General features: G+C 47.2%; 2 protein-coding genes, 1 long non-coding RNA gene and 2 pseudogenes across 6 annotated transcripts; 1 reads left to right on the forward strand and 4 right to left on the reverse strand.

Annotated features, from left to right (window-relative positions):
• Positions 1-8343: 8343 nt before the first annotated feature.
• LOC136509508 (uncharacterized) lies at positions 8344-8759 on the reverse strand (annotated as a pseudogene).
• Positions 8760-14192: 5433 nt separating this feature from the next.
• Positions 14193-14787, reverse strand: LOC136508501 (uncharacterized). The gene is made up of 4 exons (XR_010772000.1): positions 14754-14787; positions 14543-14593; positions 14392-14442; positions 14193-14290 (listed from the first exon to the last, which is right to left on the reverse strand). It is a non-coding gene; the product is annotated as an uncharacterized lncRNA (long non-coding RNA).
• Positions 14788-36747: 21960 nt separating this feature from the next.
• Positions 36748-37167, reverse strand: LOC136509518 (uncharacterized). Its single transcript, XM_066504286.1, has one exon. The coding sequence runs from the start codon at positions 37165-37167 to the stop codon at positions 36748-36750; it is 420 nt and encodes a 139-aa protein (XP_066360383.1).
• Positions 37168-41162: 3995 nt separating this feature from the next.
• On the reverse strand, positions 41163-44822 carry LOC136506503 (pumilio homolog 24-like). 4 transcript variants are annotated; one of them, XM_066501428.1, is made up of 9 exons: positions 44117-44822; positions 43889-43994; positions 43487-43733; positions 43187-43258; positions 42975-43025; positions 42825-42875; positions 42621-42727; positions 42381-42545; positions 41163-41426 (listed from the first exon to the last, which is right to left on the reverse strand). In XM_066501428.1, exons 3-7 carry the CDS (start codon positions 43544-43546, stop codon positions 42653-42655), a joined length of 309 nt encoding a protein of 102 aa, XP_066357525.1. In that variant the 5' UTR covers positions 43547-43733; positions 43889-43994; positions 44117-44822; the 3' UTR covers positions 41163-41426; positions 42381-42545; positions 42621-42652. The 4 variants fall into 4 exon arrangements, with proteins under 4 accessions (XP_066357525.1, XP_066357524.1, XP_066357526.1 ...); XM_066501427.1 differs by lacking the exon at positions 41163-41426 and adding an exon at positions 42218-42270 and having other exon boundaries at positions 44189-44822; XM_066501429.1 differs by lacking the exon at positions 41163-41426 and adding an exon at positions 42218-42270 and having other exon boundaries at positions 43487-43716.
• A 7726-nt stretch (positions 44823-52548) lies between these two features.
• On the forward strand, positions 52549-54392 carry LOC136509278 (transcription repressor OFP15-like; annotated as a pseudogene).
• Positions 54393-71876: the final 17484 nt, after the last annotated feature.

Genomic DNA, 71876 nt, shown 5'->3' on the forward strand with positions numbered 1-71876 from the left:
CTTCACCTAAAGAAAGATGTTGCTGCTAAAGGCCATTTAGATCAAAAGTTTCAGTTTCGCTTGAATCAAGTTTGAGGTTGATTTGAATATGCTATAATGGAAGAATTCACAAGATTACAAGTGTTGATGAGAGGACTGACTGGATATAACATCTTGTATGTATTCTCAACTGAAATCACCTCAAAATTGGACAGGAAAAGAAGAAGAATCATCGATCATCAAATCTGTCCAGAAAATTGCAAATCTGAGTTGGCTGCCTTCTAGCATGGATTTGGAGATTCAAATACTGATAAATTGACCTGAACTTTGTGAGCATACTATACTACATCTAGTACTTGTTGCTGTACAATTGGTATGAAGATTGGTTTGAAGAAAATCAGTTTTAAGTTGGTTTCTGTCAGCTTCAACAGTGCAGTTTTCAGATTTGAGCAGTTTTGGTAGAAAATTATTTTCACTGACCAATGGAGTTCAAATGAGCTAAATTTTTTAGAGAAGTTAGAGGACTCATAGATGAAGATCTCTACCTAAATTTCATGCATATTGAGCTAGTGGTCTGAGAGATATGGATTTTTTTGGGATGACAAAATCTGAAAAACTGACTGAATGGAATTGGATTGCATTATGGCAACAAGATTGAGTTAGCTCTCAAGTTGGTCATGAAGAATCAGTAAATATGAGAAATATAAATTTGGTCTAAAGGAGTTTCAATGAAAGAAAAGAACTCACACAAGGGTCCAAATAGTTGCAATCAAAGTACAAGCAGCAGCAAGTGATTGCAACTAGTTGGAACAAGAAGTAATCAGTTGAGACTATTGAATAGCAAGCAGTTTCAAGGAGTTCAAATCAGTTGAAGTATAGTGCAAGTCACTCCCTTGACCTCATATTGTTAATGTGCTTAAGTGAACTTTATGTACTCTTGTAATGCACAAATTTAGGGGGAGCTTAGCCTATATCTTGTGGGATTATTGGTTTCTTTCAAGTGTTTGATGTGCAGTCCCACACATGGAAAAAGGAGGATGGGTAGTTCCTTTTGGACTTCTCTAGGTGTTTAACAATTATTCTAGGAGGTCTCGGTCTTTATAAACCAAGTGCTCCTGGTTTAAATGTTGAATGTCCCAATCCTTTAAATGGACCTAGATTTGGATGAGATGGAGAAAATAATTGAAGAGTGGACTTTCAATTGCTATTTCTTCCTCTCTAGGTGCTCATCAAGTACTTATGATCCATCCCATTGATCTTCCCAGGATCTTATCAACAAAGAGTGGTAACTCCTAGTTCATAACTTGCAAATTTCATGAATTTTACCTTTGCTTTCTGTGTGAGTTGCTTTAGGTAAAGAAAGAACTAGGAAACTAATATGGATCTTGGATGATCACAAAATCTCTAATTCACCACATTTCATCAAGAGAGAACTATAGCCATCCAAATCATTGAAGTCTAACTTATGATGGTCATATCGATGAAAATATGTGTGGTGATCTATCTACCTTGGTGGTGGTATGTTTCCTTGGCATAATTTTCAGTTGTTGTTGCAAAATTATAATGCCTTGACCAAGATATAGGATGAACTCCCCTCGGACTCTTAAACCGATTCTAAGTGCATTTCACAAGTAATTCAAGCACTTGATGCACATATTAAGGGGGAGCCCATCCTATGCCTTGTGTCTTTTAAGACTAACCTTCTTCTTCTAGTGAATTTGTGTAGTCTCTTGCTGAGAATGAGTCTCTCATGAGTATGCTACATTGACTCAATCCAAATTGGTTATCTCTCATATTCATTTGGATTGTATTTTTATCTCTTAAGTAGCTACTCTCCATAATATAGCTTAAATTCCCTTGTTTGGACTTAATTGACCAAAAGTGCCTATGTTCTTGCCTTCACATGTATATGTATGCACTATCAAAAAAAAGGGAATTTAGTCTATGTTATAAGGTTTTGCAATTAGTGATCTACATGCCTTCCACATCCAAAATGATCACTAGTTGTGAAATTCTCTTGTGCAATTTAATGCTATCTCTTGTCTTTATGAGCATTTCCTAGGTGACATTATGAGATACGGGCATTCATTCCAATTGGCATCAACTGGTGAAGATCCTTTCAATAGAACAACACTTGCACTTGTTGATCTTTAGGATTTCTCTTGGTTGGGCTGGATAGCTCTCGAAACAAGCTTTCCAGAAAGTCCAAGATCACTAAAACGGAGTTTCGGAGTAAAGAGATATGACGTTTTCCGTGAGGTGGACCTGTGCTATTTCTGAGAGCTACGGCAGTGCCGAGCATAAGGGCGGTCAGTGCCGCACCTGTACAGGTCTTGATGGCTAGTTTTTGAACTCCACTGGCTAGTTTTGGTTTTGGGTGTATATATACTCATCCCACGGCCCCTGGGCTAGCTGCTGACGACCAAAACATTACAAAGCCTTGTGAAGACTCTCAATTGGTGTCAAAATTATGAAGATCATATTTCAATTGGTATTGATTGATAATCTTTAACTTGGTATATCAAGAAATATGTCTTCAGCTGATATCTCAATATGACAACAAGAGCTAGCAATGGACTTTCAATTGATATCAAGCACAAGTTTATGATATCTCCTTGAAGATGATGATGATGAGAGATGGGCACAAATGAAATTATCTTGCATAAAGAAGTACTAGTCCCATCAAAGCACTAAATCCAAGTATTGAAATCATCTTCATGGTGGAGATTATGAGGCTTAGAACAAAGGTATATCGCTCCATGAACTCATGTATTACCTTTGTGCATCTAGGCCTTTACATGCTAGTGTGTGCATGTGTATGCAATTTTTGAGTCACACCATAAGTTTGTTTCTTGTGGTGGCGATTAGAGAATTCTTTAGATATTTGGTTGATACCTCTTGTGGTGATGGCATGAGTTTGTCTCATGTTATACCTGTCATCTAAGTGAGGTATGAGCCAAATATGCTAACCTCTCAAGAATCTTGACCTAAAAGTTGCATACTTTGTTTGGTAGAAAATAGGTGAGAAATCCATATGCTAAACTTTTACCTACTTTTGCCCTCACTTGTGACCATCATTTCTTCCTTGTGGTGGAGAGATCCTTTTTGGAGATTAATGCCAAAGGGGGAGAAATATTGGGGGAGAAGAGAGATTGATATGAGGAATGGAAAGGGGTAAAGGAGAGGCATACATATAAGGTTTAAAAAATGTGGTGTGTGCAAGGATAGTTTAAATTGATGCTCTTGATAAGGACCATTTATGCTAGTGTGTGGCATTCATGCCTTGAGTGATGCTTTATTTCTCTGTGTCTGGTCAGCAGGTGCAGCAGTGCCGCTCTTGGGTGCAACAGTGCCGCCCTCTGCTGGTCAGCAATCTTTGAGTGCATGAACTGTCATGAGCATCACGATTATCATGTTACACCTTGCACCCCAATGGATGCTAAGATATAGGGGAGTTCCCACACTTCATCTTAAATATGTGCATTTGCATTTGAGGCCAAAATTTGAATTCTTCAATGCACACATTTAGGGGGAGCTCACTATATAATAGGATTCAAAATCTTAATGTTTATCAATCTCTTGTAAGCTTTAGTTGTGTTGTCATCAATCACCAAAAAGAGGGAAGATTGTAAGTGCATCTAGCCCTTTAGTGGTTTTGGGTAAATTGAATGACAACACAATTAAAGGTCTAATAAGTTTGCTAAGTGTTGAACAGGAAATTGAGTCTATTGCATATACTTGTGGGTTGTGTAATAACAAGTATATACAAGGTTCAACTAGTAGGCAAACTTGATGACTATGCCACATTGTGTTAAAGTGAATGCCAAAACTGTGTATTGCTGTATTGGAAGTTTATTGGAAGCAATCTAGTTCAAGCAAAAGACAACAATGCAAATGGAATCAATGAAATGGCTTCTATGTTGTGGGATATCATAGCATCATGTGAAAGCAAACATATTGGTAAATGACAATGTAGAGTGGATATAAGTCGGTCTCTACATTGGTTTGCTTACATGGATGAATATATGAAAGATCAATTGGAATGTCAAGCCAAAATGAGAAGGGAATAAAGAATCGTGAATTAGGCTTGACCATATTGATGTTGATCCATGTATGTCTCTATGTGAGACAAACTGAAGCTTGATTGATCTCAACATTCATATCTAGAAAATATTCAAGCAAGGATCAAAATATTGAATGAAATGGTTTTCAATGGATGCTTAATATAATGTGACTTAAGTATGGCTTGATAGGGTGAAGATAGCAAGGAAAGGGCTTCGAGGTACTAAGTCGAAGGTGAAGGGCAAGCGACGGCTTAGCGACCGAGGTACCATGGCTAAGGTGAAGAAGAGAGTACTTGCATTGAGTCGAGGTACTAATCAAGCTATGAGGAGTCATATTGTGTTGAGGATCAAATCATTAGTGGAAGTGACTTGAAGCCTTGAAGATGAACTCATATGTATGGAAATGGTTCAAGTCACATATTCAAGGTATAATGAGAATAGGAAAAACATATTCGATAATAGAAGTCCTCAATTGCCAAATGAAGTGGCAAGCCAGCTCAAAGGCATTTACATTCTTTTATGCTTGAATTTGAGTTTAGGAAAAGCCATACTATAAAGAGGGGATTCTAGTACAGTTGGTCAACTGTGCAACCAGATGCTCAAAACTATAGATCTACATCCTCTTACCTAGCCAAAGCAGCCAGCCAAAAATCTTAGATTCTACCTATTTTAGGCTAGGGCTGGCAGTGCCGCCCATAAACGACCGTTGGATCCAAGAGGTATAAATACCATTTGGGCCGGCCCACAACGGTCAACCATCTTCTCCACGGTTCAGTTCGAAACTGAACAGACAAAAGCTCACCTCTCTCTCCTCCATTGTTGCTCCTTCATCCCTCAAGCAAATCCTTGATTTCCACCATCAAAACTTTAGAGAAAAGGCAGCAAAACTCGATTGGAGAGAAGATCCACTGATTCCCAAAGTCTAAGAGCATTTGGTTCACGTTGGCCGGCGGTTCTAGGGTTTGTTACTTTTGGAGCTTGCTCCTAGCCGGCTAGGCCGTCGCCCTTGTGCTTGCCAACTCGTGTGGCAGCCTTGGGAGATTTGTAACCTCATCTGCAGCTAAGAATTACCTCTCACTTCAAGAGTTTCATTCTCTTGATTTGAGAACGAGGGCAAGGCAAGCCTTTGGTGCGAGCCAATCCTTTTGTGGATGCCTCAACAACGTAGACTTAGGCAAGCTTGGTGGGAGCTGAACCACGGGATAAATTTTTGTGTCTCACGTTTTTCCACTTTGTATTCTTGCTGGTTTAGCTCTTTGCTAGCTGATTGTTAGGGTTTGGTAGCACGACCTCTCTTGTGTGAGATTTATGTGGTATCCAGTCTTTGAGACTGGATTTGTTCTTTCTGTTGCAGGATTGAGCAGCTGAGAGGGTCAGGTTACTATCTGTGAAATCTCAACGCTGTCTGCTTACTTTTGAAGAGCGGCAGTGCCGCCCTATAAGGCCGGCAGTGCCACCCTCTGTTCTAACAGCGTTTTGAGTTGAATTTGCAGGATTGAGCTGCTAGAGGGTCAGTTACTATCTGTGAAATCTGAACTCTGTCTGCTTTAGTTTTTGAAGAGCGGCAGTGCCGCCCTATAAGACCGGCAGTGCTACCCTCTGTTCTAACAGAGTTTCAGTTGAATTTTTACAGGCCTATTCACCCCCCTCGAGGCCTCCTAAGCGACATCAAGGTCCTTTCAAGCCCAAACTATTTATTCAAATGCCCTTATTATTTTATTTAGATATTTAGGTTAAATAATAAACATATACCAAATATACTTCATAAATTCTCAGAAATTTACAGTGGCTTACTAGTGCTACCAATAGACTATTGTAAAAGTTTTATGCCATTTTACCAAGTAAAACATCCTATAAAAAAATGACAAGACATAAAGGCTTAAAATAGCATAAATAGAAAACCCTAGTGAAAAGTGTCAAGCAACAGATTTCATATTTTTCTTAGCATCCATACGGTACTAGGACAACCTCCAACACATATCACGAATATTGGATTCATAAATAATTTATAAAAATTCATACAAGGATCACCTAATTATAAAAGAAAAATCTATAACTAAAAATCTACTCATGCACTGACCCTCAAATTTTACCAGAGCTTATACTTGTCAAGAACAAATCACCACATAAATTTCATAATTTTTGGAGCACAGGAACTCCAGATATAAATTAAACAAGTTTACATACATTTGAAAACACATTTCAAGTTCATTTTAAATCTTCCAGAAACTTTACTACAATTGCTAATATTATTTTTCATAAATACTAAACTTCACCCAGATCCTAACAAAATTTGAACCACCAAATTTGGATTTCCCAAACTCCAGATATAAAATTTAAAACAGCATGAAATCTGAATTTAAATGAGCTATCCTATTCTCTACTGTCGCTGACCGGTGGGACCCGCAAAACAGTTGACCCCACATGTCAATGACACGAAACAGAGCAGCGGCGCTACACAACGCTTGCGCGGCCAGAGCTTGTCGCCGGTGAGCTCGCCGATGGTGGCATCTACACATCAGGACCCCCACGACCTCCCGCACCTACTGGTGCCACAAGATGGGCCGATGGCCGAAGCTACAAATGGCGACGGCGTTCATGGCGGCTCGACGGCGCTACGCCGGCGATGACCACAGAGACCCAATCACAACTAGGATGAGCATCTACGACCCCTGGCTAACCTAGCGCATAAGCTATCGCAGCAAGAGGTGGACGGAGATGGCGTGGCCACGACGACAGACTCGGCGGCAGAACTCCGGTGAGCTCATGCGCGGTGCTGAGGCTTTACCGGCACGGTCAGTGAGCACGGGTGGGCACGGTGAGATGGTAGGAGTATGGTATGAAACTTCCACAGTGGCTAAGGAGCAATGCGGGCGAGCCTAGCGCTGTAATGGCGACGACGAAGGTGGGAAGTACTCGGCTGCTGTGGTGCTTCGACCAGTGAAGGAGGAGGCAGAAAAGCGAAAATGGGAGCGGCTCAGTGCGGGCGGATGCTGGGGTGATAAGGCTGGCTCTGGCCTGGCTCTGCGCGGTAGGGCGTCAGCGACGCACGGCCATCCTCGCTTCCACGCGGTACGCAAGCTCTGTGATGGTCGGCCACCGAGTTGTTTGATTCAGTTCATTCAGACTCGCGATGCTATGCCTGACAGCGCACTTTCGTGGAGCTTGATCTTCTAATCCATGAAGTATTAGCGCACATAATCAAAACCAAACTTGTAGCTCAATGTACCAACTTTAATTATTCTTAAAGGGTCATGTGCTAACTCTCAACGAAACCGAGTTATATCATCCCAAAGTTGAGGTTTTCAAACTGTCAGTTAACTGACTTGGAAAAATTTTACAAAGTGTTGCAACTAGTGTTTTGTTGATTTTTGTGAGCTCCAAAAGACTAAGCTATGCACCTTATCATCTCATGACCCAAAAATAAAAGTTGTTCCCCATATCAAATACTACAACTTTGCTTTAGTGACCACCTACATGCAAAGTCTCTAGCATAGTTCAAACTTGGTCAAACCTATTACATTCAAATGATGACTTGTTCATGAACTATGACTTAGTGACTCATTTAGCCCTAGCCATGAATACCAAAGTTGTTCATAATGATACTCTAAATATGTTTAAGCTAATTGCAAGGTCACACAATCATTTCATACATTAGTTGCTCATAAAGCTTTTCAGGTCAACACACATAGCATCACTTAAGTACATGGTCATGAAAAATGATCTTCAAGAACAATGTTACATTTGTCACCCTAAGTGTAGCTAATATGTTTTAGTGACTCACATCAACCATCTACATGTATTCACTCATGATCATATGCATATTTTCCAAGAAACATGAAATAACAAGCAATGTTTCATATGTTTCAATCACATGTTTCAGGTGTAAATGCTTATATATGAATGCTTGATGCTCATGCTCATGCTATGCAAGTCAAATTATGCAAGGCTAACACCTAGGGTGTTACAGCGCACGCCGCCGAGGCCGGGGAAGAAGCAGGGGGAGACCATCTCCAAGGGACACAGGAACTACGACCTCCGGGGCATGGCTTTGGGAAATGGAGCAGCCGCTCACTACCCCAGTGGCATGGCGCCGCTCCAAGTGAGCTCCTACTCTAGTGAAAAGCTAGCAACCAGCCTCAAGCTTGAGCAGAGCACAGCTTGCTCACTCTTCTTGTACTAGCACACCGTAGCTGTGAGAACAGAGGTCCAAGAAGAGGAAAAAGGAAGCTCTCTGGTGGTGCCGGTGCGTGCTTGCTTGCTTGCGGGTGGCAGAGTAGAGTCGGCCATCCATGGACGCCTACGAGCCAACCAAGGTGGTGTTCTCGCAGATCCAGATGCTGGACCCATACCACGCCGCCAAGATCATGGGCTTCCTCCTCATCCAGGACCACGGCGAGAAGGAGATGATACGACTCGCCTTCGGCCCCGAGGCACTGCTCCACACCGTCATGGGCAAGCGCGCAAGGACCTTGGCCTGCTCCCAACACCGGGCTCCGGCCCGGGCACGCCCACCCCGCCGCGCACTCGCCGTTCCTCCTCTCGCGCCAGAACTCCGGCCGCAGCGGCGGTGGTGGCGTCGGCACTGCGTCGTCGCCGCTCTCGGTGTCGTCACCCTCGTCGGGCACCGTCGCCCGTGTTCTCCAGGAGCAACAGCGTCGTCAGCAATGGCGTGGCGGTGGAGGATGCGTTGGCTGCCGTCGGGGAGGACCTCATGAGCCCGGCCGCAGGCGATAATGCCCCGTCGTCGCCCTTCTTCGCCGTCGGGGACCCGCTCCTCGATGAGCTCCAGCTGCAGGAGCAGCTCATGTTCCTCAACAATGCCGGCGGCGGCCACCAACTGCCCCTGTTAGACGCCGTTGGGTTCTTCCTGTACGACAGCCTCGGCTGGGCCAATGGCGGTGGCCCAGGGCACCACCGGAGCTCGTCGTCAGCGAACTCTACCTCGGCACCGCCGGAGCTCGTCGGTCAGCAAGCTCTGCCTCGGCAGGGCTGACGGACTTGGCTGGAAGCCCTACATGCACTACGCCCGGGTACTGCAAGAACGACAACTCTTGCCGGTTCATGCACGGCGGCCTCCCCGACGATGCCACCGCTCTCGCCGGTGCTAAGATGGACACCGCCACCTTGGAGCAGCAGTGCCAGGACATCCTGCTGCGCTCCAAGTTCCAGCGCCTTGCCACCGCCGCCGCCTTCCCCTACTCCCCGACTGGCTCGCTCCCTGGCTCCCCGTCCGCGGCTACCAAGTGCTCAACTTGTTCCAGTAGCTGAGCGTCGAAGAAGTCGACCTCGCCGCACACGTCGGTGGTCCCCCGCTCGCGCCCCGCAGCGGCCGCTCCAGCTCGTCAGCCGCCGACCGCCGCCAGCAACGCGTCGCCGGGGCCTGGCCCGCACCCGTCGATCGCCGAGCACCCGCACCTGCCAGACTGCCTCCGTGTTGCCCGGGCTCACGCCGCCCCCAGCCCAGCGCGCCGTCGAAGAGGAACTTGCTCTCCAGCAGGGAAGAGATCTCGTAGCAGAGCTTGCCCCGGTCCACGTCGGGTGAAGGCACGCCATAGCTGCAGCAGATGGGAGAGATGGACGAGATGGGTGGCGTGAGCAGAGTGTGGCGAGTCTTCGGTTGCGGTGGTGTGATGGCTCGACGGCTCAGCGCGCGCTCACGGCCTGCTTATAGATGGCCACACTGCAGCCAGCCACCACACCAGTGAGCGTTTCTGCTCTGCTGCGCGCCTACGCCAATAGGAGAGGCGGGTTCTGAAGATAAAGAAGGCAAGGGGTTTTCTGTAAATGTACGTTGTATTTAAGGTTAAATAAATAGTATGGACCTACAGGGAACCATTTTAAAAATTTATGGACCCAAAAATACAGTTTCAAAGTTGATTAACCTATATGATTGGTCTATATGATACCCCAACGAAAGTTAATGAACCTATGACGCATTTGACTCTTATTTATATTACTAGTAGTCGCTGCATGCTTCATGCTGTCGTCATCCATGTCATCCGTATGTGGATCGGCCGAGGCAATACATGCATGCTGTAACGGATCTCAATGCAATGGAAGGCTAGTCTCAGCGACTCTTCCCGATCGATCGCCGTCACGTTTGGCGGCTGTATGTAGGTGATATTTTTCTTTCCATCTACTGTTGCCTATTGTTTTGATCTATGTAGGTGCTAGGCCCTGCCTGCTCATAACTCTATGTAGAGGTTCAATTTCTAATCCTCAAGGATATATATATGATCCTTAGTTCTCTCTAATCCAGACTGGAAGCGTTCATCGCACCACAAGTTAATCGGCAATTTTGTATGAAAGTTGTCCTTTCAGATGCTTATTCATTAGCTATGACTAGCCACTCCTACCACACTAAATAGTCAAAACTGATAAAATGTTGGCACAAAATCCGATACCAGAATCCAGCACCTCAACCAGGTCCTAAATCAGCAATCACACGAACCCGAATAGCTGACCACATATATCAGCGGTAAACGATCGTGGATTATTTACTGCTGGCTGGTTTGGTGCGAGAGAAAAATTATTCCAGCTTATAATCCACGATCGTATACGAGCAAGCGAACATGCAGTATTAGTATATCTCTGGTATTAAGTTCATAAAGCCTATTTAATTCGGCAAATTTGAGTATTCGACACCCTACCACGCAACCAGAACTACACTGAAAAGTCTAGTCCTCAGTGGCAGCCCAGCCTACGATCAACCATTCCCAACTTAAGATGTCAAAGCAAGCACACATCGACCTCTAAACCTAGATATTCGAATAAATACCACAAACATATGACCAATAACTTTTTGATAGACTATAATCATCATTAATATTAATAGCCACCATAATTGTTCCGCTTTCTATATAGCGAAAAATATAACGAAAAAACTGCTCACTATATGCCGGAACATATGTCCTCAGATCTTTAATATATATAAAACTGCTCAATATATGTCATTTAAGAATAGTCTAGTAACCCATTAAATCTTGACCCATATTACTCACCATCATCATTATGTAAACTTGTAAAGTAGCCCATCTGATCATCATCTAGATTCCTAGCTCACATATGTCATCATGAAAAAAAATTACAATGTAACCCTTCAATATAATTTACATTTAAAAACATAACCTAAAGCAACCTCTAAAGCTAAATGGCATACACATATCATTATAAGAAATACCAAAACACTTCTCTACATTATACTAAGTTATCCTTTTTTCATTATTAATATAGACAAATTAACTCAAGCTTGGAGAGCTCATATATGCATGAAGTGATCGATTTCCAAGCCAAATAAAAAGTTGAATGTGTAGGTGCAATGTAAAGGGGAAAATAGAATGGAGATGGAAAATATATAAAGTAGTAATTGGTGGTAACTAAAGTATATAGGATGCTACCCCTTTTATATTAACTTTTATGAATTTTGTATTGAATATTTTGGCTCATAAACCATTTTAAATTAAAAATATTTCAACTATAAAGTTTTAGATCTCTTCGAAAAATATAGTTTTCGTATAGTGAGTCTCAATTCGTTGTCATTTGGGAAAAAAATTCAAAAAAAATAAATTTCAAGATCCAAAAATTCAACAAAATTGGGCCTGTAAATGATCTTAAATAGAAAACTTAGACAATTGTAAAGTTTTAGATCTCGTCAAGCTCTACACTTTTGATATACCATTTGTTTCCATCTGAATTAAATTTAAAAAGATATGAATTTATTTGTTCGACATCTATTTTCAGAGGCGATTGACACCCCTGAAAACCACCCTTGAAGAAAAGGGTATGCGATTGTAAAAATCATCTGCGTAGTTGAAATGAGAGAAAGTAAAGATAAGTAATTTTGCTTGTCACGTCCTCCAAATTTATACACTACTAGCAAAAGTGCCCGTGCTTTGCAACGGGAAGAAATTAATCCTAGGACATTGGAAATGTATTTACAAAATAAGAAAAAAATCATTTATTTTTTAATTATAATTGAACAAGTCTGTTCACTGAATTTATAATTAACTGTAACATTGAGGACTTTCATGTAAAATTACCTAACACAATAGCACCATGTATTGTATGCTTTGAATTTTGCATGAAGTATAAAATGGGTTCGTGTAACAAAATTTCAGATGCTAGAACATTAACATGTAGTACAATATTACTTCTTCGCTACTTCAATATCACCAACGAAATATGGTTCAATAACTTATAAATCAACAAAGCATCCTTTGATTTTATATTCATGAGATGATCAGCTGACATGTGCATCATCTAAAACAAACGGGGCAGTTTTGAGTAAATAACATCCATTTAGAGATTAAAATTTTCTAAGGAACTGTTGGACTGATGATAGTGGTTGATAAAGGGTCTGCTTGGTTCTGGGCGTAGCTCGCCTCGCCTTGTCTTGCTGCATCAGCACGAACGACGAGGAGCTCGCTCGGTCGAGCAAGCCGATTTGGCTCTCCCACAGGAGCAAGCCAAATCTTGCTCATCCCAAAGAAAGTAGATTCCATTAACCAATACAAATTTCTCCACATTAGATAGAGATCAATAGTTAGATTAACATTAAGATCCACAAAAGTCATCATTTGTCGGTCCAATTTTGTACTTGAAGATAAACTAATAAGGAATGGACAATGGTCATTGTTAGGAAAAATGATTGTCTTTCAAATCAATTTTGGACTTCTACATTAAATTAACATGGCATGAACAATGAGCAATGGTCATTGTTGGGTGGGTAAAAAACAGTTCTTATACAAATCAATGTTGTGGTATGCCATACTAAGGACAAATTGAATATCGAGGTCATGATGTCAAAATGAGTTGCTCATAAAACTCATAAACAGTAAAGAGCAGGTTTCTCATCTCCATGGAGCAATGGATAACAGCAGATCACCTCATATAATATTTCTTTACCAAAATTTGTTTGAATTAATTCTCCAACATTTTCAATGCATGATTGGACGAGAGCCTGCAAACAAATTAAAAATATATTAGGACCAAATCCAATCATCTAACTGCATGAGATGCTTATAGGAGGATAAGATGTTTATGTTTACTCCAGGTGCTTGAAGCGTACAGAAAAGTTAGTTGATCTTATTTAAGAACCCGTTTGTATTGGTGGTGGGACTAATTTTTATAAGGGTGTGCTTAATTAGGTAGTATTCTCTCTTTAAGCACTAATGCTTAAGCACCTTGCATTATACATGCCCTAAGCTCAGAGCCAGATTGCAAACAGGAGTGAATGTAACCTGGAATACATCCATTTCCATCCACGAGGTATTTCATATTTGCGGTGCCATTAGTATTTAGTAAGTATGCTTCTAGTACATAGAAAATAGAATTCCATCGAGATAAGTGCAACGACAAGACAGGCCAAGATGCAGAAATACAATAAGAATCAGTGGTAACTTCAGAAACAGAAGGGCAATAACCAGGGACGAAGCCAGAAAAAAATTTAGGAGGGGCTGAACAAAAGAATAGAGGTTTTTTTATCTTCTCTTAGCCTTAGCCCCTCCTACCTAATACATATATGCATAAAATTTTAAGGAAGGGCTTAGGGAGGCTCCACGTGCCCAGGATCGGTAGGGGGGCTAGAGCCCCCCCCAGCCCCACCGCTGCCTCCGTCGCTGGCAATAACCCTATATTATTTCAAAGGGTTGGATACAGAATAGTCACTACGTACGCAGACAAAAAAGGGTGGATACACAAGCAATGCTGCAGGTGACCTACTACTGCACATAATTTACTGGCCACTTATTTTGTTTCCTTTCTATAACCATGGCTGTTTCACACAAAACATTGTGCACTGAGATCAGCAGCCTGGAATTAGAGTTTTTGTGATTAAAACTATATCTACCCTAGTTGCAAGAATTAACACATTTCTTAAAAGAATGATATGTTCTTTAATGAAATAGGTACGGGCATCACCTCGGCCAGCTCACTCTTGACCAACAGTTCATGTCGCCTTTGTAATGGATCCTTCTTGCTCTCAGACACAATTTGCATGCCTTCTAAGCCATTGGGATCTTCATCAGTCACACCATCTACTTCATTTTCTGATGTGTCACCCTGAACCAGAAACATCAACTATTTAGGATGTCTTTCTCTATAGAATACTTGGAGATGAAAGAGTAGCTAACTTGCCTCTGTTGGACTAGAGAAGGTACATTGTAGTTCAGACAAGCCAGATCATCCGGAGAAAGATAGCGTGAGCAAAGAGGGTGAAGTAGTTGCAGCAATGGTCGTCTCCCATTCTGTTCCAGCAAGTAGATCCATTAGTACTAGTCTTAATCTTAAGTGCACAAATTTACAAAAAAATCCAAGATAAACTATTCGGACAAAGGGAAACCATTACCTTGTCAAAAATGAGTTGCTTTATATGTTTTGCCAGCTCTTGAATGACAATCTACCAGGCCAAAGATAAACTGTTAGTGTCGCCCATTTCTAGCTGCTTTGCAACAAGAGGCATGATTCTCAGAGAAAGCAAACTGTAGGTGCTAACCAACCTTAGAAACAAGCTTTGTGTCATCAACAATGGAAATAATGCAGATAAGGAACTGGATAAAAAAGAGATGTGTTAGCAGAGGACTGAGGGTAAATCGAATCCATTTGTAAGAACAACTTGAATCTTGTCTAGAAAAGGGAGAAATGCTTCACAGGTCACAATATCTCATAGTTTAAGAGCAAAAGAATTTTAAATAAATAGTCATTACTCACAAGACATCCAAAATCACTTAGAGCAAGCTTCATAATGCGCCCCTTCAAACTTTTAATAATCTTCTTCATGTCCTGAAACACATTGCCATGTCCATTTAGTCTTGTTAGTACATACAGCAGAAAATAAATACGCAATAAGGAGTGCTCAGTACAGTGTAGTGCATAATTCAATTTGCAAAGATACAAGCGCCACAAAATTTATACAAAACTAAAGCAGCACTGAATAAATCAATAGCGGATAGTGGCGGAGAAAGTGATTGATCTGGAGTTAACATATAATAAGAACCTGTACAGAAATACCTTTGCACTGCCATGCTTGAGGCAACTAATTCCCAATTTTAAGTGAACTGAATCACACATAGATCAGGGCATGGGAAGGTTCAGTTCCACTGCAAGACAGGACATTGAAGATACTGTCCATAAGAAATTCCAAACATAAGCTCATACTCCAGTTCGTCCTCCTAGCGTTCCATGCAGTCCTCCCCCAGGCCGCTGCCGCGGAGGTAGCTCACAGAGAATAGCATACCAACTACTCTTGTTAGTATACTACTCAGTGTTATGTAAGAAGAAGAAAGCACATATGAATACCTAGTATTAACTAAACCTAGCGAATCCAAAGAGAATAGCATATGAACTACTCCAGTTTAAAAGAGAAAAAGAACAAAAAAACTAAAACTACTTATAGCAACATCAAGAAGCAAACCTTGCTGGATCGTGTGTACGGTGACATCAAGAGTTTTTGTTCTGTTCAGCATGGCAAGATCAGGCTTCTGTACTTGTTCAGATCCGCGAGATCAGGATTTCAAAGCCTACAAAAACAGGATATCCCAATGGCACCCTTTTAAGTTTAGTTTCAACCGAAATCTCTAATATATAAATAGAAAAAAAGTGAAGGAATTGTGTCTGAACGTGGAGTCCATGTCAGACTTACCATGGATTTTTCCAGATTCGAGCGGGGTGTTTAGGAATTTTTAATAGGCTATTTATCCCCTCTAATTGTACCTTTCACCTCCGCCGCCTGAGCCTGCTCGCCGTCGGGTCCGCCTCGGCCTTCGGGTGATGGCCAGAGGTCGAGGAAAAGTTGAGGGGCACGGTCAACAAGTAGACAGAGAAAAGTAACCAGGGTGGAATAGGTTATTTAGCATGCTCTATTAGGTCTTCTCAGGCTCACATGCTACGCTGCGTGCCCGCTGAGGTGCCATATCACGTAAAACTAGTAAAAACATAGAAAGTTCACGGTTTAGGATGGTAGGAGCAAATAAAAGTGGCAAAGAAAGACTGTCATCCGTGACTATAGAAAAAAAAAGTTTAAAATCCCTGAATTTTTTCCGATTCGAGCTGGTTTCTTCGTTGGATTGGATTCGATTCCAACTCGCTACGTGGATGGAGCGTCGGTGATGCCATGAACGTCGACCAATGCAGCGGCGCCAGCTTGCGGCAGCAGGGCCCGGGAGGAGGCAGCGCAGACTGCTCCATTGAGCATCGGCGCTGCACGCGAGACGGGAGGAGCGGCGGCGCTGCGTCGGACACGGAGGGAGGGAGGGCCGAGCCGAACTCGGAGCGGCGCGACGCCGGCGTGTGCGTACGGCGGCGCAGCGTTCTTGCGGATCTGTGACGGAGACGGAGGGAGGGAAGGCGAACTCGGAGCGGCGTGCGGCGTGTGCGTACGAAGGTACAGCGTGCGTGCGATTGGAATTGGATAGGATAAGCGGGAAAAACAAAAAAGGAAAGCCACGGGCTGAATACAACTCGGAAGCCCACATGAGTCCGACCAGTATCAGGCCGAACCAAGCGAATAGTTGGGGCTGGACGAAAATCTAAAGCGGACAGAAATTTTGTCTTTTTATTATTAGGGATAGATTTTTTGTTACCTATCTAAATTAGTCATTACTGACTATTAACTTTTTTTTGAGGGTGGTGTGTGTGTTGAGAGTGAAAAGACTGGAAAATAGAGCAATGCGCGCACATGGCCACGAATTGGAACGTGCACGGTGCGAATCTTCCATTTTTATCGTGTTCATAAATGCCTTTCTCCCCCCTATATATTCCGCATCCACGGATGACGGAACAGTGCTTCTGTGTAAGTACTACAGCAGTAGGCCATTAGGGAGTGAAAGAAGCGAAAGAAGGGCCGAATGTTCAAACCTACCCAGCCCTTGTTTAGTTGGCCGGGGCCGCCAAATTTACTGTAGTATTAACTAATTAGGTTTAAAACGTTCGTCTCGCAAAGTACAATCAAACTGTGCAATTAGTTTTTGATTTCGTCTACATTTAGTACTTCATGCATGTACCGCAAATTTGATGTGACGGGAAATCTTCTTTTTGCATAGTGCCAAATTCAGGAGTTTGGGAAACTAAACATCCCCCAGTTTAGTTACCAGGACATGCATGTTACTGCTTAAGATGTTAAGAGCATCTCCAAGAGTTACGAATTAGAACCCCACCGAAAAAGAACTTGGTTTCTCAAAAGAACTCGGGTAAGGCTCTATCTTGGATGCGGAGCCCGGATTTGAGTCAGATGTGCAAAGCCACGAAATCTGAGTTGAATCGGACATCACGAGCTGTGCGAGCCTTCCGGTGAGCTGGTCTGTCGTAGTCGTTGAAATAGAAAGGTCTTCATGGTGATCCGAATCTTTGAGGAGACGGCCTTGGAGCTTGCCGTTGTTGTCCGCCTCATAGATCCATGAACCAAAAATGAAGGTTAACCCTCTTGAGAAGATCATGTTGTCGAGGTCCATCGAGCTCTTGGATGCAAATTTGCCAAAAGCCCCTACCTGGCACGCTAGTTGTTGATGTTTCACCACCGATAGCCTGCCATGGGAGTACCCGGGGCAGTATGTTCGGGCTTCAGCGTATGCAGAACTCAACGGTTAACGCAAGAGACAGTCGATTTATCCTGGTTCGGGCCCTCGACCGGTGATTGAGTAATAGCCCTACGTCTAGTCGGCGTTAGCCTTTGCGTTGGATTGATTGTGTAGTGCTTGTATAACTATTCGTTTGAACCCCCCGATCTAAGGAGCCCTGCCCTCCTTTATATAGTCAGGAGGCCAGAGTCCTAGTCGGTTTACAATGATAGTTCCTAGTAGGATTACAGAATAATACTACTACTAAGATTACGTGGGAGAAATCCTAATCGAACTAGATCTCCTCTCTTCCTTACGGGGTATCCTGTGGGTCCCGCATCGACAAAAACCCTGAGTACGAGAGGGTACTTAGCTAGACTTACCCGTCATAAACCAGAAATAAATTGACTCCAAGGATTATACAAGGCTGTATAAGTGGAGATAGCTTGACAACATTTTGCATAAAAGCGGTTAACTCAATTATACAATTATACTTTAGTTATCAAGTTAATTATAGCTATCCATCTCTAAATTATCAACTATCATGTGCCAAACATGTGGTCTATCATTTTAAGAACATACAATAGTAACCATAGTAGGTATAGTAATTTCATGTTTATCCGAACCATCATATTCCATAGTACAATTACTATGATGTTGGGGCTAGCCAAGTTTCTCACTATCCGAGAGAGACGGCGATTCGAATCGATTTCAACTAGCTGTGAATTTATTCCTAACACAAACCCAGGCAGACCAGATCAACGGTCACCTTAGGTCACCTTTGGTACAACACAAGTACACATTTCGCGGGTTCGTCCAGCGCCGCACAATCAGGGAAAACCAAATGCCAGGACGTTCAGGCCTAGCCTGCCCTTGGGCTCAGTCTGGCTCCCCGCACATTCTTACTACCATCCAGAGTGCGCACTTTTATAGAGCGGGGCCCGACCTGAGTTGAGCTACTCGGCTTCGCGGTCGGAATGAGTTATCCGGCCAACTAAGTGATAGGCATGCGTTTAATCTTGTCAGAAGTGCCAACAATGGTACGGTCCTTAATCGGCATAGACGGAATCATATGAGTCAACCTACCATAGACTCCACCGGGCCTTGATTTACTTTTACCCCATGGTTCTTTTCTACGATAGCAAATATAGCCAACCGTGCTTGGTATTCACCTATATCTCGCAGGTAACAGGAAATCACCCGACTTCTACCGGTCTAAGCAGGGCTAAGCATATATTCGATCCTGGACCTACACAGGGTTAAAGGTATATATATCTGGATAAGGTAGTTCCATGCATCAAGTGTTTTTAGACAACTCTTATAACCTAATGCATCAATCATAAAGGACTCGAATAATATTTTGTAAAAACACTGGGAGACTTAGAATGCTCCGGGGCTTGCCTTTCAGAAAGGAAGTGGGGCGGTGGTTAGGGCACTCCGGCAGCTCTTCAGGGATCTGCTCCTCCTCTTCGGGAACAGTGGCTTGAGGAATCTCCTGCTGGTCCCCTTCCTCTCCTTCGTTGATTTCCAGCAACGTTATCTCCTCTGTCGATCCTAGATGCATGAGTATGGCATAAGATATTGCGAATGCATACATGCTGACAAGTATAGTATGATGATACATGATGAATGCATTCTTGTAAGTATTCTTAATCAGCATGTTGTTTAGTGATAACAAGTGTATCACGTTTACTGAGTAGGTGCATATCTCTTCTTACTCAAACACTCCGACAATTCATGTACTACACCACAAAACAGCAGCTACTTATTTTACTCATAACTGGAGTTCTATTTACCCAAATGTAGTGATCCTAGACTTTCTAGAAAGCTTATTAAATTTTCTACAACTATTATTTAATCACCAAAAGCTAATTCACAATTTATCTTAACTAAAACAGACAATCAATCCAGTGCTGTACAGAAATTCCAGAGAGCAAGCAATTCGGAAATACTAACTTTAAACAGCTATAACTCCTAAACCGTTTGACCTATTGCCCTGAAATTTTAACACAAGATACATGAAGAAGTTACCTACAACTTTGTTATTAACCATTGTTACAGCAAACATCATTTTCACCAAGTAACCTATCAAACTATAGAATCTGTCCGAAAACCCTCCCAACTCGAATTATAAAGCAATAATAAATCTACTTCATGCAAGCATTCAAATTTTGAAAACACAAAGTCTACCAACAGTTCAAGCATACCAAATACCCTCAAGAAAACATAAAGGTAAAGCCCTGTAAGTGCATCTAGCCCTTTAGTGGGTTTTGGTAAATTGAATGACAACACAATTAAAGGTCTAATAAGCTTGCTAAGTGTTGAACAGGAAATTGAGTCTATTGCATATACTTGTGGGTTGTGTATTAACAAGTATATACAAGGTTCAACTAGTAGGCAAATTTGATGATATGCCACATTGTGTTAAAGTGAATGCCAAACTGTGTATTGTTGTATTGGAAGTTAATGGAAGCAATCTAGTTCAAGCAAAAGACAACAATGCAAATGGAATCAATGAAATGGCTTCTATGTTGTGGGATATCATAGCATCATGTGAAAGCAAACATATATGGTAAATGACAATATATAGTGGATATAAGTCGATCTCTACATTGGTTTGCTTACATGGATGAATATATGAAAGATCAATTGGTAGGTCAAGCCAAAATGAGAAGGGAATAAGGAATCATAAATTAGCTTGACCATATCTCAACATTCATATCTAGAAAATATTCAAGCAAGGATCAAAATATTGAAGAAATGGTTTTCAATGGATGCTTAATATAATGTGACTTAAGTATGGCTTGATAGGGTGAAGATAGCAAGGAAAGGGCTTCGAAGTACTAAGCGAAGGTGAAGGGCAAGCGACGGCTTGGCGACCGAGGTACCATGGCTAAGGTGAAGAAGAGAGTACTTGCATTGAGTCGAGGTACTAATCAAGCTATGAGGAGTCATACTGTGTTGAGGATCAAATCATTAGTGGATGTGACTTGAAGCCATGAAGGTGAACTCATATGTATGGAAATGGTTCAAGTCACATAATCAAGGTATAATGAGAATGAGGAAAACATATTCGATAATTGAAGTCTTCAATTGCCAAATGAAGTGGCAACCAGCTCAAAGGCATTTACATTCTTTTATGCTTTGAATTTGAGTTTAGGAAAAGTCGTACTATAAAGAGGGATTCTAGTACAGTTGGTCAACTGTGCAACCAGATGCTCAAAACTTCAGATCTATATCCTCTTACCCAGCCAAAGTAGCCAGCCAAAAATCTCCAGATTCTACCTATTTTGGCTAGGGCGGCAGTGCCGCCCTATGAGGGCGGTAGTGCCGCGCATAAACTACCGTTGGGACCCAAGAGGTATAAAAACCATTTGGGCCAGCCCACAACGGTCAACCATCTTCTCCAACGGTTCAGTTCGAAACTGAACAGACCAAAGCTCACCTCTCTCTCCTCCATTGTTGCTCCTTCATCCCTCAAGCAAATCCTTGATTCCCACCATCAAAACTTGAGAGAAAAGGCAGCAAAACTCGATTGGAGAGAAGATCCACTGATTCCCAAAGTCTAAGAGCATTTGGTTCACGTTTGGCCGGTGGTTCTAGGGTTTGTTACTCTTGGAGCTTGCTCCTAGCCGGCTAGGCGTCGCCCTTGTGCTTGCCAACTCGTGTGGCAGCCTTGGGAGGTTTGTAACGTCATCCTGTAGCTAAGATATTACCCCTCACTTCAAGAGTTCGTTCTCTTGATTTGAGAACGAGGGCAAGACAAGCCTTGGTGGCAAGCCAATCCTTTTGTGGATGCCTCAACAACGTGGACTTAGGCAAGCCTTGGTGGCAAGCTGAACCACGGGATAAATTTTGTGTCTCACGTGCTTCACTTTGTATTCTTGCTGGTTTGACTCTTTGCTAGCTGATTGTTAGGGTTTGGTAGCACGATCCTCTCTTGTGTTAGATTTCTGTGGTATCCAGTCTTCGAACTGGATTTTGTCTTTCTGTTGCAGGATTGAGCAGCTGAGAGGGTCAGGTTACTATCTGCAAAATCTCAACGCTGTCTGCTTTATTTTTGAAGAGCGGCAGTGCCGCCCTATAAGGCCGACAGTTGAAGGGTCGAGATGGCGACTAGAGGGGGGGGTGAATAGTCCTTTTTAAAATTAATCGCGTCGACTAACCGATATAAATGCGGAATAAAAACAATCGGTCTAGCCAAGACTACACCCCTCTATATATGTTCACTAGCACCTTGCAAAGATACTAATTATGCAACTAAGGTGCCGGGCTAGCTAGAGCTCTCCTAAACAATTCTAGGAGCAAGGTCACACAAACCTATGCCACTAGTACTTTAAGCAACAAGGAAGCTCCTACATATGCTAGTAAGCAAAAGCACAAAGCCAACTAAGCTCACTAGCAAAGCTCAATAACAAAGCAACCAATGCCTAATTAGAGAGCGCAAATACTTAGCTACACAAACTAAGCAATGTGACTAACAAGGTTACTAAAACCAAATTAGCTACGCAAGGGAGCTACTTCTATGCTACACAAGCAAGAAGATAATTAGCAAGCTACACAAGCTATCTAATTACAAGAGCAACTACACAAGCTTAATATGTATAAAAGTAATTGCAAGCTTGTGTAATGGGGATGCAAACCAACGGGAAGAACAAGGTTGACACGATGATTTTTCTCCCGAGGTTCACGTGTTTGCCAACACGCTAGTCCCCGTTGTGTCGACCGCTCACTTGGTGGTTCGGCGGCTAATTAGCATCACCCGCTAAGCCCGCACATCGGGCGCCGCAAGAACCTACCCCTTGAGTGAGGGTAGCTCAATGACACGCTTTACTAGAGTTGCTCTTCGCGGCTCCCGTGGGGCGAGCACAATGCCCCTCACAAGCACTTCTCCGGAGCGCCGCACAAGCTTCTTGCGCGCTTCGACGGAGACCACCACCAAGCCATCTAGGAGGTGGCAACCTCCAAGAGTAACAAGCACCACCGGCTCGCAACTCGATCACCTAGTGCCACTCGATGCAACCTAACGATGCAATCGCACTAGAATCGCTCACTCACACAATCGGATGATCGCTATCAAGTATGTGTGTGATGGAGGGCTCCCAAGCACTCACAAGCATGGACACTAAGTCCCTTGAGGTGCTCAGCACCAGCCATGGCCAAGGGCCACTTCTATTTATAGCCCCAAGGGCTAAACTAGCCATTACTCCTTCACTGGGCAACGGTCGGGCCGACCGGATGCACCAGTCGTGTTGACCGGACGCTGGACCTCAGCGTCCGGTCGCCCGCAGACGGCCACGTGTCCTGGTTCCAACGGTCACTTGACTTGACCAGACGTAGCAGCTTTCAACTGACCGGACGCTGAACCCCCAGCGTCCGGTCGTTTCCAGTAAGGTACCGACCTCGACCGGACGCGTCCGGTCACACTTGATCGGACGTAGCCAGCGTCCGGTCACACTCTAGCTTCTGCGTCATCGTATGTCAGCCTGATCGGACACAGCCTGCCAGCGTCCGGTGCATACAGATCCAGCGTCCAGTCAGTTGACCGACGCCAGCATCTTCGCGATCAACTCGTTCTCACTTCTAACTTCTTTATCCTTGCTCCAAAGAGCCAACCACCAAGAATTTTGCATCCGGCGCAATAGAAAATAGACATTTCATTTTCCCGAAAGCACCGAAACCCTACTTTGTAAATACCCCTGCAAACACCACCTCCTTTGTAAATGTGCCAACACCACCAAGTGTACACCACCATGTGTAAGTGTGTTAGCATTTTCACAATCATTTCCCAAAGGATGTTAGCCACTCAACTTGGCACGCCACTCGATCCTAGCGACAATGCAAAGTTAGATCACTCGAGTGGCACTAGATGACCGATATGCAAACAAGTTTGCTCCTCTTGATAGTACGGCCAACTATCCTAAACCCGGTCATAAACTTCTCTATACACCTATGACCGGTGAAATGAAATGCCCTAGGTTATACCTTTGCCTTGCGCATTCCATTCCATCTCCTTCAATGTTGATGCAACACATGCACCAACACGATCAACAATGATATGATCCACTTCATATCATCACATGATCATATTGGTTCATCGATCTTGACTCTACTTGCTCTTCACCATTGCTATCGTCCATCGGCGCCAAGTCTTGCTCAAGCTTCACCGCCACGCGGTCCATCACTCCAAAGCCTTTGACTTGCCCTTCACGCTTGCAACCGGTCCATCAAGCCAAGTCTTGTCTTGATCTTCTCCACCTTGATCACATGACTCAATGTCATGTCTCATGTGCAATAAGCTCCTTCATCATCACATGTGTGAGCTTTGCAACATCTCCAAGCCATTTTCACCTTCATGGCATATGTTGCTCACACACATGTACCTGTGGACTAATCACCTGTGTATCTCACATAAACACAATTAGTCCACCTAGGTTGTCACTCAATTACCAAAACCAACAAGGACCTTTCAACAGTGCCGCCCTATATTCTAACAGCGTTTCGAGTTGAATTTATAGGATTGAACTGCTGAGAGGGTCAGGTTACTATCTGTGAAATATCAACGCTATCTGCTTTATTTTTGAAGAGCGGTAGTGCCACCCTCTGTTCTAACAGAGTTTCAAGTTGAATTTTTATAGGCCTATTCACCCCCCTCTAGGCCTCCTAAACGACATCAAGGTCCTTTCAATTGGTATTAGAGCCTAGCTCTCAATTTTGGGCTTAACCGCCTTGAGAGAACGATGTCGACAAGTGAGGAGGTATCTCTAGAACTCTTACTTTTAGATGGCTCAAATTATACATCTTGGTCTGCTAGTGTGCTTGATGTTTTTAGGACCATGGGTCCTCAAATAGAGCAGATTGTAGATGTGAGCATTTCACCTCCTCATGATGATTTGATCTACCTATCTAGAGAGGAAGTCAAATGCTTACAACTCAATGCTCAAGCTGCTAATGTCTTATTTAGTGCTTTGAGTGAAGATGTACTTGATGCTATCATATTTGGAGATGGTAAACCACTTGGTGATGCTCATATCATTTGGACCACACTCAAGGAAATGTATGGTAACTCCAAATGTGAAGAGAGCAACCTCTCATTGGAAAAATCACTTGAGGAATGCTCAACTTCATCGACAAATGATGAGCCTCAAGTGATTCTCTCAAAAGGCCTATTTGATCATGCCACATCCACTTCCTCGCCAACATATGACTTATTGGATGGTAATGAAATAGTTGGTGAGAACTATATTTTTACATGTGGTACTTCTACTTTCTTTGGTTCTTGTGAGACTAACATTTTGAAGGAAGAAGAAGCTTGTGATCGGTGGAAGGCAAATGATGAATCCACCTTACCAAGAAGCTCAACTCTCTATACCACTTCACATATCGGTCTCATGGCAAAGAAAGAGAAGAAAGTGGCAAGTGAGAGTGAGAGTGAGAGTGACAGTGATAGTGGTAGTGATGATGATGAGATCAATCAACACCTTGCACGTCTAAGCAAGAAAGACAAGTTGATAGTGATCAAGTTCATAGAGAAGATTCAAGAGCAAGAAGAAGATCTCTACAAGCAAGAAGAGCTTCTCGTTGAAAAGATCAAATGTTTGGAGAAGTTGACCAAAAAGCATGAAAAGCTTAAGTGCTCTCATGCTAGCTTGGTCCAAAGGTATGAAAACTTGTCAATTGAGCAAACTCATACTATTAACTCTCTATCTTGTGTTGCTCAATTAGAAGATCAGAATTATATGCTCAAAGACAAGTTGGAAAGACTTACTAGCAAAAATGAGACTTTGCAAGAAAGTCATGATGGGCTTTTGTGCTCTCATGAGAAGCTTATGGAGTCTCATCTCATGCTAGAAGTTGCTCATGAGGTTGTGGTAACAACGGTAAAATCATACCAACCTCACACTCACAAATGCACATATACATAAGTTTCATCTATTTTATCATGTGCTAACAAGTGTTGCTCTCAAGCAAGCCAACCTTCCGTTGAGCATGTAATTGTAGAAACTTGTGATGATTCCATTGCAAAAGAAAATGAACAGCTCAAGGAAGAAGTTGAAATGCTAAAAAGGGACTTGATTCAATGGAAGGGCAAGTGCAATGCTCAACCTTCTCAAGATAACCATGAAGACTTGGTGAAGAAGCTTGAGAAGGGAACAACCGATGCATGCATCAAGCCTTATCAAAAGGGTTACAAGTCCAACAATGGCAAAGTGAAGGGGATACTTAAAGAAGTGCAATCTGTCTAGAATGCGGTAGTTTAGCCAGCTACACAGACTGTGGTAGTGCCGCACCCCAAGGACAGCAGTGCCGCACCAAGATAGAACAGGAAAGTTCCCAAGGCCATCAAGGTGCAACGTCAATCAAAGAAGACTCTTATCACTTGCTTCAAGTGCAAGAAAGACGGCCACCATGTCAAAGATTGCCCATTGAAGAAAGAAGAGAAGGGCGTGAGCAAGATCCAAGAGAAGAAGAAGATGGTTCATGTCAAGTTCTCCAACATGGGACACAATGCTTCTATTTGTTCCAACAAGGTCGATAATCAAGCCACACTTCCAAAGAACAAGACAAGAAGAAGCAAGAGGAAGTGTTATGGTTGTCATGAGAAGGGATATGAAATTGGCTCATGTCCTAATAAGAAAAGTGAAGGCTTGTCATCATCAACAAAGAGGTTCATTAGCAAGATAGCAAGCAAAGTGCAAAAAGAGAAGGCTAGAAAGAACAAGAATCGCCTATGCTACACTTGCAAAGGAAAGGGACATTTAAGTAAGGATTGTCCCATGGGCAACACTTCTAAGCTCAACTTGTCAATTGATTTAAATATGCTTAGGAGGCCCAAAAATGACACTTGTGCTAGAAAGGTGATTGGTTCACCATGTGCTAGCACAAAGGCCATTTGGGTGCCTAAGTCTCTTGTGACTAACCATAATGGACCCAACATAGTTTGGGTACCAAATTGTGCTTAGTAAGTGTTGTAGGTACTTGAAGGTGATATGAAGCTTTAGGGTGCTTGAGCAAGTTGATTGAAAATATTCACTCAAGCTATCAATCATTTCACATTGCATATTCTTATATGGTTGACCCGAAGATGAATCAATGGAAATACTTCAAACTTCATATTCACCTCGGTAACTAGTACCTAACCCTTGCTAGCTAGCCACTTGACGTGTGTAGTCTCTAATAGTTCACAAATATATGTGTGTTTGTGAATTATTAAGAGTGGCTAGAGTACTTCAAGTCTAAATGAATCATTTGCCATATGATGCTTTTAATGGCTCTCTAGTAGAGCAAGATCTTACTCATGTTGTAGGTAATGAGGAACCACCTTGTGGGGCAATCAAAAAAATGGTCATTGGTGATATTAGGCCACTAGAAGATCGAGCCACTGATGATGAGGATCCCTAGGCTGTTGCTGCACAAATTTCCGCTGACGTACTCCATCGACAAGGGCAGCACTCACCTGCTGAACATCAGCAAGGTGGCAGTGCCACCCCTGAGGGTGGCAGTGCCGCCCCATCCACCTTAGCAGCAGCTCCTTCAACTCCTACTCCACCACTTCAAGGGCCCAACCTAGAGCCTATCTTTGAACAAGAAGAAGCCAAAAGTCTAGAAGAAGAACAAGGATGTGTTGAGCACCCAAGGGTGATAGTGCCATCCCTCCTACATAGTAGCAGCTGACTTCACTCTAGTTCGTGGACAAATCTACAACCTTCACATGTGCAAGATGAAGATGAAAAGACCACCTCATCCATTACAATCAAGAAGGGTGGTAACATCTAAATCTCAAGTGCAATTTATTTGAAGCTAAACTCCTTTATGTCTTGTGTAGCCACTTAGGATAATAGAAGCACTTGAGGACATTCATTGGTTGCTGGTCATAGAATAGAAATATGATCAAAATTAAATTGATCATCCACACCAAGCAACATAAATGACTTGACTTTCCTTAGTGGACTTTAAACCAAGAAAAACAAGATGAAGCAAGTTTATGTTCGTACACATTATGAGTTGGTTTGATGGGTTTGGAATCTTGGTACACATTGGAGGATACAAGTAGATTTCAAAATGGCCAAGAATAAAGAATCAAGCTCAAGTCAAGTAAAGGGACTTATTACTCACAAGTCAAGAACTTCCTACTTGATGGAATCTTGTCATATGTTAGATTGTCAAATTCTCATTCTCATCTTATGGGCATCTACATGCTATAATGGTTGTGAGTATCTCTTGGCATAGTTCAAATTGATTACATTATTGTTGCCATGACCTAGACATAGAGTGAAGATCTCAAGTTCTTAAATGAATAAAGTGCTATGTGAGAAATTCAAATACTTAGAGCACTTATAAAAGAAGACTTTAATCTATGGCCAGAGTTGTGAGACTAATCTTTCTCTCTAAGTGATTTATATAGTCTCACTAAATGAGAATGTGTTTCTCAAATAGAGTGTGCTATTATATGAAGGCTATCAATCCAAAACCATATGATGTATTTTCTCTCTAGCTAATTTGGATTAGATTTGTCTATGTTAGCCACTCACCATAATATGGCTTAAATCTACCCTTTGGACTTAAATGACCAACCATGCACATTTACATTTCCATTCCACTCAAAAGAATGTGCATGAGGCGTCAAGGGAGATTTAGTCCATGTTATGAGGTTTCTCCATTTTGGTAACCCACTTGTCATCCACATATAAATGGTTACTAAATGGAAAACTAGTGCTTGTGTTACTAATGTCTTCTTGTGATTGAGCTTATTCATAGAAAATCAATAAGAAGATGTTGTGCTAATTTAATTCACAAGCTTAAAGGTTATTCTTCACCTAAAGAAAGATGTTGCTGCTAAAGGCCATTTAGATCAAAAGTTTCAGTTTCGCTTGAATCAAGTTTGAGGTTGATTTGAATATGCTATAATGGAAGAATTCACAAGATTACAAGTGTTGATGAGAGGACTGACTGGATATAACATCTTGTATGTATTCTCAACTGAAATCACCTCAAAAATTGGACAGGAAAAGAAGAAGAATCATCGATCATCAAATCTGTCCAGAAAATTGCAAATCTGAGTTGGCTGCCTTCTAGCATGGATTTGGAGATTCAAATACTGATAAATTGACCTGAAACTTTGTGAGCATACTATATACATCTAGTACTTGTTGCTGTACAATTGGTATGAAGATTGGTTTTGAAGAAAATTAGTTTTAAGTTGGTTTCTGTCAGCTTCAACAGTGCAGTTTTAGATTTGAGCAGTTTTGGTAGAAAATTATTTTCACTGACCAAATGGAGTTCAAATGAGCTAAATTTTTTAGAGAAGTTAGAGGACTCATAGATGAAGATCTCTACTAAATTTCATGCATATTGAGCTAGTGGTCTGAGAGATATGGATTTTTTGGGATGACAAAATCTGAAAAACTGACTGAATGGAATTGGATTGCATTATGGCAACAAGATTGAGTTAGCTCTCAAGTTGGTCATGAAGAATCAGTAAATATGAGAAATATAAATTTGGTCTAAAGGAGTTTCAATGAAAGAAAAGAACTCACACAAGGGTCCAAATTAGTTGCAATCAAAGTACAAGCAGCAGCAAGTGATTGCAACTAGTTGGAACAAGAAGTAATCAGTTGAGACTATTGAATAGCAAGCAGTTTCAAGGAGTTCAAATCAGTTGAAGTATAGTGCAAGTCACTCCCTTGACCTCATATTGTTAATGTGCTTAAGTGAACTTTGTGTACTCTTGAATGCACAAATTTAGGGGGAGCTTAGCCTATATCTTGTGGGATTATTGGTTTCTTTCAAGTGTTTGATGTGCAGTCCCACACATGGAAAAGGGAGGATGGGTAGTTCTTTTGAATTCTCTAGGTGTTTCACAATTATTCTAGGAGGTCTCGGTCTTTATAAACCAAGTGCTCCTGGTTTAAATGTTGAATGTCCCAATTCTTTAAATGGACCTAGATTTGGATGAGATGGAGAAAATAATTGAAGAGTGGGCTTTCATTGCTATTTCTTCTCTCTAGGTGCTCATCAAGTACTTATGATCCATCCCATTGATCTCCCAGGATCTTATCAACAAAGAGTGGTAACTCCTAGTTCATAACTTGCAAATTTCATGAATTTTACCTTTGCTCTCTGTGTGAGTTGCTTTAGGTAAAGAAAGAACTAGGAAACTAATATGGATCTTGGATGATCACAAAATCTCTAATTCACCACATTTCATCAAGAGAGAACTATAGCCATCCAAATCATTGAAGTCTAACTTATGATGGTCATATCGATGAAAATTTATGTGGTGATCTATCTACCTTGGTGGTGGTATGTTTCCTTGGCATAATTTCAGTTGTTGTTGCAAAATTATAATGCCTTGACCAAGATATAGGATGAACTCCCCTCGGCTCTTAAACCGATTCTAGTGCATTTCACAAGTAATTCAAGCACTTGATGCACATATTAAGGGGGAGTCCATCCTATGCCTTGTGTCTTTTAAGACTAACCTCTTCTTCTAGTGAATTTGTGTAGTCTCTTGCTGAGAATGAGTCTCTCATGAGTATGTTACATTGACTCAATCCAAATTGGTTATCTCTCATATTCATTTGGATTGTATTTTTATCTCTTAAGTAGCTACTCTCCATAATATAGCTTAAATTCTCTTGTTTGTACTTAATTGACCAAAAGTGCCTATGTTCTTGCCTTTCACATGTATATGTATGCACTATCAAAAAAAAGGGGAATTTAGTCTATGTTATAAGGTTTTGCAATTAGTGATCTACATGCCTTCCACATCCAAAATGATCACTAGTTGTGAAATTCTCTTGTGCAATTTAATGCTATCTCTTGTCTTTATGAGCATTTCCTAGGTGACATTATGAGATACGGGTATTCATTCCAATTGGCATCAACTGGTGAAGATCCTTTAAATAGAACAACACTTGCACTTGTTGATCTTGAGATTTCTCTTGGTTGGGCTGGATAGCTCTCGAAACAAGCTTTCTGAAAAGTCCAAGATCACTAAAATGGAGTTCGGAGTAAAGAGATATGACGTTTTCCGTGAGATGACCTATGCTGTTTCTGAGAGCTACGGCAGTGCCGCGCATAAGGGCGGCAGTACCGCACCTGTACATGTCTTGATGGCTAGTTTTTGAACTCCACTAGATAGTTTTGGTTTTGGGTGTATATATATACTCATCCCACGGCCCCCTGGGCTAGCTGCTGACGATCAAAACATTACAAAGCCTTGTGAAGACTCTCAATTGGTGTCAAAATTATGAAGATCATATTTCAATTGGTATTAATTGATAATCTTTAACTTGGTATATAAAGAAATATGTCTTCAGCTGATATCTCAATATGACAACAAGAGCTAGCAATGGACTTTCAATCGATATCAAGCATAAGTTTATGATATCTCCTTGAAGATGATGATGATGAGAGATGTGCACAAATGAAATTATCTTGCATAAAGAAGTACTAGTCCCATCAAAGCACAAAATCCAAGTATTGAAATCATCTTCATGGTGGAGATTATGAGGATTAGAACAAAGGTATATCGCTCCATGAACTCATGTATTACCTTTGTGCATCTAGGCCTTTACATGCTAGTGTGTGCATGTGTATGCAAGTTTTGAGTCACACCATAAGTTTGTTCTTGTGGTGGCGATTAGAGAATTCTTTAGATATTTGGTTGATACCTCTTGTGGTGATGGCATGAGTTTGTCTCATGTTATACCGTCATCTAAGTGAGGTATGAGCCAAATATGCTAACCTCTCAAGAATCTTGACCTAAAAGTTGCATACTTTGTTTGGTAGAAAATAGGTTAGAAATCTCATATGCTAAACTTTTACCTGCTTTTGCCCTCACTTGTTGACCATCATTTCTTCCTTGTGGTGGAGAGATCCTTTTTGGAGATTAATGCCAAAGGGGGAGAAATATTGGGGGAGAAGAGATATTGATATGAGGATGAAAAGAGATAAAGGAGAGGCATACATATAAGGTTTTAAAAAATGTAGTGTGTGCAAGGATAGTTTAAATTGATGCTCTTGATAAGGACCATTTATGCTAGTGTGTGGCATTCATGCCTTGAGTGATGCTTGTTTTCTCCTGTGCTGGTCAGGCAAGTGCGGCAGTGCCGCCCTCTGCTGGTCAGCAATCTTTGAGTGCATGAACTATCATGAGCTTCACGGTTATCATGTTACACCTTGCACCCTATGGATGCTCAGATATAGGGGAGTTCCCACACTTCATCTTAAATATGTGCATTTAGCATTTGAGGCCAAAATTTGAATTCCTTCAATGCACACATTTAAGGGGAGCTCACTATATAATAGGATTCAAAATCATAATGTTTATCAATCTTTTGTAAGCTTTAGTTGTGTTGTCATCAATCACCAAAAAGGGGAAGATTGTAAGTGCATCTAGCCCTTTAGTGGGTTTTGGTAAATTGAATGACAACACAATTAAAGGTCTAATAAGATTGCTAAGTGTTGAACAGGAAATTAAGTCTATTGCATATACTTGTGGGTTGTGTATTAACAAGTATATACAAGGTTCAACTAATAGGCAAATTTGATGATATGCCACATTGTGTTAAAGTGAATGCCAAACTATGTATTGTTGTATTGGAAGTTAATGGAAGCTAATGGAAGCAATCTAGTCCAAGCAAAAGACAACAATGCAAATGGAATCAATGAAATGGCTTCTATGTTGTGGGATATCATAGCATCATGTGAAAGCAAACATATTTGGTAAATGACAATGTATAGTGGATATAAGTCAATCTCTACATTGGTTTGCTTACATGGATGAATATATGAAAGATCAATTGGTAGGTCAAGCCAAAATGAGAAGGGAATAAGGAATCATGAATTAGCTTGACCATATTGATGTTGATCCATATATGTCTCTGTGAGACAAACTAAAGCTTGATTGATCTCAACATTCATATCTAGAAAATATTCAAGCAAGGATCAAAATATTGAAGAAATGGTTTTCAATGGATGCTTAATATAATGTGACTTAAGTATGGCTTGATAGGGTGAAGATAGCAAGGAAAGGGCTTTGAGGTACTAAGCGAAGGTAAAGGGCAAGTGATAGCTTGGCGACTGAGGTACCATGGCTAAGGTGAAGAAGAGAGTACTTGTATTGAGTCGAGATACTAATCAAGCTATGAGGAGTCATACTGTGTTGAGGATCAAATCATTAGTGGAAATGACTTGAAGCCATGAAGGTGAACTCATATCTATGGAAATGGTTCAAGTCACATAATCAAGGTATAATGAGAATGAGGAAAACATATTCGATAATAGAAGTCCTCAATTGCCAAATGAAGTGACAACCAGCTCAAAGGCATTTACATTCTTTTATGCTTTGAATTTGAGTTTAGGAAAAGCCATACTATAAAGAGGGATTCTAGTACAGTTGGTCAACTGTGCAACCAGATGCTCAAAACTTCAGATCTATATCCTCTTACCCAACCAAAGCAGCCGGCCAAAAATCTCTAGATTCTACCTGTTTTGGCTAGGGCGGTAGTGCCGCCCATAAATGACCGTTGGGACCCAAGAGGTATAAATACCATTTGGGCCGGCCCACAATGGTCAACCATCTTCTTCAACGGTTCAGTTCGAAACTGAACAGACCAAAGCTCACCTCTCTCTCCTCCATTGTTGCTCCTTCATCCCTCAAACAAATCCTTGATTCCCACCATCAAAACTTGAGAGAAAAGGCAACAAAACTCGATTGGAGAGAAGATCCACTGATTCCCAAAGTCTAAGAGCATTTGGTTCACGTTTGGCCGGTGGTTCTAGGGTTTGTTACTCTTGGAGCTTGCTCCTAGCTGGTTAGGCATTGCCCTTGTGCTTGCCAACTCGTGTGGCAGCCTTGGGAAGTTTGTAACCTCATCCTGTAGCTAAGATATTACCCCTCACTTCAAGAGTTTGTTCTCTTGATTTGAGAACGAGGGCAAGGCAAGCCTTGGTGGCGAGCCAATCCTTTTGTGGATGCCTAAACAACGTGGACTTAGGCAAGCCTTGGTGGCGAGCTGAACCACGGGATAAATTTTGTGTCTCACATGCTTTACTTTGTATTCTTGCTGGTTCAACTCTTTGCTAGCTGATTGTTAGGGTTTGATATCACGATCCTCTCTTGTGTGAGATTTCTGTGATATCTAGTCTTCGAACTAGATTTTTTCTTTCTATTACAGGATTGAGCAGCTGAGAGGGTCAGGTTACTATCTGCAAAATCTCAACGTTGTCTGCTTTATTTTTGAAGAGCAGCAGTGCCGCCCTATAAGGCCGGCAGTGCCGCCCTCTATTCTAACAGTGTTTCGAGTTGAATTTGTAGGATTGAACTGCTGAGGGGGTCAGGTTACTATCTGTGAAATATCAACGCTGTCTACTTTATTTTTGAAGAGCGGCAGTGCCGCCCTATAAGGCCGGCAGTGTCGCCCTCTGTTCTAACAGAGTTTTAAGTAGAATTTTTACAGGCCTATTCATCCCCCCTCTAGGCCTCCTAAACGACATCAAGGTCCTTTCAAGCCCAAACTATTTATTCAAATGCCCTTATTATTTTATTTAGATATTTAGGTTAAATAATAAACATATACCAAATATACTTCATAAATTCTCAGAAATTTACAGTGGCTTACTAGTGCTACCAATAGACTATTGTAAAAGTTTTATGCCATTTTACCAAGTAAAACATCCTATAAAAAAATGACAAGACATAAAGGCTTAAAATAGCATAAATAGAAAACCCTAGTGAAAAGTGTCAAGCAACAGATTTCATATTTTTCTTAGCATCCATACGGTACTAGGACAACCTCCAACACATATCACGAATATTGGATTCATAAATAATTTATAAAAATTCATACAAGGATCACCTAATTATAAAAGAAAAATCTATAACTAAAAATCTACTCATGCACTGACCCTCAAATTTTTACCAGAGCTTATACTTGTCAAGAACAAATCACCACATAAATTTCATAATTTTTGGAGCACAGGAACTCCAGATATAAATTAAACAAGTTTACATACATTTGAAAACACATTTCAAGTTTCATTTTAAATCTTCCAGAAACTTTACTACAATTGCTAATATTATATTTTTCATAAATACTAAACTTCACCCAGATCCTAACAAAATTTGAACCACCAAATTTGGATTTCCCAAACTCCAGATATAAAATTTACAAAACAGCATGAAATCTGAATTTAAATGAGCTATCCTATTCTCTACTGTCGCTGACCGGTGGGACCCGCAAAACAGTTGACCCCACATGTCAATGACACGAAACAGAGCAGCGGCGCTACACAACGCTTGCGCGGCCAGAGCTTGTCGCCGGTGAGCTCGCCGATGGTGGCATCTACACATCAGGACCCCCACGACCTCCCGCACCTACTGGTGCCACAAGATGGGCCGATGGCCGAAGCTACAAATGGCGACGGCGTTCATGGCGGCTCGACGGCGCTACGCCGGCGATGACCACAGAGACCCAATCACAACTAGGATGAGCATCTACGACCCCTGGCTAACCTAGCGCATAAGCTATCGCAGCAAGAGGTGGACGGAGATGGCGTGGCCACGACGACAGACTCGGCGGCAGAACTCCGGTGAGCTCATGCGCGGTGCTGAGGCTTTACCGGCACGGTCAGTGAGCACGGGTGGGCACGGTGAGATGGTAGGAGTATGGTGAAACTTCCACAGTGGCTAAGGAGCAATGCGGGCGAGCCTAGCGCTGTAATGGCGACGACGAAGGTGGGAAGTACTCGGCTGCTGCTGTGGTGCTTCGACCAGTGAAGGAGGAGGCAGAAAAGCGAAAATGGGAGCGCGGCTCAGTGCGGGCGGATGCTGGGGTGATAAGGCTGGCTCTGGCCTGGCTCTGCCGCGCTGGGTAGGGCGTCAGCGACGCACGGCCATCCTCGCTTCCACGCGGTACGCAAGCTCTGTGATGGTCGGCCACCGAGTTGTTTGATTCAGTTCATTCAGACTCGCGATGCTATGCCTGACAGCGCACTTTCGTGGAGCTTGATCTTCTAATCCATGAAGTATTAGCGCACATAATCAAAACCAAACTTGTAGCTCAATGTACCAACTTTAATTATTCTTAAAGGGTCATGTGCTAACTCTCAACGAAAACCGAGTTATATCATCCCAAAGTTGAGGTTTTCAAACTGTCAGTTAACTGACTTGGCAAAATTTTACAAAGTGTTGCAACTAGTGTTTTGTTGATTTTTGTGAGCTCCAAAAGACTAAGCTATGCACCTTATCATCTCATGACCCAAAAATAAAAGTTGTTCCCCATATCAAATACTACAACTTTGCTTTAGTGACCACCTACATGCAAAGTCTCTAGCATATGGTTCAAACTTGGTCAAACCTATTACATTCAAATGATGACTTGTTCATGAACTATGACTTAGTGACTCATTTAGCCCTAGCCATGAATACCAAAGTTGTTCATAATGATACTCTAAATATGTTTAAGCTAATTGCAAGGTCACACAATCATTTCATACATTAGTTGCTCATAAAGCTTTTCAGGTCAACACACATAGCATCACTTAAGTACATGGTCATGAAAAATGATCTTCAAGAACAATGTTACATTTGTCACCCTAAGTGTAGCTAATATGTTTTAGTGACTCACATCAACCATCTACATGTATTCACTCATGATCATATGCATATTTTCCAAGAAACATGAAATAACAAGCAATGTTTCATATGTTTCAATCACATGTTTCAGGTGTAAATGCTTATATATGAATGCTTGATGCTCATGCTCATGCTATGCAAGTCAAATTATGCAAGGCTAACACCTAGGGTGTTACAGCGCACGCCGCCGAGGCCGGGGAAGAAGCAGGGGGAGACCATCTCCAAGGGACACAGGAACTACGACCTCCGGGGCATGGCTTTGGGAAATGGAGCAGCCGCTCACTACCCCAGTGGCATGGCGCCGCTCCAAGTGAGCTCCTACTCTAGTGAAAAGCTAGCAACCAGCCTCAAGCTTGAGCAGAGCACAGCTTGCTCACTCTTCTTGTACTAGCACACCGTAGCTGTGAGAACAGAGGTCCAAGAAGAGGAAAAAGGAAGCTCTCTGGTGGTGCCGGTGCGTGCTTGCTTGCTTGCGGGTGGCAGAGTAGAGTCGGCCATCCATGGACGCCTACGAGCCAACCAAGGTGGTGTTCTCGCAGATCCAGATGCTGGACCCATACCACGCCGCCAAGATCATGGGCTTCCTCCTCATCCAGGACCACGGCGAGAAGGAGATGATACGACTCGCCTTCGGCCCCGAGGCACTGCTCCACACCGTCATGGGCAAGGCGCGCAAGGACCTTGGCCTGCTCCCAACACCGGGCTCCGGCCCGGGCACGCCCACCTCCGCCGCGCACTCGCCGTTCCTCCTCTCGCGCCAGAACTCCGGCCGCAGCGGCGGTGGTGGCGTCGGCACTGCGTCGTCGCCGCTCTCGGTGTCGTCACCCTCGTCGTGGGCACCGTCGCCCGTGTTCTCCAGGAGCAACAGCGTCGTCAGCAATGGCGTGGCGGTGGAGGATGCGTTGGCTGCCGTCGGGGAGGACCTCATGAGCCCGGCCGCAGGCGATAATGCCCCGTCGTCGCCCTTCTTCGCCGTCGGGGACCCGCTCCTCGATGAGCTCCAGCTGCAGGAGCAGCTCATGTTCCTCAACAATGCCGGCGGCGGCCACCAACTGCCCCTGTTAGACGCCGTTGGGTTCTTCCTGTACGACAGCCTCGGCTGGGCCAATGGCGGTGGCCCAGGGCACCACCGGAGCTCGTCGGTCAGCGAACTCTACCTCGGCACCGCCGGAGCTCGTCGGTCAGCAAGCTCTGCCTCGGCAGGGCTGACGGACTTGGCTGGAAGCCCTACATGCACTACGCCCGCGGGTACTGCAAGAACGACAACTCTTGCCGGTTCATGCACGGCGGCCTCCCCGACGATGCCACCGCTCTCGCCGGTGCTAAGATGGACACCGCCACCTTGGAGCAGCAGTGCCAGGACATCCTGCTGCGCTCCAAGTTCCAGCGCCTTGCCACCGCCGCCGCCTTCCCCTACTCCCCGACTGGCTCGCTCCCTGGCTCCCCGTCCGCGGCTACCAAGTGCCTCAACTTGTTCCAGGAGCCTGGCGTCGAAGAAGTCGACCACGCACACGTCGGGGTCCCCCGCTCGCGCCCGCAGCGCCGCCTCCAGCCTCGCGAGCGCGGCCGCCGCCAGCAACGCGTCGCCGGGGCCTGGCCCGCACCCGTCGATCGCCAGCACCCGCACCCTGCCCCTGTCCTCCGTGTTGCCCGGGCTCAGCGCGCCGCCCACGCCCAGCGCGCCGTCGAAGAGGAACTTGCTCTCCAGCAGGGAGAAGATCTCGTAGCAGAGCTTGCCCAGGTCCACGTCGGGTGAAGGCGACGCCATAGCTGCAGCAGATGGGAGAGATGGACGGGAGATGGGTGGCGTGAGCAGGAGTGTGGCGAGCTGTCGGTTGCGGTGGTGGTGATGGCTCGACGGCTCAGCGCGCGCTCACGGCCTGCTTATAGATGGCCACACTGCAGCCAGCCACCACACCAGTGAGCGTTTCTGCTCTGCTGCGCGCCTACGCCAATAGGAGGAGGCGGGTTCTGAAGATAAAGAAAGGCAAGGGGTTTTCTGTAAATGTACGTTGTATTTAAGGTTAAATAAATAGTATGGACCTACAGGGAACCATTTTAAAAATTTATGGACCCAAAAATACAGTTTCAAAGTTGATTAACCTATATGATTGGTCTATATGATACCCCAACGAAAGTTAATGAACCTATGACGCATTTGACTCTTATTTATATTACTAGTAGTCGCTGCATGCTTCATGCTGTCGTCATCCATGTCATCCGTATGTGGATCGGCCGAGGCAATACATGCATGCTGTAACGGATCTCAATGCAATGGAAGGCTAGTCTCAGCGACTCTTCCCGATCGATCGCCGTCACGTTTGGCGGCTGTATGTAGGTGATATTTTTCTTTCCATCTACTGTTGCCTATTGTTAATTGATCTATGTAGGTGCTAGGCCCTGCCTGCTCATAACTCTATGTAGAGGTTCAATTTCTAATCCTCAAGGATATATATATGATCCTTAGTTCTCTCTAATCCAGACTGGAAGCGTTCATCGCACCACAAGTTAATCGGCAATTTTGTATGAAAGTTGTCCTTTCAGATGCTTATTTCATTAGCTATGACTAGCCACTCCTACCACACTAAATAGTCAAAACTGATAAAATGTTGGCACAAAATCCGATACCAGAATCCAGCACCTCAACCAGGTCCTAAATCAGCAATCACACGAACCCGAAATAGCTGACCACATATATCAGCGGTAAACGATCGTGGATTATTTACTGCTGGCTGGTTTGGTGCGAGAGAAAAATATTATTCCAGCTTATAATCCACGATCGTATACGAGCAAGCGAACATGCAGTATTAGTATATCTCTGGTATTAAGTTCATAAAGCCTATTTAATTCGGCAAATTTGAGTATTCGACACCCTACCACGCAACCAGAACTACACTGAAAAGTCTAGTCCTCAGTGGCAGCCCAGCCTACGATCAACCATTCCCAACTTAAGATGTCAAAGCAAGCACACATCGACCTCTAAACCTAGATATTCGAATAAATACCACAAACATATGACCAATAACTTTTTGATAGACTATAATCATCATTAATATTAATAGCCACCATAATTGTTCCGCTTTCTATATAGCGAAAAATATAACGAAAAAACTGCTCACTATATGCCGGAACATATGTCCTCAGATCTTTAATATATATAAAACTGCTCAATATATGTCATTTAAGAATAGTCTAGTAACCCATTAAATCTTGACCCATATTACTCACCATCATCATTATGTAAACTTGTAAAGTAGCCCATCTGATCATCATCTAGATTCCTAGCTCACATATGTCATCATGAAAAAAAATTACAATGTAACCCTTCAATATAATTTACATTTAAAAACATAACCTAAAGCAACCTCTAAAGCTAAATGGCATACACATATCATTATAAGAAATACCAAAACACTTCTCTACATACTTCTAAGTTATCCTTTTTTCATTATTAATATAGACAAATTAACTCAAGCTTGGAGAGCTCATATATGCATGAAGTGATCGATTTCCAAGCCAAATAAAAAGTTGAATGTGTAGGTGCAATGTAAAGGGGAAAATAGAATGGAGATGGAAAATATATAAAGTAGTAATTGGTGGTAACTAAAGTATATAGGATGCTACCCCTTTTATATTAACTTTTATGAATTTTGTATTGAATATTTTGGCTCATAAACCATTTTAAATTAAAAAATATTTCAACTATAAAGTTTTAGATCTCTTCGAAAAATATAGTTTTCGTATAGTGAGTCTCAATTCGTTGTCATTTGGGAAAAAAATTCAAAAAAAATAAATTTCAAGATCCAAAAATTCAACAAAATTGGGCCTGTAAATGATCTTAAATAGAAAACTTAGACAATTGTAAAGTTTTAGATCTCGTCAAGCTCTACACTTTTGATATACCATTTGTTTCCATCTGAATTAAATTTAAAAAGATATGAATTTATTTGTTCGACATCTATTTTCAGAGGCGATTGACACCCCTGAAAACCACCCTTGAAGAAAAGGGTATGCGATTGTAAAAATCATCTGCGTAGTTGAAATGAGAGAAAGTAAAGATAAGTAATTTTTGCTTGTCACGTCCTCCAAATTTATACACTACTAGCAAAAGTGCCCGTGCTTTGCAACGGGAAGAAATTAATCCTAGGACATTGGAAATGTATTTACAAAATAAGAAAAAAATCATTTATTTTTTAATTATAATTGAACAAGTCTGTTCACTGAATTTATAATTAACTGTAACATTGAGGACTTTCATGTAAAATTACCTAACACAATAGCACCATGTATTGTATGCTTTGAATTTTGCATGAAGTATAAAATGGGTTCGTGTAACAAAATTTCAGATGCTAGAACATTAACATGTAGTACAATATTACTTCGCTACTTCAATATCACCAACGAAATATGGTTCAATAACTTATAAATCAACAAAGCATCCTTTGATTTTATATTCATGAGATGATCAGCTGACATGTGCATCATCTAAAACAAACGGGGCAGTTTTGAGTAAATAACATCCATTTAGAGATTAAAATTTTCTAAGGAACTGTTGGACTGATGATAGTGGTTGATAAAGGGTCTGCTTGGTTCTGGGCGTAGCTCGCCTCGCCTTGTCTTGCTGCATCAGCACGAACGACGAGGAGCTCGCTCGGTCGAGCAAGCCGATTTGGCTCTCCCACAGGAGCAAGCCAAATCTTGCTCATCCCAAAGAAAGTAGATTCCATTAACCAATACAAATTTCTCCACATTAGATAGAGATCAATAGTTAGATTAACATTAAGATCCACAAAAGTCATCATTTGTCGGTCCAATTTTGTACTTGAAGATAAAACTAATAAGGAATGGACAATGGTCATTGTTAGGAAAAATGATTGTCTTTCAAATCAATTTTGGACTTCTACATTAAATTAACATGGCATGAACAATGAGCAATGGTCATTGTTGGGTGGGTAAAAAACAGTTCTTATACAAATCAATGTTGTGGTATGCCATACTAAGGACAAATTGAATATCGAGGTCATGATGTCAAAATGAGTTGCTCATAAAAACTCATAAACAGTAAAGAGCAGGTTTCTCATCTCCATGGAGCAATGGATAACAGCAGATCACCTCATATAATATTTCTTTACCAAAATTTGTTTGAATTAATTCTCCAACATTTTCAATGCATGATTGGACGAGAGCCTGCAAACAAATTAAAAAATATATTAGGACCAAATCCAATCATCTAACTGCATGAGATGCTTATAAGGAGGATAAGATGTTTATGTTTACTCCAGGTGCTTGAAGCGTACAGAAAAGTTAGTTGATCTTATTTAAGAACCCGTTTGTATTGGTGGTGGGACTAATTTTTATAAGGGTGTGCTTAATTAGGTAGTATTCTCTCTTTAAGCACTAATGCTTAAGCACCTTGCATTATACATGCCCTAAGCTCAGAGCCAGATTGCAAACAGGAGTGAATGTAACCTGGAATACATCCATTTCCATCCACGAGGTATTTCATATTTGCGGTGCCATTAGTATTTAGTAAGTATGCTTCTAGTACATAGAAAATAGAATTCCATCGAGATAAGTGCAACGACAAGACAGGCCAAGATGCAGAAATACAATAAGAATCAGTGGTAACTTCAGAAACAGAAGGGCAATAACCAGGGACGAAGCCAGAAAAAAATTTAGGAGGGGCTGAACAAAAGAATAGAGGTTTTTTTATCTTCTCTTAGCCTTAGCCCCTCCTACCTAATACATATATGCATAAAATTTTAAGGAAGGGCTTAGGGAGGCTCCACGTGCCCAGGATCGGTAGGGGGGCTAGAGCCCCCCCCAGCCCCACCGCTGCCTCCGTCGCTGGCAATAACCTATATTATTTCAAAGGGTTGGATACAGAATAGTCACTACGCAGATAAAAAGGGTGGATACACAAGCAATGCTGCAGGTGACCTACTACTGCACATAATTTACTGTCCACTTATTGCTTCCTTTCTATAACCATGGCTGTTCACACAAAACATTGTGCACTGAGATCAGTAGCCTGCAATTAGAGGTTTTGTGATTAAACTGTATCTAACCATGTTGCAAGAATTAACACACTTCTTAAAAGAGTGATATTGGTCACTTTAATGAAATAGGTACGGGCATCACCTCAGCAAGCTCACTTTTGATCAACAGTTCATGTCGCCTTTGTAATGGATCCTTCTTGCTCTCAGACACAATTTGCATGCCTACTAAGCCATTGGGATCGTCATCAATCACACCATCTACTTTATTTTCTAATTTAACTTCGGTAGCTGTCTCTGATATCTCACCCTGAACCAGAAACATCAACTATTTAGGATATCTTTCTCCATAGAATACTTGGACATAAAAGAGTAGCTAACTTGCCTCCATTGAACTAAGAGAAGGCACATTGTAGTTTAGACAAGCCAGATCATCCAGAGAAAGCGTGAGCAAAGAGGGTGAAGTAGTTGCAGCAATTGTTGTCTCACATTCTGTTCCAGCAAATAAATCCATTAGTAAAGTCTTAAGTGCGCAAGTTTACAAAATATGAAATAAAGATAAACTATTTGGACAAAGGAAAACTATTACCTTGTCAAAAATGATTTGCGTTAAATGTTTGGCCAGCTCTTGAATCACAATCTTCCAGGCCAAAAATAAACTTTTAGTGTTGCCCATTTCTGACTGCTCGCAACAAGAGACATGATTTTCTCAGAAAGCAGACTGTAGGTGCTAACCAACCTTAGAAACAAGCTTTGTGTCATCAACAATGGAAATAATGGAGATAAGGAACTGGATGAAAAAGAGATGTGTTAGTAGAGCACTGAGGGTAAATCCAAAGCATTTGCAAGAACAAACTTGAATCTTGTCTAGAAAAGGGAGAAATGCTTCACAGGTCACAATATCTCATAGTTTAAGAGCAAAAGAATTTTAAATAAATAGTCATTACTCACAAGACATCCAAAATCACTTAGAGCAAGCTTCATAATGCGCCCCTTCAAACTTTTAATAATCTTCTTCATGTCCTGAAACACATTGCCATGTCCATTTAGTCTTGTTAGTACATACAGCAGAAAATAAATACGCAATAAGGAGTGCTCAGTACAGTGTAGTGCATAATTCAATTTGCAAAGATACAAGCGCCACAAAATTTATACAAAACTAAAGCAGCACTGAATAAATCAATAGCGGATAGTGGCGGAGAAAGTGATTGATCTGGAGTTAACATATAATAAGAACCTGTACAGAAATACCTTTGCACTGCCATGCTTGAGGCAACTAATTCCCAATTTTAAGTGAACTGAATCACACATAGATCAGGGCATGGGAAGGTTCAGTTCCACTGCAAGACAGGACATTGAAAGATACTGTCCATAAGAAATTCCAAACATCAGCTCATACTCCAGTTCGTCCTCCTACCGTTCCATGCAGTCCTCCCCCAGGCCGCTGCCGCGGAGGTAGCTCACAGAGAATAGCATACCAACTACTCTTGTTAGTATACTACTCAGTGTTATGTAAGAAGAAAAAAGCACATATGAATACCTAGTATTAACTAAACCTAGCGAATCCAAAGAGAATAGCATATGAACTACTCCAGTTTAAAAGAGAAAAAGAAAAAAAACTAAAACTACTTATAGCAACATCAAGAAGCAAACCTTGCTGGATCGTGTGTACGGTGACATCAAGAGCTTTTGTTCTTGTTCAGCATGGCAAGATCAGGCTTCTGTACTTGTTCAGATCCGCGAGATCAGGATTTAAAGCCTACAAAAACAGGATATCCCAATGGCACCTTTTAAGTTTAGTTTCAACCGAAATCTCTAATATATAAATAGAAAAAAAGTGAAGGAATTTGTGTCTGAACGTGGAGTCCATGTGGGACTTACCATGGATTTTTCCCCGATTCGAGCGGGTGTTTTAGAAATTTTTAATAGGCTATTTATCCCCTCTAATTGTACCTTTCACCTCCGCCGCCTGAGCCTGCTCGCCGTCGGGTCGCTCGGCTTCGGGTGATGGCCAGAGGTCGAAGACAAAGTTGACGTGTGGGGCCCACGCGTCAACAAGTAGACAGAGAAAAGTAACCAGGGTGAATAGGTTATTTCGCATGCTCTATAGGTCTTCTCAGGCTCACTGCTACGCTGCGTGACTGCGTGCCATATCCGTAAAAATAGTAAAAACATAAAAAGTTCACTGTTTAGGATGGTAAGAGCAAATAAAAGTGGCAAACGAAAGACTGTCATCCGTGACTATAGAAAAAAAAAGTTTAAAATCCCTGAATTTTTTCCCGATTCGAGCTGGTTTCTTCGTTGGATTGGATTTCGATTCCAACTCGCTACGTGGATGGAGCGTCGGTGATGCCATGAACGTCGACCAATGCAGCGGCGCCAGCTTGCGGCAGCAGGGCCCGGGAGGAGGCAGCGCAGACTGCTCCATTGAGCATCGGCGCTGCACGCGAGACGGGAGGAGCGGCGGCGCTGCGTCGGACACGGAGGGAGGGAGGGCCGAGCCGAACTCGGAGCGGCGCGACGCCGGCGTGTGCGTACGGCGGCGCAGCGTTCTTGCGGATCTGTGACGGAGACGGAGAGAGGGAAGGCGAACTCGGAGCGGCGTGCGGCGTGCGGCGTGTGCGTACCAAGGTACAGCGTGCGTGCGATTGGAATTGGAATAGGATAAGCGGAAAAAAAAGGAAAGTCACGGGCTGAATACAACTCGGAAGCCCAACATGAGCCCGACCAGTTTCAGGACGAAACCAAGTGAATAGTTGGGCTGAACGAAAATATAAAGCGAACAGAAATTTTGTCTTTTATTATTAGGGATAGATTTGTTTTGTACTACCTATCTAAATTAGTCATTACTGACTATTAAACATTTTTTTGGGGGTGATGTTGAGAGTGAAAAGACTGGAAAATAGAGCAATGCGCGCACATGGCCACGAATTGGAACGTGCACGGTGCGAATCTTCCATTTTTATCGTGTTCATAAATGCCTTTCTCCCCCCTATATATTCCGCATCCACGGATGACGGAACAGTGCTTCTGTGTAAGTACTACAGCAGTAGGCCATTAGGGAGTGAAAGAAGCGAAAGAAGGGCCGAATGTTCAAACCTACCCAGCCCTTGTTTAGTTGGCCGGGGCCGCCAAATTTACTGTAGTATTAACTAATTAGGTTTAAAACGTTCGTCTCGCAAAGTACAATCAAACTGTGCAATTAGTTTTTGATTTCGTCTACATTTAGTACTTCATGCATGTACCGCAAATTTGATGTGACGGGAAATCTTCTTTTTGCATAGTGCCAAATTCAGGAGTTTGGGAAACTAAACATCCCCCAGTTTAGTTACCAGGACATGCATGTTACTGCTTAAGATGTTAAGAGCATCTCCAAGAGTTACGAATTTCTTTCTAAAACCGTAAAGTTTTTCAACTCATCAAAAATATATATTGGGAGATGAGATTAGGAACTCTTTACTCGTCTTAAACTACTACGCATACTTAGCAATATATTAGTCTGTCAGGTCCCAAAAATTATATTTCCTTCTCTAGACGAAATCGATGTTACCGTGCAACAACGATTATACTCGGCAACAAACATGTCCCATACACTATACATGCACATGCAAGCATCGACAACGAAATCTCCGCGGCAGAGCATTTTGCTATTCTGAAGTCTGAACCGCTGCGAACCTACAGCGGAACGCTGCATTTTTTTTCATTTTCCCCCGCCGCTAGTGCGGTCACGGTCTCCGCCGCAGCCCGTCGCACACGCACAGGCACAGCACAGATTGCCATTGCCTGCCGCTGCCGGCCGAGTGCCCACCATGCATGCACAGTGCCAAACTGCAACCAGAGCAGGCAAACCCCAGAACGTGTAATTCACTGCGGCCACCAACCCGTCAACCACAACCACAACCACAACAAGTAACCACCACAAAAATTACATGTTTATGGGATATGGATTTAGTACAAAAGTTGTGTACAATGTTACGGCTCTCACATTGGAAAGGCTGAACAAACTAAACAAACACATTCTGGTGTTAGAGATTCATCCAAATCACACCATTTCATGTGAAGCGAAAAGAGAGGTTTTGTTGAACCGGCACTACCACTGTTTTAAAGGACTGCATGTAGGGTTTCGAGGCCGGGACTTCTTCATTCCTCGGGGCTTAAAAGACAGATTGGGTTTCCTCAATTGGCTGTTGCCCTTACATTTATGCTAGTAGAAAATCTAAAGTCCAGGTCTTATTTAGATTACAAGTTTTTTCACTCTCTCTCCATCACATCAAATCTTTGGACACATGCATGGAGTATTAAATGTAGATAAAAAAATAATTAATTACATAGTTTGATTGTAAATTACGATACGAATCTTTTGAGCCTAGTTAGGCCATGATTGGACAATAATTGTTAAATACAAACGAAAGTGCTACCGTGCTAAATATTGATTCCTAACATCAATCTAAACAAGGCCCCAGACTGTATACAGCAACTCTATTCTCCTTCAGAAGATATTCTTTTCCCTTCTTCGCCCTATTCGTTTGGGCTGGTTTGGCTTATAAGCCATGGCTGAAAGTACTGTTGGGTGGTTTAGTGTGGAAAAAAAATATTATTCGTTGGCTGATAAGCCAGGCCTTATAAGCCAAACACGAGCAAACGAACGTGCTGCTTGTCATTCAAAGCTGCATATAAATGAGCTTTGCAGGTCTTTAATCCGGACTCCATATCCCTCCCGATGGATACATGTAAGCGTTGATTGGCCAGATTTCTAGTGCTAACAACTAACAAGACTATCTTAGCCCTTCTTGTTTAGGGCCCGTTGGTTTTCTCGCAATCGTGGCATGGAAGATTTCCACATGGAACGATAGGCCAATTTATCAGCATGTTTGCTTGGTTATAAACGATCGTAAATTTTCAGTCAGAACAGTATTTTTCTCTCACACCAAACCAGCCAGTCGTAATAATCCACGATCGTATACGATCGTGTCAGCCCTATGTAACACCTCTGGTGTTTTGACCTAATACTAAAATTTGACATGTCATCATGTGCATTGCAAAGCATTCATATAGTATAAAGTTTTGAATGCATTCACTAAATAAGGTTTATTTCATAATGTTGTTATTTCATGTGATGTGTTTCAAAAACCCTAAATACAGATCATGACCACAAGGGTCAAATTTCATGTGTTCATGTGAGGCCATGTGTCATTTGACTCAAATAACCCTAATGGGCCATGTTACTGGTCAAAAATCAAAATCTAAGTGAAAGAAAGACAAATCAAATTTGAATTCATATTCAAATTATAAAAGTCCTTTTTGCCCCTTTTTACTAATTCAAAATCCATGAGGAATTTGGGGTTGAGGCAAAAAGCAAAGTTGGAGATTATTTTATAAGGATCAACTTTGGTATTCAAAGTTTTTCAAGTTTACATACAAAATTTGGAGTAATTTTGGAATGATTCAAATCTTTAAATGTACCCCAAATGTGAAATTCAAAATGGAGGCAGAATTTGAAAATGTTTCTTAAACCAAAGTTGTAGTACTTGAAAAGTTGAGCAACTTTCATTTTTGGAGATTTTCAACTTATTTAGAAAATTTCTGAGTAATTTGAGATATGAATGCAGTGGCAGTTCTGTAATTATTTCAAAATTTCATCTCCACCTCACTGCTTGCCGCCGGCGCCACGCGGAGTTCACCGCCGTTCGGTTTTCACTGCTTTCACGCGCAGTGACACGCCGATGTCACCGTGGCAAGTCCGCCCGTGCGTTGGCGACACCGGACGCCTCCTTCCAGGCTATAAATAGCCACCGTCGTCGCCGTCGCTCCCATTTCTTCCCTCTGCTCTGCTCCGCCACCGCGTAGCTCCGCCGCTCGCCGTTGGTCTCGTCGAGCCGCGTCTGTCGTTCCTAGCTACGTCAACGCGAGCGCTTTGGTCTTGTGCTCCTCCTCGACTTGCTCTCGTCGCTGGTGTTGGCCAGAATCGCCCGGCGCAACCCGTCTTCCCCGTGACCGGTTAGAGCTCCGCCGCGACTGCCTTCACCGTGGCCAGGCTACTCCAGGCCATCTCCGACTGCGCCAAGCACATCATCGTGATCACTGTGAGCTCCTGAGCGTGTTGCTCACTCTTCCGTTGACTGTACTGCGTCGTAGCCCTAGTTACATCGACCACCGTCGGGTCCGTGCCGCCATGGCCGGCGTCGAGTTCCTTCCGGTGTGTCCTTTTCTATTCTGAGGCTTGGGATAGGTGCGCGACTTGGTGTAGATCATGTAGGAGCAGTTCGTGTCGCCGGGGAGTCACCACCGGCGCGTTTTGCTGGCTGGAGCTGGCCGCGCCGCCGTGCCTTGCCCACTGTCGCTGACGCGTGGGGTCAGGCTGTCAGTGATGCTGAGGAAGAAGAATAGTGAGCTTTGGTTATTTTCTGATTTTGAATAGTGCAGAAATTTGGCAATTTTGTAGGAATTTATTTACACATTCAAAAATTCTGAAAATTTTTGTGTAGCTTCTGTACATATTCTAGTATGATTTAAAAATTTGAAACTTGGAATTTGAATAAATTTTTAATGTTCAAATATTTGGTCCATTAATTGAAAAATGCAATTTCCATGATTTTTGTAGGTCACTATATAACTCCAAAAATTATGAAATTTATTTTGGTACACTAATTTATCATGAGGAAGCTTACATAAAAATTTGAGCTTAATTGGACAAAGTTTATTTTATACCTAATATAGACTTAAGTATTTAATTAATTATTCATTTAATCAATGTTTAATCAATTAAGATTTGTTTGACTTTAGAATTGATTGTTGACCTTGGGTCATTAACTTATAATGATCCTTAGTACCTTAATTAGTTTTTGAACTAATATCTAATTTGTAATTAGTAAATCTTAATGACATTTCATGTGATAACCAAGGTCATTAACAAGTTAACTCGTCGAAACCCTAAGTGTTTATTAGTGTTGGATCTTGTTTTGGTCATGTTTTGTGACTAGTAGGGTTCCAAGATCCATTAGGTCAAGTCTCATGTGTGGTTCTTAATGATAGGGTTACAGGTAGGTTTTGTTGGCTTGCAACTGTACTGCGAAATAAAATCGTTTGCGGGTGTTTTTACATTTCATGTGCCGTGAAAGCATCATGTTTACATTATCATCATGTTAAAGCATATGTTATCATTTCGTGTAGAACCCGAGAACGAAACGATTCTAGTTGAGCAAGTTCTGGAAGAATCCCCGGTTGTCACGGGATTTGATAATTGTGGTACTAATCCGGAACCGGAAATCGTCAACGAAGGCAAGCCCCGGTTTATGCATTAAGCCATTACCTTGTTACTTTGAAAAGTTTATCACTTATGTTACTTATTGCATTAAGTTGATCAATTCAAATATTACCTACTTGATGCATTACCTACCTTGTTACTCGTTTACCATCCTTGAAGATGTTTTCATTTATAAAGGCGTAGATTGCTTAGTATGCTTTATGGTAGGCTTTCAAAGTAAAAGTTTTGATACAATCAAAGATGGCATACTGGCCGAAGAAAGAAAGAAGGTTGAATGAACTAGAGACTAGTCGGGTGACTTATCTTGAATTGTGGGTAATGTTGCCGATTATGTCGCTTAAAGGCCACTCATTGTGGATCTTCTGAACGAGACACTTTGTAGTACTGGTCACATACTCCGGTAAGCCTACTTCGGCTAATCCGATACTAAGACGAATGCCCGCGCACTGGGAGTGGAGAGATGGCGGGAGTAGCGTGTACCCTCGTGGCTGGAATGTGGCCGGATTTGAGGTGTGCTGTGCTCTCGGGTCGCGTGGAGACGGCTTAGTATAGGAAGATCCGATAGCGAGGTTGATATATGCAAGATTAAGTTCTACATATGTCGTGTGATAAGGAATCCCCAGCTGGGACTTGAATCAATTCGAATTGCCGGTGCTCCGCGGATATGGAGACTCGATTCATTACAGAAGCAATGTAGTACTGGTGAATTACTAAAATATGAGAATAAGAATGGAATGAGAAGGAATGGAATATGAGAAATGTACATTTAGTTTGAAATAATGAACAAAAGATACTTAGTGGTAAAACTCGAAAATAGAATGAAGAATAGTAAGCTTTTGGCAAAGAACTTTTGAATCTTGCTACATCCTTACCTTGTCCCAAACCCCTGCATTTCTAAAGTCTTACACCCCGTTACGTCGGGTTAGTCTTGTTGAGTACTTTTGTACTCAGGGTTTGTTAACCCTTGTTGCAGGTGAGTCGCATGCGCAGGCTTGTTTTGGTCCCTGCTGCATGTCTGTGTTTGAAGTCAATGACGATGAGGAGTGATGAATGGCCTTTGGACAAGGCACTAGTTTGTTTGATGAATAAAGTTAATGTAATATTATCCCACTACTATGGTTGTATGACACGTATGGTATTGTAACTTTGAAAACAACTGGTTTGTAATAATGTTATCTTAAGACTTCCGCTATCTTTTACTCTGGTATATATTTGAATAAACTGTTGTAATCTGCAATGACTGTGATTGGGATCCTGTTTGAAAAGAGAAACGTGGATGATTCGAGTTTTTCGAGGACACCCGACAGACCTGTTGAGTTGTTGGGAACTCGTGTACGCTATTCGAGGTCTGTTAAGACAACGATAGGTGCATGTGGGCCCGATTCCTTAGGAGGTTCTACCACACCCTAGCCGAATAGGCTGTTTATAGTTATTGAATAGCCGGAACAAATCCTGACCTCGTTCCGGAACAACCAAACGAGGCCCTACTGGTCTAAGTGCACCGCCAATTTGTCTCCTACTAATCTAAAGGCATCACCCATTGTTGACGACTGACCCGAGTCAACTAAACCGATTTTCGAGTGAAATATAATCAAGTAAAAATAAACTTATGTATCCATCCAACCACGCCTGGAGTGAATCCATACACTCGGCCAACAAGCTGATTGACATTTTTTTGTTGTTGTTAACGGTGACGGAGACTAAAGTTTAGTAGATGTCACGTCAGGTGTTTAGATTCTAATTAGAAAGACTAAATATGAGTCTAATTAGGCTTAATAGATTCGTCTCGTAAATTAGTCTCAATCTGTACAATTAATTTTATAATTAGTCTATGTTTAGTACTACATGCATGTGTCCAAACATTCAACGTGATAGGGACTAAATCTTAGTAGGGGACCAAACACCCTGGTTTTTCCAGAGTAGCCGGAAAAAACTAAATTTGGATGCAAACTTAGCCCTTGTTTAGTTCCACCCCAACTTCTAAAAAGTTGTTACAGTACCTGTCACATCGAATGTTTGCGGGCCGTGCATGGAGCATTAAATGTAGACGAAAAGAAAAACTAATTGCACAGTTTGGTGGGAAATTGCGAGACGAACGTTTTGAGTCTAATTAGTCCGTATTTGAACACTATTTGCCAAATAAAAACGAACGTACTACAGTAGCTCCAAAATCCAAATTCCTACGACTAAACACAGCCTTACATGCCAAATTTTAACTTATGCGGCACGTTCGGCTACAGCCTTTTGCCACAGTAATTTGTGAGCGGGGAAAAAGCTCAACCAAATTTTGGTGGGAACAACTTGCCAAAATTGGAACTTGGCATTTTTGTGCTATAGAAGTGTCGCGCGTACCAAACAATGGCACAGTGCCTTTCATTTTTTCAATTTCAAAAATAAAAAAGAAAAAGAAATGGTACAGTCGTCTCTTGTGCCCAATCGTGTCCATTCTGCTAACCACCATCTAACGAACAGAACGCAAGTAGGGCCACGTTTAGGCCCCGTTTAGATCCAAAATTTTTTGGATTTTGGTTCACTGTAGCATTTTATTTGTATTTGGTAATTAATGTCTAATTATGGACTAATTAGGTTTAAAAGTTTCGTCTCGCGATTTCTCGACCAACTGTATAATTAGTTTTTTTCGTCTACATTTAGTACTCCATGCATGTGCCGCAAGATTCGATATGACGGTTACTGCGCAAAATTTTTTAAATTCTAAACAGGCCCTGTGTTGGTCACCAAGTTGGCGCCGACTGATTTTGCGAAGTACTGTAGGTACATTAACTTTCGTTTTTATTTGGTAATAATTGTTTAAACATTGACTAATTAGGCTTAAAGTGTTCGTCTCGTAAAGTATAACCAAACTGTGTAATTAGTTTTTTATTTCGTCAACATTTAATACTCCATGCATGTACTACAAATTTGATGTGACGAGAAATCTTGTTTTTGCATAATGTAAGTTGGTATTTTGGATTAACTAAACAGGCCTAGTACGGGAATTATGCATGAGCCACGGGCCCACCCCCATGTTCTTCTCGCTTCCTCCTTAATTGCAGACTGCCAGAGCTTGCTTGCACGCGCCCAGCTGCGGCCCAGCCTCTGCATCCTACTCTCATCTCATCTCATCTTCCTCCTCCCGTCTCCTCAACCACCACTTGAGTTCCTCTCCCTCTCCGATCCGTCTGCTCATCAATTCGTTCGAGCTCGACTCGTCACTCAAGTACTCGCGCGACAGCAATAATTCACTCCATTCCATTCCATCCACCACCACCACCCATCGCCCCACTGCATTCCGTCGACGTCGATCCATCCACCGTTCCTCCCACCCAGTCCCAGAAATGGGCAGGAAAGGCCTGGTCTCCATCTTCTCCCGGCTCGTGGACTCCGGCGCTCCCTCCTCCACGTCCGCCGCCTCCCCGCCGTGGCCGTGGCCGCCGTGCGGGACCAACCCGCAGACGGCCTCCTTCCGCTTAGGCGCCGCTGGCGCCGCTGGCGACGACGACGAGCCATGCTGCACGGCGACGGCAGCAGCCGGTCGCCGGAGCCCTGCAGGTGCCGGGAAGCCGACGATGGTGATGGGCCACGGGGCGGCGCCCGGCGAAATGTACAAGACGGTCAACTCGGTCTACTTCGACGACCCCGCCGCGGACGACTTCTTCTCCCTCGCCGGCGACGGCGACGAGGGGGCAGCTGAGGCGCTCCATGACGACGACGACGACAGCTTCTCGACCACCACGGCGTCCGAGGAGTGGTCGGAGGCCGTGATCCGCAGCCTGGGCCGAACGTCCACCGATCGCTTCTTCTTCGACCCGCCGGGCCCGCTGCCGGCGTCCAACTCCATCCTCGCCAGGGCCGCCGCCGCCGCCCCCGAGCCGACGGCGAGGAAGAAGGCGGTCTCGGCGTCGTCGGCGACGGAGGAGGCGAAGAAGAAGACGGTAAATACGCCCGGCGGCCCCGATGACGCGGACGACGACGACGACGACGTCAAGAAGCAGCGGTGGGCGGCGGCGGCGAAGATGTCTCTGGCGGAGCGCAGCGTGGCGGTGGCGGTGGGCTCGGGCGACCCGTACGGCGACTTCCGGGCGTCGATGGAGGAGATGGTGACCGCGCACGGGCTCCGCGACTGGGCGGCACTGGAGGAGCTCCTGGCGTGGTACCTCCGGATCAACGGCAAGCAGCAGCACCACCTCATCGTCGGCGCCTTCGTGGACCTGCTCCTGGGCCTGTCGTCGTCGTCCTCCCCGCCCTCAAGTACCGCCGCCGAGACGACTAGCACCACCACCACGAGCAGCAGTAGCAGTACCACCACCGGCAGCCGCTGCACCAGCACGACGGCCGCTACCACCAGCGACGCCGTCACAACCGCCGCACCAGCAGCAGCGGTGGTGGAGCATCAGCGTGGCGGAGTAAACCATGTCGCCCCTTGCTCCTCCTCCTCATCCTCCTCGTCCTACCGCGGCCGACGTCCAGTTGGACGTGGAGGCGGTGGAGGGTGACGAGGCGAGTGCTGGTACTGGCAGCGACGGCGATCGTGTTCGTGTCCGCGCCACTGGTAGCGGTAGTGCTCCACTGCGGCTTGTCGCCTGAATGGATGACCTGCTAATCTCGATACCTTACCTCCTGCCTGCTCATGGTTAGTGTTCTGCCGATGATTAACCAAGCCAATTAGTTAACGACAGGATGATTAATTGGACGCTGTCGCTACACTCTTGATTGATCGGAGTTCTTCTTCTTCTTTTTTTACTAATACTAGTGACATGTACTAGTGGTAGTAGGTGCGGATCGAAGGATCCAATGCAATGTACCACTAGTAGTAGGAGTATAGTATTAATTGTATGTGTAGGAAGAGCAGAGGGTTTCGAATTTCGGGCGATTTTCATTTTTAGCCCTCGATTAGTTTCACCCTAAATTCCCAAAAAGTGCTACAGTATCTGTCACATCGAATGTTTGCGGCCCGTGCATGGAACATTAAATATAGACGAAAAAAAAACTAATTGCACAGTTTGGTGGAAAATTGCGAGATGAACGTTTTGAGCCTAATTAGTCTATGTTTGAACACTAATTGCCAAATAAAAATGAAGGTGCTACAGTAGCCCTAAATTTCAACTTTCTGTAACTAAACAAGCTAGTAGGGGTATAAATTTATAAAGAAAATTTGGGTCAAAACTTGTGATTTTCATCTCTACACTACTACATTCATTCCATGAACACACACCTCGCTTCAGCAACGATTCATGGAGTTCGTTGTGGAGTTAATCTCGAGCTTATCCTCAGTATTACGGACCAGGATCGCATGCAGTAGCTACTACTACTGCAAGTTAAGCAGTAGAAGCATCTAAGCCCTCCAAGGAAGCATCAAAGGCTAGGATGAAAAACCTTTTTTCTTTCTCATTTTCCCTCCCCCACGTGCTATCGATCTCACTTTTTTGGAGGGACGGAGTACTCTGGGCCTGTTTAGATTCTAAAAAATTTTGCGTAGTATCCGTCACATCGAATCTTGCGGTATATGCATGGAGTACTAAATGTAGACGAAAAAAAAACTAATTGCACAGTTGGGTGAGAAATCGCGAGACGAAACTTTTGAACCTAATTAGTCCATAATTAGACACTAATTGCCAAATACAAATGAAAGTGCTACAGTAGCCAAAATCCAAAAATTTTTGGATCTAAACGGAGTCTCAGCATAAGAAGGTTGGCGTTATTTTTGTGAGTCACCGACAGAGTAAAAACTCAAGTCAAGTCAAGTATTGTAGCACTTTCGTTGTTATTTGGCAATTAGTGTCCAATCATAGTCTAATTAGGCTTAAAAGATTCGTCTCGTAAATTTCGTCTAAACTGTGTAATTAGTTTTATTTTTTATTTATATTTAATGCTTCATGCATGCGTCTAAAAATTCAATGTGACGGGGTATCTTGAAAAATTTTGCAAAATGAAGTGGAACTAAACTGTACCTAATACGAAGTCATCTATTGGTAGAACGATTTTTCGAAAATTATTCCACCAAAAAATGACTTTAGGTAAAACCACTTGGGAAAAATAATTCTATTTTCACTTAAGCTTGTATATTGAGAAATTATTTGAATGGATCAAAATTATTTTTGAGATTTAGTTGTTCTAGGTAAATTTTTGTATTTTTCAACATATATACACCGTAGTGGTATTGTCGGATACCGTGAGAAGGGGTACCCTAAGCAAGATCCGAAAAAACGACTGCTTAGACTTCGTAAAGATCGAAACCAGCTAAACGCTGCGGGCCTCGGCCGATTGTCCGACTCGCCCGAGGCCCCATCGCCGCGAGCCTCGGCCGACTCTCCGCCTCGCCCGAGGCCCCTCACCACGGGCCTCGGCCGATTCCCCGCCAAAAGCCTCGGCCGGGCCACCGATCCTCCGTCTCGCGCGAGGCGGGCTCGGCAGCACTCCGCTGCCTCTTCCTCCTCCCGTCCCTCTGACAAAACGCCGTGTCGCATTAACTCAGCCGACTGCTGCCCCTGACACCAGCCGCATGCTCGGCACAGTACCACAGAGCGACTGACGGGACAGGAGGCAGGACTGGGCAGGGGTTACCCGCCACTGTACTAACCATCGTGACGCCCATGCCTCACTATGCTGCCAGCTTCCGCTCCGAGGACAATGCAGTGTGGGGAGCCACATCTGGGCTACTGTGGCCTCGGAACCAGTACCCAAGGCCAATAACTCCCCCCAAGGCCTCGACAGTTTGCCTCACGGGCTCGGCAGCCTGAGGGTCCATGACCACCGAGCCCCCCACGATGGCTCGGCCTCGGCATCTGCAGAGCCGCTGCCCCCTACGACGTCATTACACGGCAACCCGCACGTCGCCCGCCATGTCCTGCATCAAGCCGTACTGGAGCCCCACGACGCACAAGACCGAGTACGACCAGCATGTCACTTCCGCACGTCCCATCGAGGCGCTCAACCACTCCGACAAATCACACGACGGCGCAGTACAGCGACGTGGCAGACCAGACGTCCGTCACGTCAGCACCCTGCCATCCACGACGGGACTGTGCAGGGATTACCGGCCACTGTGCTGCCTAAACTCCTGCACCAAGGACGAACACGACGTGGGGAGTCAGAACCAGGTTCCTGTGACCTCGGGACCAGCGAACCGACCGCTCCGCCCCGCTCGAGACCCCCGATAGGCCCCGAGTTCCGCCTCGCCCGAGGCTCCCGGTAGGGCCTCGGGTGAACTGGCCATGCTCCGCCTCGCCCGAGGCTGGGCTCGTCCCGCAACCTCGTCGCCTCCGCCTCAAAAGTCACTCTGACAGGCTATCGCATCCATTTAATGCGCCCGGCTGCCCCCACTACGTAAGCCACGATCGGCAGTACGTCGCGATCGGAGCAACAGGACAACGGTCAAATCGCCTTTTTACCATCCCTTACTGACAATACATGGTACCGTATCCTGTAGACGCATGTTCCGCACTGTTCCACCTGAATCAACTATCGACGATGGCCGCCCAGACCTCACATTGCCACCCACTAAAAGCCTCGGCACAGCAGGCCTCAGCATAGTGGGTCTCGGCCTCAGCACGGCAGGTCTCGGCACCGCCTACTACAGCAGCCATCAGACCTTGGCACTTCACCAAGTCAAACAGAAGAACAGGAGCGCAGCATGTCGCCAGCCTTGAAGACCATACTGACTAGACATCGACGGGAACTCCCACGACGCCATGCTGTTCCAGGGAGCGGAATACGACAGCAAATAGTAGCCTTCTCATGTACCCCTGGCTTCCTCCTTGTAACTATAAAAGGAGGTAGTCAGGGCCATTTCTGAGGGGAGAGGAGGACGAACACACCGATAGAACTAGACACCTCTACGCTGCTTGAGAACAACGTCTCAAACAGCCAGCACCACCCTCGCCGAGACCTGGGGCTAGCCCCCTCTCTCACCCAGCTTGTAACCCCCTACTGCGAGCACTCCGGTGCAAGGAATACAAGATCGATCTTTCAGACTGGACGTAGGGCCTCGATTGCCCGAACCAGTATAAACCTTGTGTCTCTTTGCATCACCATCCGGGATTAGGGACACGCAGCACAGATTCACTCGTTGGTTGAGGGACCCCCGGTTCCAAAACACCGACAGTTGGCACGCCAGGTAGGGGATGTCTGCGTGTCAGCTTCGTCATCCTAGCAAGTTCCGGATGGCAGACCACATACGACCGTTGCGTCTCGGCACCATAGTTTGGTTCGGGAGCCTAGAGTTCATATCTCTGGGGCATGAGTACGACATGGTGCTCCTCACTCCTCGAACCCCACCGTCCGACGACGAAGTCGCGCCCCGGCAGCCCAGGCGCAGGCGGCGCCCGGGCGGCTGCTCTCGCCACGCTCGCCAGGCACGGCGCGAGCAAGGCCACCCCGACGCTACGCGAGCCCGGGGCGGCACGCCACTCCCCGCCGATACCCTACGACCAGCTGTTGGTACGGGGTCCCTGGCTGGGGACCTGTCTGACCTGAGCCTGGACAAAGGGAAATCGCCGGGAGTTTACGGCGATGCCCAGTCATCTAACCCCGCTCCGCCACTCTCTGAAGAGCCGACTCCGGCGGGGCAGAATCTGGAGACGGCCCCGTTCCCATACCCCTTTGGGTTGAGGAATGCCGCCACCTCTTACGCCTACGCTTACGCTGCCGCTCACGAGCACCCCTCGGAACGCCGCCAGCGCTTCGCTCTCGACCTGAGCACCCACTCCGACCCCTCGGACGAGGACGAGGCGTGGCCCGGGGTGGATTTCTTCGAACTCCACAACCCTGGGGCTTTGCGCCAATTCTTGGCCGCAAGCGACTACTGCCTCGGCTACTCCGACTCCGACGACGAAGGAACTTACGATCCGTCCCGTGAGTGCTTCCACGTCGGGCTCGGGATGCCAACGGCGGGCGAACAGGAAGAAAGGACAGGCAACCATTCACCACCCCGGGCGGGGGCGGGTGATGCCACACCTCCGCGCCTCGTAGCCCCGGCAGCACGGAACGAGAATCCTGTTCGCGGGGGGCATCGTCGCCCAGACCTGGAGCAGCTCCGCGAGCTTCAGGCCAAGGTCGAACAGGACCGACTCCTTCTGCAACAGCTCCGAGACACTCTCGAGCAGGAGCAGCGAGGGCGCGGTGAGGGCGGAGGAGCCCGAGGGCGGGCCCGCGACGTCCATCACCGCATCAACGACGACGAGGGCGGAGAGCCACCCCCAATCTTTAACCGCGCTAGCCAGAATGTCGCAGCTGCTGCGATGATGGTCCGAGCGATGCCCGAGCCCTCCACCACCGAAGGGCGACGGGTCCGCGGAGAGCTCCGCGACCTCCTCGAGACCGCAGCAGTGCAGCAGGCCGAAAGTTCCGCCTCCCGCCGGCGCGGAGGCACTTCGGAGCAACCCACGGCATGACCTCGCCAAGGCCAGGATGCCTCGGTCCGTCCCGAGCCCGCCCGCGCGCCGACGGTCAACAGGGCCCCCTCGGTGCGCGACCGACCTGGACACCAACGCGAGGCACAGGGTAACCACGAAGTAGTTGGCAGGCGACGGCGCCACGACGACGGAGCCGCCCGAGGCTACCACCCACACCGAGGCGGTCGCTACGACAGTGGAGAGGACCGCAGTCCTTCTCCTGAGCCGCCAGGACCTCGGGTCTTCAGCAGGGCCATCCGCGTTGCTCCTTTCCCCGCCCGGTTCCGACAGCCGGCCAACCTCGCAAAGTACAGCGGCGAGACCAACCCGGAACTCTGGCTCGCCGATTACCGCCTGGCCTGCCAACTAGGTGGCGCGGACGATGATCTGCTCATCATCCGCAATCTCCCTTTGCTCTTGACGGACTCGGCGCGAGCCTGGCTTGAGCATCTCCCCCCCTCGCAAATCCACGACTGGCGCGACTTGGTTAGGATCTTCGTCGGGAACTTCCAGGGCACTTACGTGCGCCCTGGGAACTCCTGGGATCTTAAGAGCTGCCGCCAGAAGCCGGACGAGTCTCTCCGAGACTTCATCCGGCGCTTCTCCAAACAGTGCACCGAGCTACCCAGCGTCGGTGACTCGGAGATCGTCCAGGCTTTCCTCTCCGGCACCACTTGCCGGGACTTGGTCCGAGAGTTGGGACGCAACGTCCCGCGCTCTGCCGCCGCGCTCCTCGACATCGCCACCAACTTCGCCTCGGGCGAAGAGGCGGTGGGGGCCATCTTCCCAAGCAACGACGCCAAGGGGAAGCAGAAGGACGAGGCCCCCGAGGCCTCGCCCACTCGCGTCCCTAAGAGAAAGAAGAAGGGTCGCCTGGGGAAGCAGGAGGTCCTCGAGGCCGTTCACGTCGCCGCAACAGATCGCAGGAATCCCCGAGGCCCCCGCGGCCCCGGGCTATTTGACGACATGCTGAAGAAGCCCTGCCCTTACCATCAAGGTCCGGTAAAGCATGCCCTCGAGGAGTGCACCATGCTCCGGCGTTACTACGCCAGGCTCGGGCTCCCCGACGACGACGCCAAGCAGAAGGGCCCCGGCGGTCGGAACGAGGAAAAAGACGACGGGTTCCCCGAGGTACGCAACGCTTTCATGATCTTTGGCGGACCCTCGGCATGCCTCACAGCACGCCAGCGAAAGAGGGAACGCCGGGAGGTTTTCTCGGTCAAGGTGGCCACCCCCCGGTACCTCGACTGGTCTCGGGAGGCAATCACCTTCGATCGGGATGACCACCCCGATTATGTTCCAAACCCCGGGCAGTACCCGCTCGTCGTCGACCCGATCATTGCCAACACCCGGCTCACCAAAGTGCTCATGGACGGAGGCAGCGGCCTCAATATCCTCTACGCCAACACTCTGGAGCTCCTGGAGCTCGACCAGTCACAGCTTCAAGGCGGTTCCGCGCCCTTCCACGGCATCGTGCCAGGGAAGCGCACACGACCCCTCGGGCGCATCGACTTACCCGTCTGCTTTGGCATTCCATCCAACTACCGTAAGGAGGTCCTCACCTTCGAGGTAGTTGAATTCAAGGGGGCTTACCACGCCATCTTGGGGCGCCCGTGCTACGCCAAGTTCATGGCAATCCCCAACTACACCTACCTCAAGCTCAAGATGCCAGGCCCAAACGGCGTCATCACCGTCGAGTCCACGTACGAACATGCATACGACTGCGACGTCGAGTGCATCGAGTACGCCGAGGCCATCGTGGAGGCCGAGACCCTCATCGCCGATCTCGACCAGCTTGGTAGCAAGGTTCCCGACGCCAAGCGGCGCGCCGGGACCTTCGAACCCGCGGAGGCCGTCAAGGTCGTCCCAGTCGATCCCACCGCTCCCGACGGTCGGGGACTGAAGATCAGCGCCACCCTCGACAGCAAATAGGAGGCCGTGCTCGTCGACTTTCTCCGTGCGAACGTCGATATGTTCGCATGGAGTCCCTCGGATATGCCAGGCATACCAAGGGAGGTCGCCGAGCACGCCTTAGATATCCGGCCAGGCTCCAGGCCGGCAAAGCAGCGCCTGCGCCGGTTTGACGAGGAGAAGCGCAGGGCCATCGGCGAAGAAGTGCAAAAGCTCGTGGCAGCCGGGTTCATCAAGGAAGTATCCCATCCAGAGTGGTTGGCTAACCCTGTACTAGTCAGGAAGAAAAGTGGCAAGTGGAGGATGTGCGTGGACTACACTGGTCTAAATAAAGCATGCCCGAAAGTCCCATTCCCACTACCACGAATCGACCAAATCGTCGACTCCACCGCAGGATGCGAAACCCTCTCCTTCCTTGATGCGTATTCCGGTTACCACCAAATCAAGATGAAAGAGTCCGACCAGCTCGCGACTTCTTTCATCACCCCATTCGGCATGTTCTGCTACATAACCATGCCGTTCGGCCTCAGAAACGCAGGGGCCACTTACCAACGATGCATGATCCAAGTCTTTGGCGAACATATCGGACGGACCGTTGAGGCCTACGTGGATGACATCGTAGTCAAGTCTAGGAAGGCCGACGATCTCGTCGGCGACCTGGAGGTTGCCTTCACATGTCTCAGAAAGAAGGGCATCAAGCTCAACCCCGAAAAGTGTGTCTTTGGGGTCCCCCGAGGCATGCTCTTGGGATTCGTAGTCTCGGAACGTGGGATCGAGGCCAACCCGGAGAAGGTCTCGGCCGTGACCAACATGGGCCCGATCCGAGACCTCAAAGGCGTGCAGAGGGTCATGGGATGCCTTGCGGCCCTGAGCCGCTTCATCTCGCGCCTCGGCGAAAAAGGCCTGCCCCTGTACCGCCTCTTGAGAAAGTCCGAGCGCTTTTCTTGGACCGCCGAGGCCGAGGAAGCCCTCGCCAGGCTCAAAGCACTGCTCACCAACCCCCCCGTCCTGGTTCCGCCCACCGAGGGCGAACACCTCTTACTCTACGTCGCTGCGACAACCCAAGTGGTCAGCGCGGCCGTAGTCGTCGAGAGGCAGGAGAAGGGACACGCTCTGCCCGTCCAGCGACCTGTCTACTTCATCAGCGAAGTGCTCTCCGAGACTAAGACACGTTACCCCCACGTCCAGAAGTTGGTTTACGCCATAGTCTTGGCCCGACGCAAGCTGCGTCACTACTTTGAGTCCCACCCGGTGACTGTGGTGTCGTCTTTTCCCCTGGGAGAGATAATCCAAAACCGGGAGGCCTCGGGTAGAATAGCCAAGTGGGCTGTCGAACTCATGGGGGAGACCTTGTCTTTCGCGCCTCGGAAAGCGATCAAATCGCAGGTCCTGGCCGACTTTGTAGCCGAGTGGACCGACACACAGCTGCCACCCGTTCAAATCCAATCAGAATGCTGGACCATGTACTTCGACGGGTCCCTGATGAAGACTGGGGCCGGCGCGGGCCTGCTCCTAGTCTCGCCCCTTGGAACACACATGCGTTACATGATCCGGCTTCACTTCGCCGCCTCCAACAATGTCGCCGAATACGAGGCCCTCGTCAACGGCCTGCAAATCGCCATCGAACTGGGAATACGACGTCTCGACGTACGGGGTGATTCGCAGCTCGTCGTCGATCAGGTGATGAAAGAGTCAAGCTGCCACGACCCCAAAATGAAGGCGTACTGCGCGATGGTACGTCGTCTGGAGAACAAGTTCGACGGTCTCGAACTCAACCACGTTGCACGAAAGTTCAACGAGGCCACGGACGAACTGGCAAAGATGGCATCGGCACGGACCCCGGCCCCTCCAAACGTCTTCGCCAGAGACCTCCACAAGCCATCCGTCGACTACGCCTCGGCGACGGAAGAGGACCCATCGGCCGAGCCCACCGCAGGGCCCGAGGCCGCCTCTGCCGCCGAGACCCCGCCAGCCGAGCCCGAGGCCATGGCGATTGACGCAGAGCCCCCCAAGGCCGACCAAGGAACGGACTGGCGAGTCCCTCTCCTTGATCGCCTCGTCCGAGGAGAGCTTCCTGCTGACAAGACCGAGGCCCGACGGCTTGCGCGACGCGCCAAGACTTACGTCCTCTGCGACGGCGAGTTATATAGGCGCAGCCCATCTGGTATTCTCCAACGATGCATCACCATCGAGGCTGGCCAATCCTTACTTCGGGACTTACACGCGGGAGTCTGCGGGCACCACGCGGCGCCTCGGACGCTCGTGGGTAACGCCTTCCGCCAAGGTTTCTATTGGCCAACAGCGGTGGCCGACGCCACAAAGCTAGTACGCACCTGCGAGGGGTGCCAGTACTATGCTCGGCAGACGCACCTACCGGCCCAAGCCCTCCAAACCATCCCCATCACATGGCCATTCGCTGTGTGGGGGCTGGACATGGTTGGGCCTCTGCAGAAGGCACCCGGGGGCTATACCCATCTGCTGGTAGCTATCGACAAATTTTCCAAATGGATCGAGGCTCGTCCGATCGCTCAGATCAAATCCGAGCAAGCGGTGCTGTTCTTTACGGATATCACCCACAGGTTCGGGGTTCCTAACACTATCATCACTGACAATGGGACACAATTCACCGGTCGAAAGTTCCTAACGTTCTGCGACGACCACCACATCCGGGTGGCCTGGTCGGCCGTAGGGCACCCAAGGACGAATGGCCAAGTAGAGCGTGCCAACGGCATGATCCTGCAAGGCCTTAAGCCAAGAATATTCAACCAGTTGAAGAAGTTTGGCAAGAAATGGCTTGCCGAACTCCCGTCAGTCATCTGGAGCCTAAGAAATACCCCGAGCCGAGCCACGGGATTCACACCGTTCTTCCTGGTCTATGGGGCCGAGGCCATCCTCCCCACTGACTTAGAATACGGCTCCCCGAGGCTACAGGCGTACAACGAGCAAAGCAACCGCACTGCCCGCGAAGACGCCCTCGACCAACTGGAGGAAGCCCGCGACGTCGCGCTACTACACTCAGCCAGGTACCAGCAAGCCCTACGACGCTACCAAGCCCGGCGCGTCCAAAGCCGGGACCTGAAGGTGGGCGACCTGGTGCTGAGACTGAGGCAGAGCAACAAGGGCCGCCACAAGCTGACCCCACCCTGGGAAGGGCCGTATATCGTCGCTCAAGTGCTGAAGCCCGGGACCTACAAGTTAGCCAACGAGAAGGGCGAAATCTTCACCAACGCTTGGAACATAGAACAGCTACGTCGTTTCTACCCTTAAATTTCCAAACGTTGTTTACATTGTTTCTCGAAATACAATAAAGAAGCGTTCTTTAGTTGTTATAATCTTTCGAGGAACCCCCTTATAGACAAATCAACTGTATAGAACCTAAGGACCGAAAGATCGTCTCAAGGGCGAAAAGGCCGGCCGAGTCGTGAGAACGGCCTATGCCTCTGGGCTACGGCAGCTCCCTCACCACCGTTTCGCCCAAAGGACAGCTTAGGTTCCGAGGAAGTTCTTTGCAGAGAGGTTGTCTATCGATAGGGGCTCGACGTCACTATAACGCAATAAGGGAGACTCGGCTCTGCCTCTGCAAAGTCGAGCCTCCCTCGGGGGCTAAAAAGGGGGAACCCCCCTAAGTCCCGGACACCATTTCTCAACCGTTTTCCGAAAATTTCCACGCCAAACTCTCTCGCGCTCCGACGGGACCTTCGCAAGAAACCCAAAGACCAAAAGCCTGTCTGGAGGCCAAAGGGCCGGCCGAGTCGTGAGAACGGCCTACGCCTCTGGGCTACGGCAGCTCCCTCACCACCCTTCGTCGAAGGACGGCTTAGGTTCCGAGGGATCTCTTCGCGATCGAGACAGAGGGCACGGACTTAGAAATAGAATGGAAAACGGTTAAGAAGCGCACATACGCAAATACTTTAAGGGCCTCGACGGCCACAAAAAACGTCACGATTCGGCAACTAACTCAATCTGGTTACATGGCCCCTTTTGGCCCAGGTCAAAGCTCAAGGATCGGCGGCTGGCGCGGGAGGGACCACCTCTTCTTCGAACAGCTTGGCCAACGCAGTACCAGGCGCCTCGGCTACCTCCAACAGCCTCACGACCTCTGCATCAGCTTCCTCGTCATCTTCTGGCAACACATAGCCGTCGCTGACAGCCTCGAGGTTGATGGCGTAGTGCGAGGAGACGACGGCCAGGGCGCGTTTGACACCCGTGTGCAACGCCCCTCGGAGCCTCTCGCGGACGTGGCCGCTCAACGCGATCAGGCGACTCCCAAGGGAGCTAGCTGATTGGACCTCCTCGGCGTCCAGAGCCTCGCAGGCGGACCGGACAGCACTACGCAGCGCCTCGTGCTCCCGGACCTCGACATCCAGCGCTGCTTGCGCCGCGACGGAGGCCTCAGCCGCCTGGGAGGCTTCCTTCTCCAGACCTACGTCGCAACAAGGGACAGGAGTCAAGCGCGAACCAGGACAAGAAGAGCAAATGGAGCGAGGAACATGGTTCAGCGGAACTTACCCTCGGCCTTGCTCTTCCAGGCTGAGACCTCGACCCGAGAGGCCTCGGCCGCCTTGGTAGTCTCTGCCAAGGCGACTTTCGTCGCCCGATGCTCGCTCTGCTCCGCACCCAGCTGCCCGGCTGTTTCCTTAGCAGAGGCCGTCGCCTCTTGGGCCCGAAGCCTGAAGGAGTCGCGCTCCTCCTCCAGTTCCTTGATCTTGGCCACCAGAGGGGCAGACTGCTCCTTAGCCGCGGCCAACTCGGCCTGAATGTCAGCACAACGGAGACGGAGGTCCCCCACTTCCGCACTCCGTGCCGACAATAGTCCCTGGGCATTGGCAAGCAGGCCCTTTTGGCGCCAGAGCTGGTCCCAGATATCCCTCTCATTTCGCAGGAACACCGATTTCCCAAGGGATCGGGTCTCGAGCTCCTAAGGAGGCAAAACAAAAAACACACGTCAAACACTGCGAGCGGGCTCGGAGAGAAAACAACGCGGCACGAGAGGGGAAAGTACTTACCCGCGTGACACCGGGTAAGTCCTGACCCATAATAGTCATCGCTGTCTGCAGCGACCGCACTGCCAGTTGGCGGTACTGCTCGAGGGTGTCCCAATGCCCCCCCTCTGCGGTGTCTTCGAGAGCGAACACGGGCTCCCCCTCGGGGTCAGCCCGGTTCCGCCAGAAAACACGCGGGAAGTTCCACCCGCGAGGCTCGGGCCGTAGCCGGACAAGAGCCGAACTCCCCTCGGCGGGATCCGGGACTGGTTGCTCCGCGGTACTGGCCGCCTCGACGTCCGCCGCCTCCTTCCCTCGGGAGGAATCATCAGACGAGATCGTCTGAACCAGGGGCGGCGCCAAAATTTGCCCCATCTCCACCTCCATCGCCTCGGTCTCGACGGACCCGGGGGCTCTGGCCTCCATCTCTACCTCGACGGCCCCGGCGTCCACCGCCCTGACGTCAGAGGTCCCGGGGGCTCTGGCCTCGCCCTCAATGGCCTCGGCAATGGCAGACGCCCCAGCCTCCTTCGCGGCCGCCTCGGCCCCCTGTTCCTGGGCAGCCGCCTCCTCCGAAACGGCCTCGCCCGACGCCACGCCGCGCCGCACGCCAGCCTGCGCCTCCGCTGCCTGATGGGCGGAGGAGCTAACGTTCACCTTAAGCGCCTTACGGGGCGCCAAGGGAGGATCGTCCACCAGAAGCGTCTGGCTGGAGGAAAAGACGCTCCCAAGGTCAGCATGCAACCAAGGGGCAAACAAGAAGTACCACGGACTCCGCCAGGAAAGACGCTTACCGCGAACGGGGATGCAACCGCTTCGACACCGTCCGCCTCCTCTGCAACGGCGGCGGCGGCGGCAGCAGCGCGGCCTCGGTGTCCACCAGCGCCAGCTGGTCCCCATCGGACCCCGGCACCTCCTCGACCTTTCGCGGAGATAATGGGGTCACCCCCACCGTCACCCGCTCCACCTCCACCGTCGAACCCATCGGGCCGACGGCACGCTCCTCCGACACCCGCGCCTCGGGTGTGTCGGCCTCGGCCCCGGGACGAGCTGCCACTGGCCCCGGGACGCCTCCTCCTCCTCCTAGGGGCGTAAGGCTCCTTGCCGGCGCCCCGGGAACCATCTCCCTGATGTCGGGGAGGTGTTCCAGGCAGGCCGTCCCCACCTCGCGCCCGCCGCCGTCGCTCGAAGAATCCGACACCGACGACGAGGGAGACGGCTCCAAAGGGAGACCATCGAGCCTCTGGCGCCGGCGACGGGCGTCCAGCTTTTCGCGCGCGAGGATCTTCTTCGTGCGCTTCGCCTCCTGGGCATCCTTCTTCTTCTTCTCCTCCTCGGCACGCGCCCTGTTCACGGATCGCCGTCGGGCGTCCTCGGGAACGGGCGGCGGGGAGCCTCGCACGTCTCTTATCCCCTGTGAGAGCGGCGAAGTAAGACAACCGACCAAAAAGGCGAGAAACAACGAGGCCGCGAAAGCCTCGACAACATCCAACTTACCAGCGAGACATACCCCCGCGACGGGCGCATCGGGAACGGCGTCAAGTCATCGAGCCTCGGCTTCCCGTCTACCGCCTCCCTCACCCGACGCAGGGTCTCGTCGTCGGTAAGGGCGAAGGCGGACATCTTGACGCCGACGATCGAATCGCCCGGGGTCATCTCGAACAACCGCCGCCGCCGGGCCATCAGCGGCAACACCCTCCGGCGGTGAAAGGCCGCCACGACCACGGCCGCCGAAAGGCCGCAGTCACGCAGCTTCCCCAAGGCCCTCAAGAGCGGTTCCAGCCTAGGCTGGTTGTCCTTGATGACGCCGTATCCCCATTTCTCCGGTTGACTCTCTACAACCCGCCCGGTATAAGGGGGAAGTCCTCCGCCGTCGTTGCGGAGGTAGAACCAGCCGTCATACCAACGACGGTTGGACGTTGACAGCTGGGCCGGGATGTAGAGGGACTGCCGGTCTTGGCGCACGTGAAGGGTGCAGCCGCCGGCCCTCTGCGCCTTCCGAGCCCCCCTCGTTCCCCCCGGCTTGGAGGTGAACGTCGCTCGGAACAAATGGAGCCACAACTCCCAGTGGGGAGCGATCCCAAGATACCCCTCGCAGACGGCGACGAAGATGGCCGCCTGCGCGATGGAGTTGGGGCTGAAATTGTGCAGCTCCACACCATAGTAGTGCGGGAGTGCCCGCATGAAGCTATCCGCCGGCGACCCGAAGCCTCGCTCGTGGAAGACGACGAAGCTCACCACGTAACCGTCGCGCGGCCTCGGCTCCGATTCGTCCCCCGGAGCAATCCACTCCGGCTCGTCGGGGTCGGTGATTGGGCGAAGAAGACCGGCCTCCACGAGCGACTCCAGCTTCTCCTCGGTAACGTCGGACCGCTCCCAGGGATTCGCCGGGAGGATGACGGGACCACCAGCCATGGCGCGGCGGACGACGCTGCTGCGGCGGTAATCTCTCTCTCTCTCTCTCTCTCGATCTCTCGCCCTCGCACTTCTCTTCCCCGGCGCTCTACGCTCTCAGCGACGGCACGGAGGCAGCAAAAGCGAACGCGGAAAAGGTAAGGAGGGAGAGGGCGAGGCTGTTTGCGTATTTATGCAGGGACGAATCGAAACCGCCGGACGACGAAATCGGGGAAGTTTCCCCCAGAAAATCCGGCGCGGTTATCCAGATCCGGTCTTATCGCCCACTCCCTCCTCATTTATTGCACGTGCAGTTACGTCCCGTCGACTGACGCCACGTCGCGCCCAACCGCAGCAGCAGCAGGCGCCGTTTCACCTCCCCGAAAAAGCTGCCTCAAAAGGCGCGCCTGCCGTTGCTAACCGCAGGGAGAGAGGTAACCCCCACCCGATTCCTTTCAGGCAAAGGAACTGGGCGTCGAGCCTACTACGGTCCAGGGGTTCGAAGGCTGGGCCCCCAGGGGTTTCGACGGCCGCCCCAGGGCAACAGAGTCAGGGACGACTGCGGGCGAGCCTATACGAGGCCGAGGCCCAAGCAAGCGAAATGCTTGGGACGCCCTGTGTCGTGTCCGAGACCGGCAGGGAAGTCTCCGAATGGGATCCCACCGTAGGGAGGCACCGAGCCACCGAGGCCCAGCGAACGGCCTCGGCACCCACTAGAGAAACCCTCCGGTACTCTTGGAGCGCGTCTCCGGACCGCTAGCCGACCCCCAGCGAACGGGGTACGGGCCTCCACTCGGACTTACCCGATAACAGCTCACCGGAAATGCCGTCGCTCGCGCCCACCGAGGGTAGCGTGGCATCTTCCACCCCTCCTTCCGAGCGAAAAGGAAGCGCGAGGGTCGAACAAAAAGTCAGGAGAATCCCTGACGGCCCTCTTGCTCCGCGCAGAGGCTAAGGGACTCTTCCTGCAAAATATTGCCGAGGCCCAGCGACTTGGGCTCGCACACGAGGGGGCTCGGCAATACAAACCCTCCTTCCGAACGAAAAGGAAGCGCGAGGGTCGTTCAAAAAGCCGGGAGAACTCCCGACGGCCCTCTTGCTCCGCGCAGAGGCTAGGGAGCTCCTTCCGCAAAAGACGCCGAGACCCCGCGACCTAGGCTCGCACCCGAGGGGGCCTCGGCCGACAGACCCTCACGCGCAAGGGGCGAACCAAAAGCCAGGGGGACCTCTGACCGCTCTCTCGCTCCGTGCGAAAGACTCGGGGGCTCCTCCTGCAACTTTGCCGAGACCCAGCGGCTCAGGCTCGCACATGAGTGGGCTCGGCAAACAGCCCCCGTCCGAGCGAAAAGGACGTGAGGGAGACGGACAAAAAAGCCGGGAAGGCCCCTGACCGCCCTCTCGCTCCGTGCGGAGGCTCGGGGGCTCTTCCTGCACCCGAGATAAAGACAAGCGAACCGAGCCCGTTACGGTCCAGGGGTTCGAAGGCTGGGCCCCCAGGGGTTTCGACAGTCGCCCCAGGGCAAAAGAGTCAGGGACGACTACGGGCGAGCCTATACGAGGCCGAGGCCCAAGCAAGCGAAACGCTTGGGACGCCCTGTGTCGTGTCCGAGACCGGCAGGGAAGTCTCCGAATGGGATCCCACCGTAGGGAGGCACCGAGCCACCGAGGCCCAGCGAACGGCCTCGGCACCCACTAGAGAAACCCTCCGGTACTCTTGGAGCGCGTCTCCGGACCGCTAGCCGACCCCCAGCAAACGGGGTACGGGCCTCCACTCGGACTTACCCGATAACAGCTCACCGGAGATGCCGTCGCTCGCGCCCACCGAGGGTAGCGTGGCATCTTCCACCCCTCCTTCCGAGCGAAAAGGAAGCGCGAGGGTCGAACAAAAAGTCAGGAGAATCCCTGACGGCCCTCTTGCTCCGCGCAGAGGCTAAGGGACTCTTCCTGCAAAACATTACCGAGGCCCAGCGACTTGGGCTCGCACACAAGGGGCCTCGGCAATACAAACCCTCCTTCCGAGCGAAAAGGAAGCGCGAGGGTCGTTCAAAAAGCCGGAAGGACTCCTGACGGTCCTCTCGCTGCATGCGGAGGCTAGGGAGCTCCTTCTGCAAAAGACGCCGAGACCCCGCGACCTAGGCTCGCACCCGAGGGGGCCTCGGCCGACAGACCCTCACGCACGAGGGGCGAACTGAAGGCCAGGGGGACCTCTGACCACTCTCTCGCTCCGTGCGAGGGACTCGGGGGCTCCTCTTGCAAACTTTGCCGAGACCCAGCGACTTGGGCTCGCACACGAGGGGGCTCGGCAATACAAACCCTCCTTCCGAGCGAAAAGGAAGCGCGAGGGTCGTACAAAAAGCCGGGTGAACCCCTGACGGCCCTCTCGCTCCAGGCGGAGGCTAAGGGGCTCTTCCCGCAACATCGTCGAGGCCCTGCGATCCGAACTCGCACCCACGGGCCCGGCAAACACAATACAAACTCCTCACTCGAAAAGGAAAAAAGCCCCTGGAGAAGTAAAATCACTCCCCCAGGGCCTCGGGGGCTACACCCGGCGGGTGCGCTCGCGCGCACCCACCGAAACCTCGAAGACAGAACACCATCCCGACAGGAACTATCAAGAGCCAATTCTCGTCAGAACCTCAGGGGGAGTGCCTCCACTCCCCCCAAGGCTCGGGGGCTACTGTCGGATACCGTGAGAAGGGGTACCCTAAGCAAGATCCGAAAAAACGACTGCTTAGACTTCGTAAAGATCGAAACCAGCTAAACGCTGCGGGCCTCGGCCGATTGTCCGACTCGCCCGAGGCCCCATCGCCGCGAGCCTCGGCCGACTCTCCGCCTCGCCCGAGGCCCCTCACCACGGGCCTCGGCCGATTCCCCGCCAAAAGCCTCGGCCGGGCCACCGATCCTCCGTCTCGCGCGAGGCGGGCTCGGCAGCACTCCGCTGCCTCTTCCTCCTCCCGTCCCTCTGACAAAACGCCGTGTCGCATTAACTCAGCCGACTGCTGCCCCTGACACCAGCCGCATGCTCGGCACAGTACCACAGAGCGACTGACGGGACAGGAGGCAGGACTGGGCAGGGGTTACCCGCCACTGTACTAACCATCGTGACGCCCATGCCTCACTATGCTGCCAGCTTCCGCTCCGAGGACAATGCAGTGTGGGGAGCCACATCTGGGCTACTGTGGCCTCGGAACCAGTACCCAAGGCCAATAACTCCCCCCAAGGCCTCGACAGTTTGCCTCACGGGCTCGGCAGCCTGAGGGTCCATGACCACCGAGCCCCCCACGATGGCTCGGCCTCGGCATCTGCAGAGCCGCTGCCCCCTACGACGTCATTACACGGCAACCCGCACGTCGCCCGCCATGTCCTGCATCAAGCCGTACTGGAGCCCCACGACGCACAAGACCGAGTACGACCAGCATGTCACTTCCGCACGTCCCATCGAGGCGCTCAACCACTCCGACAAATCACACGACGGCGCAGTACAGCGACGTGGCAGACCAGACGTCCGTCACGTCAGCACCCTGCCATCCACGACGGGACTGTGCAGGGATTACCGGCCACTGTGCTGCCTAAACTCCTGCACCAAGGACGAACACGACGTGGGGAGTCAGAACCAGGTTCCTGTGACCTCGGGACCAGCGAACCGACCGCTCCGCCCCGCTCGAGACCCCCGATAGGCCCCGAGTTCCGCCTCGCCCGAG

This window comes from Miscanthus floridulus, chromosome 15, assembly GCF_019320115.1.
Source record: "Miscanthus floridulus cultivar M001 chromosome 15, ASM1932011v1, whole genome shotgun sequence".
NCBI classification, from domain to species: domain Eukaryota; kingdom Viridiplantae; phylum Streptophyta; class Magnoliopsida; order Poales; family Poaceae; genus Miscanthus; species Miscanthus floridulus.

Coding starts and splice junctions, on each gene's coding strand:
- LOC136506503 (XM_066501428.1), bottom strand. CDS start 43,546: ATGTGTGATTCAGTTCACTTAAAATTGGGAATTAGTTGCCTCAAGCAT. Junction 43,026..43,186: donor TAAGTGATTTTGGATGTCTT/GTGAGTAATGAC, acceptor TTTTTCATCCAG/TTCCTTATCTCCATTATTTC. Junction 42,728..42,824: donor CGCAAATCATTTTTGACAAG/GTAATAGTTTTC, acceptor TTGCTGGAACAG/AATGTGAGACAACAATTGCT.
- LOC136509518 (XM_066504286.1), bottom strand. CDS start 37,167: ATGAGGTCCTCCCCGACGGCAGCCAACGCATCCTCCACCGCCACGCCA.